This window comes from Pelobates fuscus, chromosome 4 (genome assembly GCF_036172605.1).
Source record: "Pelobates fuscus isolate aPelFus1 chromosome 4, aPelFus1.pri, whole genome shotgun sequence".
Classification (NCBI taxonomy): Eukaryota; Metazoa; Chordata; class Amphibia; order Anura; family Pelobatidae; genus Pelobates; species Pelobates fuscus.
The window spans coordinates 237,894,434-237,966,522 of record NC_086320.1 but is presented as its reverse complement, the minus strand read 5'-3'; the positions used below and the strand labels follow the sequence as shown (position 1 = coordinate 237,966,522).

At 43.6% G+C, this 72,089-nt stretch overlaps 1 protein-coding gene across 1 annotated transcript; it reads right to left on the bottom strand.

Annotated features, from left to right (window-relative positions):
• Nucleotides 1-17,832: 17,832 nt before the first annotated feature.
• On the bottom strand, nucleotides 17,833-51,535 carry LOC134607988 (C-X-C chemokine receptor type 6-like). Its single transcript, XM_063450607.1, has 2 exons — nucleotides 51,414-51,535; nucleotides 17,833-19,448 (listed from the first exon to the last, which is right to left on the bottom strand). The coding sequence occupies exon 2, from the start codon at nucleotides 19,446-19,448 to the stop codon at nucleotides 18,420-18,422; it is 1,029 nt and encodes a 342-aa protein (XP_063306677.1). The 5' UTR covers nucleotides 51,414-51,535; the 3' UTR covers nucleotides 17,833-18,419.
• Between the last annotated feature and the right edge of the window lie 20,554 nt (nucleotides 51,536-72,089).

Here is a 72,089-nt window from a genome sequence, read left to right as displayed (position 1 = left end):
ACCCTAATTTTTTCCAAGCTACTAAATAGCTGAAAGGTCACCCATAAAACCAGATTGCAAAATATAGATTAGCTTATAAACAATAATTATAATACAAGTATTTCAATGATTTTTTTTGCTTAATATGCAATGTAACCAGGACTCTTGTGCTTTCCTTCACTATATTATACTTACTATATCATAACATATGTTTGCAGAGGAAGCTGGGTTACCACAGGTTTTCCTGTGAAGAATGGAACATTACTTATAGTACATTATAATTCGTTCAGAGAACTAAGTATTTTAAAATTGCAGAGAAACAAATTAATTGCTCTATATTAATATTTTCTATGCTGCTTTTTTGTACTGAGTGCTTTCTATATAATTAATTCCTTTTCCCTTCACACAAGGCTGACTTAAAATAGGAAAACCCCCATTCCAAGGGTCGGCTGGCCCATTAATGGATAGCTTCTGCATTTAATGAATTAGGAGTGATTAAAATATGTTATTATTTTATTATTTATATAGCGCCAACAAATTCTGTAGTGCTGTACAATGGGAGGTCTAACAGACATGTAATTGTAACAAGACAAGTAGACCCAAAAATAACAGAGGGATTGACTGCCCTGCTCAATGCTAGAGGGAGTGGCACAAAGTGCATACGTACAGGTTACGAAGAAGGTTGCTAGAAAAGTAGTCACTGAGGGCTCAGTAGGTTATTTTTGATAGCTGCAAGAGAGGAGTCATGGTGGAGTGGATGAAAACCTGCTAACGGTTTAATTGATACACTTTCCTAAAGAAGTGAGTTTTCAAAGATTTTTTGAAGGCGTTTCAACTGGGTGAAAGTCTAACGGAGAAATGAAGGGAGTTCCACAGAAATCGTGCAGCCCTGGAGAAGTCTTGAAGGCGAGGTTCAGATGTGGAAGTACGGACAGAGGATTAATGTAGGTCTTTGCAGAGCTCAGGGGTCTCAACGGGACAAACTTGTGTATTAGTGAGGATAGGTAGGATGGAGCAGCATTATGTAGGGACTTGTGAGCAATCACCAGAATCTTAAATTGAGCCCTATAACTTACTGGAAGCCAATGTAGGGAATGACAGAGGGGGGAGGTGAGGGAGGTGCGGACGTACAGGAAAATGAGCCTCGCCGACGCATTCATTTTATATTGCAGTGGTGCAAGCTGGGAAACGTAACTGAGAAGGGGATTGCAGTAGTCAAGGCGAGAGAGAACAATGGCATGGACCAGCACCTTAGCTGCATCAGGTGTTAAATAGGGGCAGATGCAAGCTGTGTTTTTGAGATGGAAATGGCAAGATTTGGTGATCGACTGGACATGAGGGGTGAAGGAGAGGTCGGAGTTAAAGAGAACCCCTAGGCAGCGAGTCTGCGAGATAGAGGTCATGGTGGGGCAGTTGACTTGGAGGGAGACAGACACAGGAGTAGCAACACTTGAGGGAGGAAAGACCAGAAGTTCTGTTTTGGACAGGTTGAGTTTAAGGAAGTGAGCAGCCATCCAGTTGGAAATCACAAAGAGGCAGTCAGAGACACGAGTCAAGATGGGCAGAGAGAGATCAGGAGAGGACAGGTAGATTTGCGTGTCATCTGCATATAAATGATAATGGAAGCCAAAGGAGCTGATGAGTTTACCAAGGGAGGCAGTATAGATAGAGAACAGTAGGGGACCAAGATAAGATTACGGAGAATGAGAAGAAGCTGTTGATGATCAACAGTGTCAAAGGCAACATAAAGATTAATGAGAATTAGGATAGAGTAATGGATGTGAGATTTATCAGCATCTAAATCACTGGATACTTTTGTCACAGCTGTTTCGACAGAGTGACGAGAGCGGAATCCAGACTGAAGCGGGTCAAGCAGAGAGATGGATTCGAGGAAGTCTGTCAATCTTGCATACACAACTCTCTCAAGGATCTTGGAGGCAAATAGCAGTAGCTATTTATATCTAGGGCTGTGATTGGATGGGGAGTTGGGGTCAACGTTGGGCTTTTTCAGAATCGGAGTTGTGGTTTCATGTTTGATGGGTGAAGGAAATGTACCAGAGGAAAGGCCAGTCAACAGATGGGACTAACTTACAAACTTAGGTCCTCCCTTCTAACAAAATACATATCCCCTTAGTTAAATGCAGGGAGTAACAATGGGCGAAAGTAACTTAAAGTGATAGCAATCTCCAACACATTAAAAGCGCAATGCTGCCTAACGTTTAACCTGTGCATTAAAAAAGAGCCATTAAAGATGAATAAGATGCAAATGACATTGGTAGCGGCCTATTTCCCCAATGATAACCCAAGGAATTTTTTAAGCCCCCTTCTGAGTAAAATTGAAAAATATAGACTGGGAGATTTGATACTCTGTGGGGACTTTAATTGTATTCAGTCACCTGGGTTAGATACGACCGCAACCCCGAAAGGTCTGAATAAACGGAGAGCAGAAACCTTATCTAAAGCGTTTATAAAATTATTAGATCAATATGATTTATATGATGCATAGAGAGTTTTACACCCTATAGATAGGGACTATACCTTTTATTCATGTGTACATAACACATATACTCGCATAGATACCTTCTTCTTGCAAAAAACTTTTACCAAAATTAACGCAATGTAAGATAGGGGAAATAACTTGGTCGGACCATAGCCCAGTGTATCTAGATCTCTCAGAGACGTTTTCTCCTCAAGGTCGGGGGTCATGGCGATTGAATGATTCCTTGTTGTCAGATGTAGTCTTTACAGAAGATATTAGGTTAAGAATACAAGAATATTTTCAGCTAAATGCGACTGAGGAAGTTTCGGATTTTACAATATGGTCAGCGCATAAAGCGGTGATAAGAGGTCTGTTTTTGAGACGTGCTTCTTTTTTGAAAAAACAAAACGGCTTAAATCTATTTGATTGTTATGGACAAATTGCTATTATTTCAAAACAAAATAAAACATCCCCCTCCCCTAAATTGGCGGAACAACTTACTGTGCTCTATGCGAGACTGAAGGTACTTAATGCGGAAGAAACTAAACATATGCTTCATAAATTAAGAGCTAGTGCATATTATAGAGGTGGGAAAGCTAATAAATATTTAGCCTCCAGACTTCGAAATAAGTATTCTAATTCTAAGATACCCTATGTAATGGGAAGTGATGGCTTGAAGAAAATCACTCCAATAGATATTGGTCAAGAATTTGCAAACTTTTATTCAAGTTTGTATAATTTGAAAGGAGATAGTAGTATCTATAATGTTAACATAGAAGATATATCTCAATTTTTAACCCAAGTTCACCTACCCCAGATTACTAACACCCAACTAGATATACTCCTTAAGCCAATTAAGCTTACGGAGTTGTTAGATACAATTGCTAAATTACCACAGGGGAAGTCACCTGGAGCAGATGGGTTAACTAATGCTTATTACAGAAAATATAATAGAGAGTTGGAATGGTATTGAAACCTGGAAGTAAATATAATAGACAGTACAGAAAATACAGAAAATATGCACAAGGCCCTTATCTGTTGAAATTTTTTCTTAAGGCCAAAGTCTTAGGTAAGCTCCCAGCGGAGATGCTTCGAGCTACTATAGTAACCATCCCTAAACCTAATAAACCCTTTGATGCATGTAAAAAGTATTGCCCAATTTCACTTTTAAACACCGATGCAAAGATATACGTGAAGATTTTAGCAAATAGGCTTAAGGATATGTTACCGTCCCTTATTGGAGATGATCAGACAGGGTTTATTCAGGGGAGACAGGGGATGGATAATACTAGGAAATTAGCACTGATTTTGGATCACTTAAGAGGGGCCAGAGGAGGCGGACTTTTTTTGGCACTAGATGCTGAAAAAGCTTTTGACCGCCTCAGCTGGCCCTTCTTGCAACAAACGTTGCTCGCCTATGGGTTTCCACAGCAATTACTGAAACAGATTTTCACCTTATATGCAGGCCCCTCGGCTCAGGTGTTACAGGCAGGTTTCATATCTCCCCCATTTAACTTAACTAATGGAACGAGGCAGGGGTGTCCATTGTCCCCGTTGCTGTATGTTCTTGCATTAGAGCCCCTCTTGCAAACCATTCGAAATCACCCTCTTATACAGGGTATTCAAGTTAAGGGAATAGAATATAAAATCAGCGCCTTTGCGAATGATATTTTACTTTATATTATCTATCCTTTAAACACCCTTCCTATACTTATGCAGATAATAAAAAAATGTGGTCTGTATTCCTATTATTTGTTAAATACTACTAAAAGCGAGCCTTGGGAATAGATCTATCTTCTCAAGTCTTAAATATATTATATAAAACATATCCCTTTGAATGGAGACGTGATAGTATTAAATATTTAGGGATAATTTTCACCAGAAGACAAGCGGATTTAAGTGCAGGTAATTATATTAGGGTATGGAAGGAGTGTAAGCAAACTTTGTTAAAATGGAGGTCTCTTTTTCTAACTTGGACTGAAAAATAATAACTATCAAAATGTCTATACTTCCGAGATTACAGTATGTTTTTCGGAATCTTCCGATAATGATGCCACAGTCTTACTTTAAATCGATTCAAAAGGATATTACTAAGTTTATCTGGGACAAGGGGAGCCCTCGAGTATCTATGAAACTTTTGAGAGCACCTGCTAGGGTAGGAGGATTGGCAGTCCCTGATATCCGTACTTACTATTATGCATCTATATTGGCGGCCGCCATATCACATTTTTCCAGTCAAAATCCTCCTCAGTGGGTTCGAATTGAACAGCACATGATGGCACCATATGACATTACGCATATATTATTGCTCCCTAAACAGTTACGACCCCCTCTAAAAGCTGTCCCTCCTCAAATAGCTTTGTTAATAAAAATTTGGGATATACATAGACATAAGTTAAGCAGATACCTAATTTCCCCTGCTACTCCTATAGAAGCTCTTACTTATTGCATACCTACTTTCTATGCTAAACCATGGCGTGAGGCAAGTCTTACACACTTAATCTATTTTTATGCTAACTCTAGCCTACAGGATTTTCAAACCCTCCAATCACTTTATGATATTCCATTGACCTCTCAATTCTCTTTTAGACAACTACATTCCTTTTTACAGAAACAAAATACACAACCTTTGTCTTGTTGTATTGGTGAACAACTTACGATATTAGAAACATTTTGTATTTATAAAAAGCCATCTGTATTATGTAAACCAATCTACATATGTTACCAAGTATTATTAGATTATATACCACTTTCAGATCTACTCCAGGGAAACAATGGGCAAATGATTTGGCTATGGAGCTTACCCAGGAACAATGGATCAACATATCTATAAATATTAAGAAATTTATTAAATCCACTTCACTTATTGAAGAAAACAAAAAAATGATTTATAGGTGGTACATGGTCCCAGAACGGATACATAAAATGTTTCCCTCCACTTTGCCTACTTGTTGGAGATGTCAAAATAACATTAGATCAGTTATTCACATATGGTGGAACTGCCCACACCTCCAACCCTTTTGGAAGGAGGTACATATATTGTTACAAAATCTTACAAAACTTAAATTACCATATGACCCTATTTTGTTTTTGCTATTGTACATGCCCTCAGATATCTCCAAATATTTAAAAAAAATAATTTTTCATATAGTACTGACGGCTCAACGCCTTATTGCACAAGCTTGGAAGACTTCCAATATTCCCAAAATCCAGAAAGTATTGTCTGAGATGGATGAGCAGAAAATTTATGAAAGTTGTTTTTTTTAACACATATTATTCTACTCAAAATGTTATAGCAACATGGGATATATGGGACAATTGGAGATTGGGAAAGCAATAATGTATTATATAGCTTATATTATATTGTCTTATACATGATGATCATAGAATATCTTAACATTAATTAAGCGTTGGTTAAAGAAACTGCTTAGGAATATTGGAATTTGTGACTTAGGAGGGCTTATGAGGATATGTTAAAGTATTGTGTATTACCATGCTTAACTACTTTTTTCAAACTGATAAATGGTAATTGGATGTTGTACCTTCTCCCTTTCTTCTTTTTTTTTGGTTTCTGTATCCTTTCCCCATCCTTATGTTCTTTATAAATAGAATAAAAATTGTCAAAAAAAAAAAAAAATGAATAAGATGTTATTAAGCTATTAAGTTGATACCCTAAAGAGCGCCATGGGAAAAGTAGAAAATAACCAAATACAACTGGTAAAACAACATAAAATTTGTACAATAAAAAAAGAAAGTGGGTGGTGAGAGCACACTAATAAATATTGCACATTACCCTTAATTACACGTCGAATTTGGTAAAAAAAGTGCTAATAATCAATCCGGATTTCCACAATTAGACCGATAGTGTATATATGCCTATAGGTTAAAAGAGGAAAAACCACAAAATAGTGTAATAACGTAGTAGAGAAGATAGATAGAAAGCACTTATTGCAGTATAAGAGTAAAAATCAGAGTGAAGAAGAAAGAGTACCACTCAATTTTAATTTTTGTACTAATAATCAAGATCTGAGAAAGATAATTAACAGGAACTGGCATATTTTAAGAACCGATAATAAATTAATTAATTTTATTGAAGATCAACCAAGAATTATTTTTAGAGGTGCGAAAAATGTTAAACAGGTTTTAACTAAGAGTTTTTTAGAGACTGAAAAAAAGGATAATAATAATTTTTTAAAACAACTGAAGGGGTTCCATTTTTGTGGAGAATGCAAGGGATGTACAATGAGGAAAGATAAACACAAGAAGGTTTTAAATTTTACATCAAATACCACTAAAATATAGAGTATGGGGGGGCGTGGCCGAGCGGCGGAACGGAATGGCCGCATAATCACATCGCTCCTCCGAGCACGCCCGTAAAGCCCGAGAAAGCTGCCCCTGCTCCCCGAAATGGGTAAACATTCGAAGACCGGGAGTACCCCTAAGCCATCGGGGACCCGCCAGGCGCTGGTAAACACCTCCATGAGGCAATACTTAGCCGCAACGCCGGACCCAAACTCCCGGGCGGCGTCTGAGGCCTACTCACAGTCAGAAGCCTCCACTCCCAACTCCCACTCCCCAGACCGGAGAGAAGCCATGGCGACCCCACCGGCAGACTGGCTCAGCCTACTAAAAGCACTACCTACCCGAGCTGATCTAACCAACGCCACCACGGCCCTTCAGACCTCCATCAGGGCGGATATACAATTGATGAGAGCAGACATGCAGGGCATGGCCGACCGCATGGCCCAAATTGAGGCTGACCATGACAACCTAACAACGGCACAGGCGGCCCAATAAGCGGCCCAGACGCACCAACTGACCCAAATGCAGGCCATGGCACGTCACGTCGAAGATTTGGACAACAGGGGCCGCAGAAACAACCTGCGGATACGCGGCCTACGAGAAGGGGAGGAAACTCCTGCACAACTGATAAACCTCATCTCTAACATATTCAATGGCCTCCTGGGACGCCCGGGTGAGACTCCCATTGCGTTCGTCCGGGCACATAGAGCACTGAGACCCAGAAGCCCGCTGGACGCCCCACCACGTGACGTGATCTGCTGCCTGGAAAGCTATACTCTGAAGGAAGAGATATTACATGAGGCCCACAACAGGGGTGAGCTCGAACACGACTGCCACCAGCTTCAGCTATACCCAGACCTCTGCCCGGCCACCCTTGGGTACCGCAGGGCCCTGAAACCACTCACAAGAGCGTTGGTCGCCCAGAAAATAAGGTACAGATGGACCTTCCCAACAGGCCTGATCGCACACACGATGAACGGTCCTAGACAAATACGCACGGCGCAAGATCTGCAGGACCTCACATCACAACTCCAACTGCCCCCACTCCACCTGAGATGGCCGGACCCGCTGGACTACTACAATAGCCCACCACCACCACCGAGAGACCAGCCACAGCAACGACCCAGGACCCGAATGGAAACCGTTAGACTGGCCGGGGCAACCCGCTAGCCATGCTAGGCGATCCTGAGGCTGTGAAAGGACACAAAGAACACGTAACTATAATCACACACACTTGGGCAGACAACCCCACACGCACACGATTCATACATACAGTTCTTGTAATTCACGGCTTACTGAGACCCTTGGGGTGGGCATCGGGAAAAGGGGGACAGGGGACTGGCTTGCAATGCCACAAAAGGATCTTTGACTCTTCCCAGGTCTCCAACCAAAGAGTTGTTCGTGGCCACGAACTGGCATGTGACTGCACTGACACTTTGGGGAGGGGGTTGAGGCGGGAGGCAATGGCTAAATAGCTAAATGGGATACAGATCCCCCCCAGAGGGAGGTCAAGATGGGGGACCTGGAGAGGGGACATCACCACCGCCTTTGAATGGCCTTGGGAGATTGAAGACACTGGGAGCGTAACTTACCACCACCCCCAGCCCCCACTGACCCACTACAGTTGACATTCAGGTGACAGGAAACGGTAGGGAACCAGCATCCCATGGAGGAGAAACCAGCTGGGAACTGCCCCCCTCCTCCTCCCCCCCGCAATTATGACAGCTCCACTGGCCAAGAGGGAGGGACAGCAAGGACATCACGCCAACGCATACTGGTAGACTGGGCCACACGGACCCCGCAAGACTGGCCTAACGCCCAGGGTACGCTAAGATGCTCGAGGTTAGGGCCTCCCGACTGCTGGCACTACAAGGGCCAAATGTATTCACTGTTATACGGGTAGTGACGGAGGACACAGGTGACCCCGGACAGGAAAAGTTTCCCCACACACCGCCCACGAGAAGGGCGCTCTTTAGTGGTACGCCACCCTCTGAGCCCCAGCAGAGAGGAGAGGATTAACCCTAGGGAGAGACGGGGAGATAGGCCACGCTCCCACCGGACAGGGGTGTATAGTTCACGGCAGGGGGACTCAGCTGGGCCGACAGGTGCGGTCGAGCCGACTCCTACCTTGCCCACACCTTTACCCTGGCTTATATACATTTGGTTACGAAGTTTGTATTACTGTTTATTGTTATTGTTGAAATTGTTATTTATAGCCTCGCGCGACCCTCGCCCGAGGCGCCCCTGGGGGGAGAGGCCAAGCCCCGCCCTACGCCGGCTTACCGGCTGTTGCAGCTTCCGCGCCCCCCCTTCACTCACTCACTACTCCTACCCCACCCACCCCTACAAGCCACCGACACAGCCGTGCCCTTACCATGCCGCCCCAGACCACGCACAAGCCTCCTGACCATAAACGCTAAAGGGTTGAACATACCAGAGAAGCGCTCAAACGCGTTACGCCATTTTCATAGCCAAAGGGCACACGTGGTGCTAATCCAAGAAACCCACTTTAAAGAGGGTCAAGCCCCTAAGCTCACAGACAGGCGCTACGCCCAAGGCTTCTTTAGTAACAACCCAGAAGGAAAAAACAAAGGTACTGCGATACTGATCCATAAATCGCTACATTTCGCTCCCACTGAAACTCTCAGTGACAAACTAGGACGATACATCTGTGTCAAGGGACTGATAGCTGACAAGCCCTACACGTTCGCATGCCTATACACCCCTAACAGACGCCAACACCTTTTCCTGCGCTCCACAATCAAGGCTATAGAGAGGTTTGCCGAAGGCTGCCTGATCATAGGGGGGGACCTGAACGTTGCCCTAAGACCGACAGTAGACACATCCACCGGCACCTCAACGCTGCCCCGCCACATCCTCACAGCCATAGACAAGACCTTACATGAAACCCGCCTGGTAGACTGCTGGAGGGCAACACACCCAATAGACCGAGACTACACCTTTTACTCGACCCCCAACAAAACCTACTCGAGAATTGACTATTTCCTAATGCCACATTACTTTCTAATGGACATCAGACGGATGGCCATAGACACAGCAACTTGGTCTGACCACGCCCCGGTCCTAATGACGGTGACGTCCCCACTATTTAGACCTATGTGTAACAGCTGGAGGCTCAACGACTCCCTCCTTAACGACCCGGTGGTGATAACAGAAACCAAAACACAACTTGCGCAATATTTCACGGACAATGACACGCCGGACGTCACACCCTTCTGCCTCTGGGAAGCTCACAAATGTGTGATGAGGGGACACTTCATAGCGAAGGGTGCAGCCCTTAAACGGGCAAATGCCGCCAGACTTAAGACCCTATTGACCGAAATCCGCACGCTAGAGGACAGACATAAACAGACTCACCTTCCAACTGACGGGGCACAACTGACGATGCTCCGGAGGGAACTCTCTACCATCCTCAATGCTAACTATCACAGAGCATGCATACACACTAAAGCATTTTTCTATAATAACGCTGATAAATGCGGAACCCTCCTCGCACGCATGATAGCCCAAAAAAAGGGCGACGGCATATATTCCCAAGATTAGGGACAAACAGGGGAAGATCCAGGGCATGCCACGGGAAATGGCAGACGCCATACGGACCTACTATGCAGACCTATACAGCCTAGAACCACATACGTATCACTGGATATCTAGAATCCCGCATAGGCACACGTCTCACACAGGAGGCCAGTGCGGAGCTTGACGAACCAATCACCGCCCAGGAACTGGCATGGGCCCTCAAAACGGCCAAACCCGGCAAGAGCCCGGGACCCGACGGTCTACCCATTAGGTATTACAAAGCGTACGCGGAGCTCCTCCTCCCCCGCCTCCTGGTGGCGCTTAATGCGCTTAGGGACGGGATGCAGATCCCACCACAAACCCTGGAGGCGAACATCGCCTTGATCCCCAAAGAAGGGAAGGACCCTGAACTGTGCGCCAACTACCGGCTAATATCCCTGCTTAACTGCAACCTAAAACTCTTCACAAAAGTGCTCTCGCAGAGAATGCAAACCTTTCTCCCGGACTTAATACACAGGGACCAAGTGGGATTTACCCCACAAAGGGAAGCCAGGGACAACACGATCAGGGCGCTAGCCCTGATCACTACCGCAAATACCAGCAAAGAGGGCCTTCTTTTGCTCTCTATGGATGTGGAGAAGGCCTTCGACAGGATATCCTGGGACTTCATGTTCCAGGTACTGGAGGAGATGGGGATGGGCCCATTCATGATGGCCTGGATCAGAGCATTATACTCGAAGCCGACTGCTCGCGTGTGTGTGAACGGGGCCTTCACTGACCCCTTCCCGATCAGGAATGGAATCAGACAGGGTTGCCCACTCTCACCCCTTCTATTCATGCTCGCCCTGGAACCATTCATGAACTCAATCCGGAACAACCCACTCATCCCGGGGCTGAGGGCGGGGAACAGGAGGCACTCCGTGGCAGCGTATGCGGACGACCTGTTGTTCTTCGTCACTGAACCTGAAACAGCAATGCCGACACTAATGAGGGAATTCGATACATATGGAGAACTATCGAATTTCAAAATAAACTCTCCAAATCCACAATCCTGAACATCTCAATCCCGGAACGCACAGCAATGACACTGAGAAGGGACCTCCCCTTCGTGTGGTCGGACACCTCCCTGAGATACCTTGGGGCAATGATCACCAAGGATCTCGCCCAGCTATACGAGGCAAGTTTTCAACCGCTGCTGCGCACCATCCAGGACGACCTCACTGAATGGGAACGGGTACGGCTCTCGTGGTTCGGTAGGGTGGGAGTTCTCAAAATGAACGTCCTGCCACGGGTGCTGTACCTGTTTCAGGCTATCCCCTGCACCATCCCGGAGCCCTTCTTCGACTCTCATAGATCCATGACACTCCGATTCACGTGGCAGAAACTAAAAGTGAAAATTTAACTTGACGTGCTCACGCTACCCAAAGAAAAGGGAGGGAAAAGGGTATTACAGAGCCACACACATCCAACGGATCATGGAATGGACTAAGTCAGAGGTAGTTAAACTGTGGAAAGACGTTGAAACCACACAGGTGGGCAGACCCGTCGCAGCCCTCCCCTGGCTGGATGTACAACAAGGTAGGCAGTTAGCAGCCCCACACCCCCTCATCAAAGCGACCATGCAGGTGTGGCATACACTAGCCACACGACTGTCACTCACCACCACACCCTCCTCACTGCTTCCGCTGACCCACAACGAGACCTTCCCCCCAGGTAAAGAGCCGAAAACGCTAGTCCGCCTCCTGAACCAAGAGGTCCCGAGGTTATGCCACGCAACCACCAATGGCCGCCTCAAGACATTGGAGGACATGACAGGGAACCCAAACCACCCATTCATGATACAATTTAGATACAGACAAATGCAACTGTTCACGCAACCGCTGCTCCAGATACACAACACCACTAGAACACTGACACAATTCGAGGCACTCTGTATGGACCCAGTCCCCCTAGCTAAGGGCCTCTCCACACTCTATGGCATGCTCATGCAGCTGGGAAGACAACCACCCCGAAGTTTTATGGGGAAATGGGAAACAGCACTAGGCACATCCTTCACACTACCTTAATGGGACAAGATATGTACCCTCACACTCCACTGCGCGCTGTCTAGCGGGACTCAAGAAACGGCCTATATAATTTTAGCTTTCTGGTACTGCACCCCACACCAAACACACCTATACGACCCCACAACAGACGAAACCTGCTGGAGATGCACTAGACACACAGGCACCTACCTCCACATCTGGTGGGAATGCCCACTCATCCAACCCTATTGGGAATCCATATACCAAATCATTAAGAGATTCACTGACGACCCTCCACCGAAGGAACCTGCAACATTCCTCATACACCACACCAAGACAAAGTCATCTATTTACAAAAAAAACTCACAATTCGAATACTCAATGTGGCTAAAAGCCTCATCCCCATCTACTGGAAAAAACAAACTGCGACACCCATAAACGCTTGGTACCGACGCATGGAGGAACTCAGAACACTAGAGGAGCTATCCTTGTTGGCAGAAGGGAAATCGCAGACTTATTTGACGATTTGGACACACTGGCTCCTGACCACTGAACGTCCGGACTTCCAAGCCATACTCCACTGACCATGACGAACTGACCCAGACTATTCACGGACTCGACAGGATACGACCCCCCCCTGCTATCCCCCCTCCCCCCCCCCCCCACCCGTGGACCAGAGGGCGAGGACGCGCGAAAGCTGGGAGAGCAGCACACGGCACTATGGTTAGGCTGAATCAAGCATAACACGTAAGAAGCATCACGTACAAGGTTGTAAAGGGGAGACTTAGGACAGGAAACTTCACCCAGGCTTCTAAACCCGCCACAGACACACCTTACCAGTTTAAAGGTATTTAGTATTGCTGCACACACACACGACATGGTTTGCAGCGCAGGGCAACCAAGGACAAGAACACAGAACGGAGATCCCCAGCAACAGTGGGGCCAGCCCACCCAATAGGAGTTAACTGATGCACACACAGAACACAGGGAATGGAATCCCCTCCCGCGGAGAAAAACACACTCCAAACACGGCACCCGCTCTAGCCGACTCCCGGGACCCTGGGTGACACTACCACAAATATAGCGGCAACTTCCCTATGAGATACTCACAAGCCACATTAGCCAGTTTTTGCGTAGACCGTAGGGGGACCCCATTGAATGTCTTGGGCTATCACCTCAGGCAATCATAATACGGGACCTGCGAGTCCAACCTGTGTACACCCAATACGTAATGAGGTGACCTGCGTGTCACCAATGCTTGCATTTGAGACAGCTACTCTGACTGTTATGTTATTTTAGAGAACTTGATCAACTATTAGGACCTGCGCGTCCACACTGATGCTTTCTCTACGTTACCGCAATGTTGAAAATTACCCAATAAAAATATATTCACAAAAAAAAATGGAGTATGAAATTAATTATTTTATTTCATGTAACAGTAAAGATGTTGTATATATGTTAACATGCCCTTGCGGGTTACAATATATAGGAAGAACTTCACGTTGCCTTAAAATTAGAATCAGAGAACATATCTACAACATTAATCGCAAATTTACTAATCATAATGTTTCTAAACATTTTTTAGAATGTCACAATAGTGACCCAAAGAATTTAGAATTCGTAGGTATAGAGAAAATAAAAGTACATTGGAGGGGAGGGTGATAAAGAGAATCTACTTAATAGAACTGAAATGAAATGGATTTTTAATATAGATATTTTAGTGCCACAAGATCTGAATGTGGATTTTGAAATCACCCCATACATATAATATTTTTAATTCAATTTTTAAGGATGTTTACATTTTATTATATTACCTGTTTTACAAAAGAGAGTTTTTTTTAAATGAAAAAATTTAAAAAAAAAAAAATGTAATTTTTTTTTTTTTAATAAATATTTTATAAAGTATTTTAAAGGTTTATCTCCTTTTTGGAAATTGATTCATTTAAAGGGTTGATTTCAAATCCTATTCCCCCTTAATACTTTGCAGATTTTTTAAATGGTCTCTTTAGATTACTAATGTGTGTTTTTTTCTCTTTTTTCCCCACTTTTTCAATGTATGTGTTGGATTTGAGTAAGTAATAAACAAGAGGATATACATATATTTTTTTTAAAAAATAGTTAATATTAGTATATTTAATAAAGTTTTTTTTATAGTAATGTAGTAAATGTATGTTTAATATATTACATTTATATTAAACCCCCCCCCCCCGAAGATGCATCATGACGTCCGTACGCTGATAACGTCATGACGTCATGTGAAACCGCAAAAGAAGACGTCGGAATGCAGGATGCCGCTACGACGCCGGAAGCGGAAATAGAGACGTCATGACGCAACGGAAAAAAGGCGCCAAAATCTGAGCTTTTAAACAGCGAGAAAGGAAGGTGAAGTAGGAACTTTTGATAAAGGCATCACCGAAATGCGTCAAGTTCGAGTTACAGCACAAGTGGAATTCACAGATTTCTTCTATTTTATTTGTTGTTTTTTAAGCTACCTCATAGTGTGTAAATAAATTTGTTTGCAAGATTTCCTGCATCCTGGAATATTCTTAAGCAACAAACAACTTGCAAGACCACAGAGGGAAAAACAGCTTGGTATCTGATGTCCACGTGCTTTCACCTGATTTACCTTTAGTCTGAGCCAGCTTTTACAAAGTGGCTCATGACCATGTGAGTGGAACCTTTGAAATTTTAAATTGTCAAGTGGCTCCTACGTTATTACACTATTTTGTGTTTTTTTCCTGTTTTAACCTACAGGCATATATACACTATCGGTCTGATTGTGGAAATACGGATTGATTATTAGCACTTTTTATTTTTACCAAATTCTACGTGTAATTAAGGGTAATGTGCAATATTTATTAGTGTGCTTTCACCACCCACTTTCTTTTTTTATTGTGTATGTTTGATGTTATTAAGTGACTTCACATAGGTGATTGTAGCTGTTTAACCTTATATCTTTTGTATTTGCACTAACTGTATGTAGATTTCCTAAGTCCAAATATTTAGATAAAGCTTTAGTGCCCCAGAATATAATATTCTCAGCAAAAAGCCATGGAGGATTAATGGGTAATGGGTTTTTACCCCCAAAGTCCCTAAGTGGAAGGGGACGCCCTTTCCCATGGGCTTCTGAGCCAAGGTGTTTTTTTTATATATAACCCAACATCACCATCTTGTATCATGGGGTACAAAAAAAAGGGGGTGTTTGAACCTGAATCTACCATAGCAGAATAAAAGCACTTTATATAGAAACGTCCCTAAAAATTAGAAGGATTTAATAAATATGTTGTAGTTATATATAGCTTTCTAAAGCTCCCTATCCTCAATTAATAGCAACAATATATTGATACCACCTATGTGCCAATGTATGGGGTAAATGTAAATCCCTCATTTAAGGCATTGGGTGCCAGGGTGTCCAATTTATAGATCCAGTAGCACACTCTTTTCTTTAGGATGCCATCCAAGTCACCACCCCCTTTACCCACAGATGCATGTTCAATGCCTACAAATATTTTATTTCTCAGGGAGTCTTGATGATATGCCCTCATATTACGGGCGATAGGTGTATCTTTGAGGGACGTTACCGAGTGCACATGTTCCATGATTCTCTTTTATAGGGGACGGAATGTTTTCCCAACATACCTCATCCCACAGCCACAGACAAGTAAGTAAACCACTCCTGAGGTGTTGCAATTAAAAAAAATTGCTTCACTGGAAATGTTACAGTTCCTTTCAAATCTTTGATGATTTTTGAGTGTTTGGAGATGTATCGGCAAGCCACGCATCTGCCACATTGATAAGTGCCCATCACTGAAAGCCAGTTTTTATTTTTCCTACAGTTGGACAAGTGGCTAGGGACAAGAAGTCCTTAAGATTTAAGATTTATTCAAGAAGTCCTTAAGAAGTCCTTAAGATTTAAGATTTATCCTTAAGATTTATTCCCCTTCTAGCAGTTACAGCTACTCTGTAATAAGACTTCAGACAGATGTAGATCCTGAGTTAGGACTGGCCAGATGACTTCAGATAGATGTGGGGGATAAGACTTCAGACAGATGTGGATCCTGAGTTAGGATTGGCCAGAATCTCTCTAATGTTTTCTTGGCAACGTCCCATCCTCAAAACTTGCCACACACCTTATCAATTTGGAGGTCTCTTTCCTAGATGTGTCTTCGAGAAGTGTCTCTCATTCCCAGGCCAGAGCTCGTTGATAAGCCTTCTTCAGGCATCTGTTTGGATAACCCCTTCTCCCTGAACCTCCTCAATCGCTTTTGTCTTTAAATCATCAATTGGTGTATAGTTTCTCTTTAGTCTTAGGTACTGACCTACTGGAATGCCTCTTTTAAGTGTGATAGGATGGTATCTATCCCATCTTAACATTGTATTAGTGGACAAGGGTTTCCTAAAGAGGGTTGTTTTGATCCCCAGTGTGTCAGTTATAGTGAGCAGGCAGTCGAGGAAGTTCAGGGAAGGGGTATCTATCTCTATCGTAAACCTGAGGTTCAAGTTATTGGTATTCAAGTGTGCCACAAATTCGCTAAAGAGTGACAATGAGGATGTCATCTATGTACCTTTTTCATAAAAAGATAGAGTAAAAAAAAGACTTAGACACCAGAAAAAAAACTGTATTCCTCTCCCACCAACCAAGATGCAAGTTGTCCCCATCGCATTGCCCCACACCTGGTGGTAGAAATGATTGCGCAAGAGGAAAAAGTTATATGTTAAAATAAAAGTGTCTGTAAAGGTGTTGTGCTGCTTGTGTTCAGGTTAAATGTTGTATCTGTCTAAAAAGCAAACAGCCTGGCTTTTTCAAGCAACAATTTAAGCCATTCTGATTCTGTTTTCTTTTTCACTTAAAGGAACCATAGAGCCTTTTCCTCCAGTTTTTGCTCATTGTATATCTACATTGATTCACTTAAGTGATCCTCTGTTTACCCTCCCTCATTACCCACAAAGCCTTATTGGCTTTTTTAATTTGTTCTTTTCATTTTATTTTGCATAGTCCCTGTATTTATAAGTATATTCAATAAACTGTAATTTTTTAATTATTTATTTTGATTATTTAAAGGGACCTCATTGTGCCTTTTGGGTCTATATTAGCCCAATAGACACTCCAGTTTTTTCATTATTGCCTTATAGGGTTAACCCCGCTAGGTTCCTGTAACAAGCCACCAAGTCCCTTATAGGGACTTATTTTTCTTAAGATGGTGCTCGAGACCTCATGGCACCATAACAACTTAATTGAGATAGGTTTGTTTTTTAAACTCCACTTGGAATGTATTATTTATTGGAAATTAGTATATATTGATAGAGCACTCAAGTGTGATTAAACATTTCAACAACAAATTTGATTGTGGTAGTTAATTAAATGTATGTTACTAAATGAACACGATGGGTGCTGAACCTGAAGAGTTCACATGTATATATTTAAAGAAGACCTTAACACCTGAATGCAACAAATAGTCATTTGTTTAAATAAAAGCTTTTTAATTAATAATTGAACTCCTTACCATTTCTACACAAATTCAACTTCCATAAAAACGCACTATGCAGAAGGATGTAGGTTAACATTCAAAGCGTTTAAGCTATTATGCTATATGGTACATGATTAAGGATTAACTGTTTTTCTTAGTTTTTTTTAAACAAACATCTCAAGCACCATAACCACTATAGTGCGCTGTATTGGTTAAGGTGCCATGAGTACCCATGTAAGGAGTCAAACCATTTTAGACTTCTAACTCTGAGACCACCAGATGCAGCTTCCCCATTCCACTACTGCACAGTGACAGCTGAAAACTCTTTTCACTGAGCTAAGCTTGGCAGTGCAGAACATGGCTAAAACAATCCACTGACACTTTCAGCCAATGTGCTAGCCCTTACATGCAAGGCTTAATTTAGGAAAGCAAACATAAGCTAATGAGAGTAAGCTTGTGGCTCTCTAAGCTATAGAGGAGATGGGAAGTGGCACCTAGTAGACTCCAGGTAAAAAGCCAAACCATTGGAAAATGACTTGACTCCTTACAGTGGGCAGATGCCAGGCCACTCCTTGCACCATAAAAACTGCACTGTTATGTGCTGGTTATGGTGTTTTGAGTGTACCTTTAAGTCTGGTTCATACAAATTGCTTCTACGTTTGTTGAAGCAGAGATATTTTTTGAGTCTGCTTCTGTAGTCTTGAGATTATTTGTACGTTCATTGAAATGCTTTACTAATCCTAAATCTTTAAGAATTTTCCAGAAATTTTTGCGAAATTTTATCCCAACAAAGAAATATAAAATTGGGTTAAGACATGCATGCAGGTAAGCAATGACTTCACTTATAATCAATGCTTTTACAAAAGAAGTCTGTGTGCGGAACTTAGTACCTAAAGTATAAAGAAGTATTACAACATTGAAAGGCAACTGTGTAGCAATAAATACTACTACTAAAGTAACAATTATTTTGAAAGACTTGGGCTTCTGAAAACTACTTGCATTTATCAAAGTGTTTATGATAAAAGTATAACAAATAAGCATTGCTATTAATGGCACATAAAATCCAACTGCCATTTGAATAGATGTAACTAAAACCTCAATAACAGAATTGTCATATATTTCATTACAGATATTATTAAAAGGTCCAGTTGTACTGTGTTTAAACTGTGGTATAGCCAAAAATACAGACAATATCCACACTGCTGTACAAATTCCTCCACCCCACTTATGTTTATATAATTGAACATGGTTTAACTTAGTAGCCTGAGTTATAGAAATAAATCTGTCAAAGGTGATACATGTAAGGGTTAACATTGAAGTGAATAAATTGATTCGGTATGCACCTCGAATAATTCTGCACATAACTTCACCAAAGATCCAGCTCTTGGCAGACTGGTAGGCAAGGAATGGAAACGTACAGAGGAACAGAATGTCTGCAGTTGCCAAGTTTACCAAAAATATGTCAGTAAGCGTTTTGACTTTCTCATAAAAAATAAATATGACGAGGATGAGCAAGTTTCCAATCAGTCCAAAAATGCAAATGATAGAATAAGCAATAGGTAAAAATAAACTGTGAAGCTTTGAGCTTTCATTCTCATCGAACTCATCCCCATTGTCATAGATGTCAAGTTCACCGCTGTCATTTGTATTGGTCATCTGTAAAAGACAAAATATGATGGTTATAAAATTAGATGAAGCAGTATGAACAAATATATGACTCTAGAGCATGCATGTCAAACTCATAGGCTAACCCGGGCCAAATATACAAGGCTTAAGTTTATGTGGGCCGCACAAAAAAAAAGAAAAGAAAAAAAGAGTTTGACGTAGACCAACACAAAATTAACCCTTAAGGACTGAGCAAAATGTACATGTTGTGATCAAAACAAAACAAAAACAAAACTTGCAATTTGACTTTTTGTCTATTCACCTCTTTTTTATATTAAGTGCACCCACACTAATTATATTTCATTTTATTCAGGGGAAACAGAGCTTTCATTTAACATCAAATATGTAGCTATGATACATAATTTAATATGAATAAAATATTTTAAAAAATGGGAGAAAATAAGAAATTTTATTTTTTTAGTTCAACTTGACATTTTATCTGTGAATGTCATAATACTGTTTGCTTTTACTGCAATAAAATACACATATTTGTTTTCATTGATGTCCCACATGTAAAACAGTACCCCCTATGTACAGGTTTTACGGTGTTTTTGCAAGTTACAGGGTCAAATATAGCATGTTAAATTTTTCATTTTTTTCACATTGAAATTCGCCAGATTGGTTATGTTGCCTTTGAGCCGTATGGTAGCCCAGTAATGAGAATTACCCCCCAGTCTGTCCAGTCTTTTTTAGTAGCCACTTGGTCACAAACAAAGTTAGCGTTAATATTTGTTTGTGTGTGAAAAATGCAAAAAACTAATTTGAACGCAAATTTTGGCCAGTGTTTGTGACTAAGTGGCTTCTAAAAAATACTGGACATACCCCATTTGCAATACCTTGGGTTGTCTACTATTGTAAATGGTAGTCCATTATGGGTGTAATTTTCATTCCTGGGCTACCATACGGTCTCAAAGGCAACGTATCCAATCTGGCGAATTTCAATGTGAAAAAACTGAAACGCAATCCTTATATTTGACTCTAACTTTTGAAAACACCTTAAAACCTGTACATGAGGGGTACTTCTCTGAACACAAATATTAGTGTTTCAAAACAGTAAAACGTATCACAACAATTATATCGTCAGTGTAAGTGCCATTTGTGAGGAAAAAAGGAAAAACATGTCACTTTCACTAACGATATCATTGTTGTAATACATTTTACTATTTTAAAAAACAAATATTTGTGTTCAGCGAAGTCTTCCAAGTAAAACAGTACCCTGTGTACAGGTTTTATGGTGTCTTGGAAAGCTACAGGGTTAAATATAGTACTAGCAAATGAAAGTCCCTGGAGTCCCTGAGTTGTAGAACGAAATAATAGAACGAAATTATATATATATATATATATATATAGAAGGCGTATGCCTGAAGTTGTGGGAGGGATTTAGGCATATATAAACCCAGCAAACCCCTACTCACCTGTCTTCGTCGATTCCGGAAGCTCGCCTTCATTCCGCTTCACAGACCCTCTGACGTCATTCGTCCGCGACGTTCGCACAGCCCGCCGGTCAGCACTGTTTCCACGAGAACGCTGGCATTCAGTAAAGTCCCCGACAACCGTAAGTTCCACTTCCTTAGATAATTAATTCATGTCAGTTGTGCATTCGCATTCGGCTACCTTAAACAGCTCACAATTTATCTTACTCACGTTTCAATAAACGCCTTTCGAACCAACGCATCTGTTAACTACTGTACAATCACTTATCCTCCATAACGCTATTCTTTCCTCAAATTTTCATAATTTTCGGTCTGTATTGGTATTACTAAACTAGTTATTTTTCCTTAGAGCGGCATGCTTTTATACACATATGACATTCCTAATTTGCAACCAATTCAAGTACTTGTACGTTTCTGCATAACAGGAAGGTATTATAGTTTGGTGTAGCGAGTTATGGTGACAGATTGGGCAATAGTTTGGGTTAACATTAAGTCCTACACATTACCTTATCTTGAATTTCACTAGCAGTTGTTATGGGATATACAAATGGGTTAAACCTAGTATGTGTATATTTTTATTTACTTGCTAAATTAATTTTTTTTATTTTTTGTTAAATTTATGGGTCTCCTCCGTATGCTTTGTTTTAAAAATTACAGGGGTTCTTCCAGGATACGTTCTTCAATTAAAGCTGTGTTACAAGTTACGGTTTGGTTAGTAATATTTCCCTTCCTACACTACGTTATTCCTTCCTACCTTGCTCACTACTAATAAGAGTCGGTAAAATTTTCATAAACTAAAATTGGCTTGTTTCTTTTCTATTTTATCTAACATCACCTGTGTCCGTTTTTTCTGCAATTCGGGACGTCAGCAGTACAAGCCGACAGTAAATTACTCTCTAGGTCATCTTAGGTTAATCCTGTCACTAATTCATCGTTCAGGTAAGTCTAATATATTACATCACGAGCACGTTCAGTCGCCGCTATTCTCCCGTCCAGTTAGTCGTTGCTGGTTGCTAGGGTTTTAGGAGCCCAATAGCGGTAATCTTCCCCTGGCTTCTTCGCCTAGGTTAGTGGTCCCGCGAGGCCAACTCCCATCCTCATCTCGGAGGTACTACGCCCCTCGGGCCAAATCATAGTTAGCCGCCTCGCATTTTGTATAGAGAGGGCCTCACCAGTCACCCCCAGTCTGTCTTATGGTTACTTCCCACCGAGAGGCCAACACCCCGCCACAACGCTCAGTGGCCTCAAATCCCCTCGCGCCAACTCATAGAGCCTCTCAAGCCACTTGGCACTTAGCAGGGCCTCACTAGTCACCAACCTAGTTTAATTGCTTCGCCACGGTGGCACTAGCTAGCCAACCAGCACACACACGCACGCATAAAAAAAAAAAAAAAAAAAATAATAATTTTAACTCTAAGTTTCCTTTCATGCCGTAGCATGTCAACAGCCTCGGTTCCAGACGATGAACAATCAGTCGCAAGCACTCCGTCCAGATCTAGCTCCCAGCCAAGACAACCTAGTGCCTCATCCAGCTACAGATCCTGGACTATTCCAAAGATTACGGCCGAGCTCAATAGGAGGAATATTCCCTTCCCGGCTACAGCCAGGAAAGCTGAACTCTTCCGTTTGCTTAACGCCCAAATTACGGAGGATTCACCAGGCCCTAGTTCTGACGGTTCTATACAGAATAGTTTAGCTGAACTGCGGAGCATGATGTCCTCTTTGGTCTCCTCTGTAGCCGGCATTAGTACCAGGCTAGATACCCTGGAAGCCTCTGGTCGGTCCGGCATTTCGGAAGTTCAGGTTCCTCTGGTACAACCAGAGTCCGACTTAGGAGGTAACTCCACTAATACTCCTGTCAAAAAGTCTAATATAATTAATCCTGTTCATTTAATCCCACAAAACCTTAGACGGGACATAATAGAAGGGAAGGATGTTAACTTAGCTTCCCTCCTCATCGCATCACAGGATGTTATCGAAAACAGGGCTTACACCTTTGAAGATATATCACTAGTGATGAAAGCCAGGGACCCTAGGCTTAATAAAAAACTTAATATTCCCGAGTTCGTATTAGCCTTTGGGTTATATCGAGACGTAATCTGCTCCGCTTTCCCGCACCGTAGGGAAGAGCTGGACTTATATTTGCACAAGCTGGTGGACCTAGCCTACAAGTACGGTGGTTATGCATTCTACGACTACCACAAGTCCTTTTCAGCCAGATCAGCCGCATCCCTGGCACAGTTCAACACTCCCACTGATTGGAGTCACTTGGACACTGAATTATTTTGTAGGCATTTCGCCGGGCTTAGGACACCAGCATGTGCAATTTGCGCTTCAGCTTCTCATACTTCGAACTTTTGTCCTAGTACCGCAGTTAGTCCATCTACTAGTTTCGCTAACCCAGACTATTCTAGTCAAAGGGAAATGAAGGACAAATTAGGCAGACCCATAGTGTTTCTCGGGAAAACGCAGGTTTGTAATAACTTTCATGAAGGGGGATGTAGTTATAGCGCATGTAGATTGCTCCACGTTTGTTCTGTCTGTTTCAGGGCACACGCAAAAACGATGTGCCCGAACAAACTGTTTCCAAAAAAGGCAATTACTCCAATAAATGTACCAAGTTTGCAACGCTACCTGACTGCACATCCTTCTTCTCAATTAGCGGACTTTCTCATTTCTGGTTTCACCAAAGGCTTTCACACAGGTTTTGTGGCACTCCCTTCAGGCACACTAGAATGCCCCAACCTGCAGTCAGCAATATCCGACCCAGCCAGTCTAAAACTTCTCCTCGACAAAGAGGTGGAAAATGGTTTCATGATAGGTCCCTTCACCACACCACCTTTCACGTCCTGGAGGACAAGTCCTTTAGGTATAGCCACGGGTAAATTCAACGACAAAAGGAGGTTAATAATTGACTTCTCTGCACCGCACTCTTCCACCTCCCCAAGTTTAAATTCCCTTATTCCATCCGAAGACTTCTCACTGCAGTACGCCAAGATAGACGATGCCATTCAAGCCATTGTCAACCTCGGTAAGGCAGCCTGGTTGAGCAAAACGGATATCTCGAATGCTTTTAAGCTGCTACCTATTATGCAGTCGCTCTGGCACCTACACGGGGTCAAATGGCAAGGGGAATATTATTTTGCTACCAGGCTGACCTTTGGCTCAAAAAGTAGCCCGAAACTTTTTGACTTGTTTGCAGAGACCCTGAATTGGCTGTTACTCAACGAGTCCAGATGCCCAGTAGTAATCCACTACCTCGACGATTTTCTGTATATAGAACCTCACTACTGCACACCGCTCAGCCTACATAGGGCACTCTCCTTATTTGAGGAACTTGGTGTTCCCATAGCCGCAAATAAGACTGAGGGTCCCGATACTGAAATCACCTTTTTAGGGATCACGATCAATTCTGTATCCATGCAAACCAGCCTCCCTCAAATCAAGGTGGACAGGATTTTAGATTGCATTCACACCTGCACCAACCTCGGGTCTTGCACCAGGAAAGAATTACAGTCTCTCCTGGGCTCTCTTAACTTTGCCATGAGAGTTATCCCGCAAGGCAGATCTTTTATCTCCAGGTTACTCTCGCTACTACACGGCCTCCCTGACGACGACACAAAGATCAGTTTAGACAATTCAGCAAGGGCTGACCTAGAAATGTGGAAACTATTCTTGTCCTCGTGGAATGGTAGGTCATTGTTCATTCCTCCCATCTCCGACGATTCCCCAGTTATCTGGACAGATGCTGCAGCTTCAGTCGGGTACGCAGCAATATTTGGGGACGAATGGGTATTTGACAGTTGGCCGCCTGAGACTAACACACTAGATAACTTCGACAACACCTCAGCGTTATTCGAAATCTTTCCCATAGTAGCAGCAGCACACATTTGGGCTGGAAATTGGAGGGGTAAGGCGGTTAAGTGTTTTTCGGATAACATAGCAGCCTGCAATATAATTAACAAAGGCCGGTCTCAGTCCCTGTCTATCATGAAGTTAGTTAGGAGGCTCACCTGGTTAGCAGCAAACTGGCAGTTTTACATTTGTTGTATACATGTTCCAGGAATGTTCAATAACGCTGCTGACGCATTATCACGTTTCAATTTTCAGGAATTTTTCCGCCTTCACCCTACTGCGAACAAGCAACCCAAAACTCCCCCACAGTTTGCAGATCTAATCATGCTTTAGATCAGTTATTGGCCCAGGGTAGAATTCTAGCACAGGCCGGGTTATCGGCAAACACAAAAAGAGCGTACAATAGGGCATTTGAAATGTTTAATAATTTTGTACGCAACTTTAACATAATAAATCGATTTTCAGTAGAAACTATGGTTGCATTTTCAACTTTTTGCCACACCTCATTAAAGCTTGCTTACAACACCATCAAACTATACTTAACAGGTATACAACACTTCATGCTTACTATCTATCCCGATAAGACCCCTTTCTTGTCCACATACCCAATTAAAAACGTTCTTAAAGGTATCCAGAGACTAAATAACCATAAAACCCTTGAGAGACTCCCAATTGATAGTAACATCTTTGAGAAAATCTCTGAACTCTTAGATAAAGGTCCTTTTGATCGCACTACTAATCTGATAATTAAATCCGCAGCTTATTTGGCTTTTTTCGGATTCCTACGGCCCAAAGAGTTTTCAGTAGAAAAAATAACAGACACAGACACTTGCCTTAAACAGAGAAATTTGTCCAAAATAAATGATCATTATATTTTAGTTATTCCCCGTACAAAAACAAATCAAACAGGCCCCCCCGTGGAGGTTAAGTATTTCCCTACAGGGTCTAAATGTTGCCCAGTCCAGGTGCTGGATAACCTGGTAAGTCAACAGATTAGGAATCCAGAACTGCCGCTTTTGTCCCTACAAGGAAAACCTCTCACGACGAAACATTTCATGCTATACATACGTTCATTGTTACTTAGACTTAGCCTCAACCCAAACTCCTTCTCAGGACACTCGTTTCGAATCGGAGCAGCCACCACGGCTTCAAGTAATCATGTCCCATCACACATAATAAAGAAAATGGGACGCTGGAAATCTGCAGTGTATAACCGGTACATTCCAAACCCAGAGAAAGAGATCAGACTCGCTTTTCACAATATGTCTAAATAATGTTTATTGTTGTGGTGTTAATAAATATATAAAAGTTACTTACTTTTTGGCCTCTTTTTTACAGGCCTAGCCGCTCGTCGGTTTCGGCACACCTCAACCGACTATTATTTGTTAAAACTTAACCTACTTGGAATGTACGCCCCTTTTCATAATCCCGTACACAAATAGAAGGCGTATGCCTGAAGTTGTGGGAGGGATTTAGGCATATATAAACCCAGCAAACCCCTACTCACCTGTCTTCGTCGATTCCGGAAGCTCCCCTCCCACCACACCCTCTTCACATATCATTATAACCAGGCGGGCCCCCTTTTTTACAGGCCTAGCCGCTCGTCGGTTTCGGCACACCTCAACCGACTATTATTTGTTAAAACTTAACCTACTTGGAATGTACGCCCCTTTTCATAATCCCGTACACAAATATATATATATATATATAGTGATATATAAGTATATACTTATGTATCTAGATATATACATTCCGTCCATGTGAGCGGGAGGTCCTCGCAAGGACCTCACGATCACATGGCCCAGGAGGGCCGGATCAGCAGCAGGGCAACGGCCTGGGATGCCAGGCAAGTCCCCCATCGCAATCACCGACGTGGGATCGCCGGCGAGCAGGTAAGTCCCCATGGACAGCTGGGACGTGCTATGCCACCCGCCGGCATTTAGAGCCGGGTCCCCAAGGACGGCATAGCATGCCCGCCGTCCTTAAGGGGTTAAATTACTTGTATCATTTTCATGCAAACAATATGTAATCCTGGGTACATATATGTAATTCACTCAAAAGCTTTGCCTCATGTTACTTACTATCTCAGTAGCAATGCCACTGTCTGAAGTGTCTGCTCCACTGAGTCCCTCAGTCCCTCTGCAAACTGCAGTCTCAGTCCGGTTGGTAGCCGCACTGTCCGCTCTGCTTACTCCCTAGTCCCTCTGCAATCTCTAGGCATAGTAAATGTGTGGCTGCACACTCCACTCCACTCGCTTCTACCCTCTTTCATCCATGTCTCGTCTTCCCCCTTCCATCCATGTCTTTTTCCCTCTATGTCTCTCCCCCATGTCTCCCTCCCTTCCATATCTCTACATAGCTAATGTTTGAGAATATAGATGTGTGTGTTGTATGTTTATAGTTTATGTGTGTTTATTCACCAAACTCCAAAGTTGTTTTGCAAATTAAATCCAAATGGAAAAACAGAGGAAAAAATTGCTGAAATGGAAAATTTCTCCAAATTGACCATTGTCATTCAGATTTTGTTGTAAAAAAATGTGTATATCAACCAAGCATTTCAGCATCATTCAGAAATTATACAAAACTTCTATTTTTTTTATAAGTTGCCGGATGTATGATTACTTCAACTATGTTTCATCCCTAACCTTTAAATTTCAATAGTTAAAGGAACACTCCAAGCACGTACTGGTATGGTGCCAGGAGTTCCCTGTCTCCCACCTTGAGTATCCCTGCATTTGATTTTGCAGGTTATAGTGTTCCTTTAAAATCCTCAAAAGCAATAGTGTTGCTCTCAGTGAAGGCTGCTCCATATGGGCTAGTAGGGTTTCCCCCCTTCCCTGTTTTTGTAAAAGTGGAATAAAGATGAAATTTTTTTAAAAATCAAAATGGCCACGGGAAGTGACATGTCGCACCACGCGAGTACCAAGATGGCAGCCATGAAGAGGATAATAGGTGTAACTGTATTAAGATTGACTATGGGAGCCAAGGGGGCGTGTCTAGATACTAGTTTTTGGCGCCAAATTCAATTTAAAAGCTGGGAATATCATATAGGACTTTGTAGGCATGTGAGGAAGATGCAAGGAGCGTTGAAACGCAATGTGCTTTGTTCTATTACTGTGGACTTATACTCTATGGCACACTAGTAACTTGCATGTAAGATTTTTATATTGTTTGTTAAATAAATATTGTTTAGCTTGTTTTAACATAACCTATTGTAAGAGACTATAAATTTAAAATTGTGCATGCATACTGGTCTACCCCATTGTTATATGTGTTGCAAATATGCTTGAGGATTGCCGTCGGGGTACCTCACGCTTGTATGTTATTCTCAAAATGCACTGCAAAAATAAAGAATAAAAAAAATATATATATATATTGTTTATCTTACCTTAACTGGTGTTGCCTTCTCCTGTTTCTCCTACTAATGAGCAAATAGCTGTCACTTACTCTGTATGGAACTACAACTATCACACATATGCTGTACTACCTGAATCAGTTATTTTAACAAACTCAAAAAAATGTAAGTATGATACAATAAAAGAATAATTTTATCCAAGTATTACCTGTTTCCTCATTTCTGCAGGGATAGTTATACTAGATTTTGGGCTATATGTGTGCTTTTATTTTATTTTGTAATACACATTTTAAGAGGGTTGCATGTCATTGCACTTATGGATTAAGTAAGATATAACCCACCATTACAATATTTTGTTGTGCGCTGTTCACTTTTTTTGTTTACTGTGGTTTTTATTGTGTGGAACTCTCGTGATTAATTCCACAGTGATAACTAGCTGCACTTTAGTATTTATTGCACTTTGTAAAAGCGCCATGTATTGCACTGCTGTTAGGTATACTGTCAGTGGCGTACACACAACCCATGGGGCCCGGTGCAAAAACTGAACCGTGCCCCCCCACCCCCCGTGCTTACTCTGTGCGGGCTGGGGCTGCAACACATGGCGGCGGGCACCTGGTCGCAGGGGTCGCAGGGCTGTGACCCCTGCGACCGCGGTATGTACGCCAGTGCATGCAGATACACATACACTTAAAGTACCACTATAGACACCCAGATCACATCAGCTCAATGAAGTGATCTTGGTGCCATGTCCCTCTAGTTTTAACCCTGCAGCTGAAAACATAGCAGTTTCAGAGAAACTGCTATGTTTCACTGAGGGTTAATCCAGCCTCTAGTGGCTGTCGCATTGACAGCTGCTAGAGAAGCTTCTGCGATTCTCACTGTGAAAATCACAGTGAGAAGACGCTGAACATCCATAGGAAAGCATTGAGTAATGCTTTCCTATTGGCGGTTTGAATGTGCTTGCCGAGCATGCGCATTCGTAGCTGAGAGGCAGATCGGGACGGAGGGATCCCCAGCACCCATGGAGTCCGGCGCTGGAGAAAGGTAAGTGCTGAAGACACACACACTCTCACGAACAGACGCATACACACTAGCTAACAGACACACACATACACACTCTCACGAACAGACGCATACACACTAGCTAACAGACACACACATTTACTGACAGACACACTTAGTGACAGACATACATACACACTCACTGACAGACATACATGTGACGAAACCAATCTCGCCACATTGTATTGGAGGAGCCTGGTTGCCCGCCTGCTGCCTTTGGACTATGGGCCAGACTGTAAAATACTTATTTGCCCTGCAGAAAGGCTTATTCGTGCCTTTTCTGCCGGGGTGTTCGGTAGATTTTATCTACCGAACAAACTACCGATTGCCAGGCCACCCGGGAGCTGGAGTGTGCCCTCAATTTACCTCCATGAAGCTGCGGTTAACCGCAGCCTAATTGACTAATCCAGGGTGGTCTTTGTTCGTCGACCGAACACGTGGCGGCGGCCATTTTACAAGTACCGTACGGCCAGCGGTGTTCGGCACCTAACTTATGGAACTATAAACGGACACTTATTTGCACGAACACCGCTGAGCCGTCCGTCTCCTGGTTCCTGTTCGTGGGGATGTAGCCGAACAGCCGTTCATTCGGTATTCTTATGTGAACTGTGGTAACCCAGATAGCTATGCCATGGAGCCTATTCGTGTGATTAAAGACTTTGGCTCCATGGCGATTAAACTGTATTCGTGTAGTCTGGGTGCCATTCACCTAATAATGTGCACCCAGACCTGAGCTATCTGGGGATATGTAACATGTCCCTATTTAATGTGTAACAAGTAACTATATATATTTTAAAGCATCTTACTGCGTTTGTGTCCCCACATGCATAATGGATCTGGCCTTTGTCCTGGGAGATAATTGAACTACTTCATTAATTATCTCCAGGACAGAGAGGAGGAAACCAAGATGCATGGTGGGAAGGTATTGTGGCTGTATGTACTAATCTGATACATGTCTGTCTGCTGTTTCAGTCTTCCATCTGGTCCCCTAGGGGAGTGTCCACCAGGTGGGAGACCTGCATAAATACAGGGGCAGGTAGCCCTGAATAAACAGACCACTGCTTGACCTTCAACACGGAGCCTTGTCTCGTTCTTGGGGGGATTCACTGTATGCTGCTGGAAGATTGATTGCTAGGAATGTAAGCTGATGTCTGCTTTTCCTGTTCGTCTGCTAGCAGCTATTCGTGATGTTCCAGTTTGGAGTGCTATCTTATTCCCTGGTATGCAGTTCGGGAGTTTGATGTATTCACCTATATCCAAATTTGTGAGTTTTGGTGCTTTTACAGTAGCTGTGCCTTTTTGGGAAAAGGGGATTATCGCCTAAACGGATTTTTCCCCTTTTATGCTGAAACATAGTTACATAGTTAGATAGCTGAAAAGAGACTTGCGTCCATCAAGTTCAGCCTTCCTCACACCTGTTTTTTGCACACGGTCCGTTACAATTGGTGGCAAGCGGCGGGATCGTTCCTACAGCCAGAAGGACAGCTACAGGAGACACCATTGCTCTGGATTTTACAATTTGAGGGCAACGCATGTCTGAGTACAGCGACCCTGACAGCACCAGCATGGAACCAGCAGTAGAGTTCGATGAGGATGCCATGGAGGACCGATATGCAGTCCGTAGAGGCATCTGGTACCAGGCACTGGGCATTGTGGAATACCAACAGGGTAAGAGACTTCCCAAGGAAGATCAGCGTTTGCAGAAGCGACTAGCCCTGCGGATGCCCTTCCTGGGAGAGCAGCCCAGGGAGGAATGGGTAAAAGAATTGGAGCTCCGGGTATGGCAGGAGATGTGGCTGGAGGATGCCTACCAGGCGCTTTGGTGGTATGTTGCACAGTACCTGCCCTGGACAGCCGAGCATGACAAGCCAGAGGGAGAGGAGTTTGATGGTCCTGGTTTGTTATGGGAGTCCTTTTCAGAGCTTGAATTTGGGAGCCCTACACAAGACCAGTTCAGTGATCTCTTGGGGTGGAGGGAGAGCAGGTATGACTGGGATGACACTCATGAAATTGAGCAAGACCTGGTCCACCTGGTGACCCGGGAGATGGAGCTAGAACAGGGCTACCAGCAGCTGTTCCAATATTATGAGAAGGCTCAGCAGGAGAGCAGCAGGACAGACCCAGAGCCAGACCCATTCAGAGGGGACGAGATGGCACAGTTTTACTGGGAAGAACCCCAGGTGGCCAGTGGAGATGGGACCGAGGTCTCTCCACCGGTCCTGCAGGGAATTGGGAGCCCAGTCTCCATTCCCCAGCGGCAGTGTAAAGTGCAGGGAGAGGAGAGCAGTGTCCTCCCTCCCCAGCGGCAGGCTGAGTTACAGGGGGCAGAGGTAGTTGTTCCTGCCCCCCAGCAGCAGAGTGATATGCCAGGAGGGCAATGTGAAGTGCAGGGAGAGGAGAGCAGCCTCCTCCCTCCCCAGTGGCAGGCTGAGTTACAGGGGGCAGAGGTAGTTGTTCCTGCCCCCCAGCAGCAGAGTGATATGCCAGGAGGGCAATGTGAAGTGCAGGGAGAGGAGAGCAGCCTCCTCCCTCCCCAGCGGCAGGCTGAGTTACAGGGGGCAGAGGTTGTTGTTCCTGCCCCCCAGCAGCAGAGTGATATGCCAGGAGGGCAATGTGAAGTACAGGGAGAGGAGAGCAGCGTCCTCCCTCCCCAGCGGCAGGCTGAGTTATAGGGGGCAGAGGTAGTTGTTCCTGCCCCCCAGCAGCAGAGTGATTTGCCAGGAAGGCGGTGTGAAGAGCAGGGAGAGGAGAGCAGTGTCCTCCCTCCCCAGCGGCAGCGTGATTTTTCGGGAATGGGGAGCCCAGTCTCCATTCTCCAGCGGCAGTGTTATTTGTTGGGAATCGGGAGCCCAGTCTCCAGTCCCCAGCGGCAGAGTATCCAGCAGGGAATAGAGAGCCCAGTCTCCTTTCCCCAGCAGCAGGACTCTGTATTGGGAGGAGAGACAGTCGGTCTCCCTCCGCAAAAACTAGAAGTATGTATGGGAGAGGAGATTGTTACCACCTCTCCCCAGCGGCGGATCATCAATGGGCAGAGTGTTCTATCGGGAGAGGAGCTTGTTACCCCCTCTCCCCAGCGGCAGTTTAATGTACCAGGGGGAGACTGTAAGCCCCCCACCGGTGCAGATGGGACCGTGGTCTCTGCACTTACCACACAGGGGGTAGGGATGGTCGGTCCTACCCCCCCACGACAGAGCTGTGTATCCAAGGGGGAGACAGTCCATCTCCAGCAACCAGGCTCCAACCAGACTACTCCGGTGGTAGTGCTGGCACCAGGACAGAGTACCGCTGGTCTCTGCCCACTCAGCAACCCACCAAGGCAGCCTACCGGTCCCCCACACAGCCGTGGTGAGGCACCTGGACATGGACAAGATTCTCCTCTACCCAGGTGTAGTAACCATTTATTGTGGGTGGGCTGTACTGTTTTTTCTGCTTTGTGGGTGGGCTGCGGGACTAACAAGGGCACTGACCGGCAAGAGGTCAGATACCCTGTTAGTCTGTTTGGAAAAGGGGAGAAATGTGGTGAAACCAACCTCGCCACTGGGCCCTGGAGAAGCCTGTTTGCCCACCTCCTACCTGTTGACTATGGCCCCGGGGTTATTTGGGGCATATTGTATTTTATTGTGCGACTGCTGGCCCTTTAAGCACAGTGAATGGTATTTTATTGTACTGCTGCTGGCCCTTTAAGAACTGTCTGGGGACATATTGAGACTTTGGGTACCAATACCCTTTAAGACTATGGCCCCTGAAAACGTATGGACTTTTATCCAGTGTGTATGGCCCTTTAAGAACCGTCTGGGGACATCTTGTAACTTTGGTGAACAATGCTCCTTTAAGACTAAGTCCCCAGACCTGTAAAATAACTTGCCCCTGGCTTTCTCCCTCTTGGTTCAGTAAATAGAGCTTACTGAACCAAGTACCACACAGGCGGACCACCCAGAAGTTAAAGTGTGCAGGCAATTTACCTCCCAGGCTGTGAGGTTACTGCAGGTTAATTGCCGACCACTGGGTGGCCGCAGTTCGTGCAAACGAACACGTGGCGGCAGCCATCTTTGTTCAGTCGAACGCGGTCAGCGGTGTATGCTAAAGATTCTGTGGAACTGAAATCGGCTACACATTTTACCGAACCCTTACCTTCTCCTACACTTCGTTTTTCAGCTCCAGAGACTAAGTCCCGTTCGAAATGGTCGTTTTTCCGCATGAAATTGACCGACCGCAGAGCCCAAATCTATGGAACTGTTTTGGGCAGGAAAATGTGCTTACGGTCGGTCATAAAGGGACCTCCAGCTAACTTTTGATCCACTGGAGGGATTTGGCTGATTTTTGGAAGGGTGTATGTTTAAAGTGTGCTGATTCTAAATATGTAGTAATCTTTTAGGAAGATTGGATGTATGGATTTAAAGTTATAGCACATGTATAAAAACTGTAGTTTTCCTGGCTGTATAATTATGTTAACTGGTTATCTGAGGGGAGGGGATGTGTGGGTTGTACCATGTATCTGACTGGTTATTTTATGCCTCCCCCTGGGTGTGGCCTGTATGTGTACAATTGTAATAAAAGCCAGGCTGGATGTGCCAGTGGAGAGTTCCTGCTTAACCCTCAAAGTGAAGTGTCGTCTCATTATTGGGGGGGAGGATTTATTGCATGCTGTTCCAGTTTGACTGCTAGGAGTGCAAACCTATTCGTATGGTTCCTATTCAACTGTCTACAGCATTCAGAGGCTTGAGAGGATTCATATGCTTCTCTGATTCGGTGATTGTGGTGTCTGCCAGAGTGCTTGGAGTCCTCAGGAAGCGCTAGGAGCATCCATTAACGGAGGTACCCAGTCGGGGTGCCAGGCGATCCATTACAATACACATACACACTCACTTACAAAACACACACTCACTAACAGACACCAAACAGACTCACTAACAGACGCACACAAACTAACACACTCAGTAACACACACATAGTAACACACTCACTGACACACACACACACACACACTCTAACACTAACGCACACACATACACTCTAACACTAACACACACACACACTCTAACACACACACACACACACACACATTTTTTTTAAATGTAATCCCCCAGCCTCCCTACCTTTGGGAGTGTTGAGGGGATTCCCTGGGGTTAAGTGGTGTTGCTGGGTGGCCGGTCACCGGGCAGGCTGGCGGGCGCGTGAGGGAGCACTCTCCCCTGAGTGCTCCCTGTTCAGCTCCCTCGCGCGCCGCGTACTGATGCCAGAGCCGGAATATGACGTCATATTCCGGCTCCGGCATCAGTGCGGTGCAGGGGCGGACTGAGAACCCTCAGGGCCCCCAGGCAAAATAAATCAAGGGCCCCCTGACAGGCCCCACCCATACTCTGCAGCAAGCGCCACCCATGCCCCGCCTCCATGCACCGCCTACAGCCACACCCTACACAATCTTTAGACACAAGGAACAAAAGTGCAATAATCCCTTCGAGGCCCCAGTAGAGACTGCAATTGAGGGCTAATGGGCCATGGAGGGGGGGTCTTTCTAGCAGAGGCTATCTCAGTGTCCTTTAGAGAGTGTGTTAGAAAGAATCCCCTCCAGGCCCTATTAGAGACTACAATGGAGTCTAATAGGCTTGGAAGGGGGTCTTTCTAACTGAGGCCATCTCAGTGTCCCTGCTGGAAACAGTCGCCTCCAGGCCCCAGTAGAGACTACAATTGAGGGCTAATGGGCCATGGAGGGGGGGGAGCATTCTAGCAGAGGCTATCTCAGTGTCCTTTAGAGAGTGTGTTAGAATGAATTTCCTCCAGGTCCCATTAGAGACTACAATGGAGTCTAATGGGGCCTGGAGGGGGGTCTCTCCAACACTCTTGTTCCTATTCACAATATAGCAACACAACATAGCTCGCTGATACCTAGGCCAAGTTGGCTCCTCTTACCTTAATTACTGTTGCTGGCTGGCAGTTTGTGGGCTTGCTGGAAGGCTGTGGGCTTACTGGCTGCGGCTGGCAGGCTGTGGGCTTGCTGGCTACTGCCGGCAGGCTGTGGGCTTGCTGGCTGTGGCTGGCAGGCTGTTGGCTTGCTGGCTGCGGCTGGCAGGCTGTGGCTTGCTGGCTGTGGCTTGCTGGCTGGCAGGCTGTGGCTTGCTGGCTGCGGTTGGCAGGCTGTGGGCTTGCTGGCTGTAAGCCTAACTGGTGGCCTGTGGGCTGGCTGGTTGGCTACTGGCCAGCCTGTGGGCTGGCTGGCCGGCCTGTGGGCTGGCTGGCTGGCCGGCCTGTGGGCTGGCTGGCTTTCTGGCTACTGGGGCACTTGTAGATTATTTAAAGAAATAATCCATGCACAATAACCACTACTGCTCTGTGTAGTCGTTATGGTGCCAGGAGGTTTGGGCCCCCCTTTCAGAGTAAGTAGTCAAACCGTTTAAGAACAGTTTGACAACTTACCTGGGGTCTGCTGGGATATGAGGCTGTAGTAGGTTATAGGAGCAGTGGTGCAATGTGTAAGGGGTGCAGTGTGTGTGAAAGGTTCAGTGTGTGTGTGTAGGGTGTGTGTGGCAATGTGTGTATGAGGGGGCTGTGTATGTGTGTGGCAATGTTAGTATGGGGGGCTGTGTGTGTATGGGTGGGCAGTGTATGTGTGTGTGTGTGAGGCAATGTGTGTAAATGTGTATGGTGTGTGTGGGTGTATGGGGGGCAGTGTGTGAATGTGTATGGTGTGTGGGGGCAGTGTGTTTATGGGGCTAGAGTTCACTCTCACCACTGTGACCACCAGGAATCCCTGGTGGTAACAGTGTTGAGAGTGAACTCTAGCCCGTAGCTCCAGGGCTAGAGTTTACTCTCGCAAGAGCCGTAACGTTGCCGTGGTAACCGCGGCAACTATCTGTGCTCGCGCAAGAAGGACCCAGAGGAGCTGCAGGCTGATCTCCCGGGTCCTCTCTTCCTCCCTCCCCTGCCAGCTGCCCGCGCGGTGCCTGCGGACAGGGGAGGGGGCAATTGACCTCCTCTTACTCCCCCCTCCCCCTCTTCTTACCCCCCTCCCCCTCTTCTTACCCCCCTTCTTACTCCCCCCCTCTTCTTACTCCCCCCTCACTCTCTTCTTACCCCCCTTCTTACTCTCCCCCTCTTCTTACTCCCCCTCCCCCTCTTCTTACTCCCCCTTCTTACTCTCCCCCTCTTCTTACTCCCCCCTCCCCCTCTTCTTACTCCCACCTCGTCTTACTCCTCCCTCTTCTTACCCCCCTCTTCTTACTCCCCTCCCCCTCTTCTTACCCCCTCCCCCCTCTTCTTACCCCTCTCCCCCTCTTCTTACTCCCCCCTACCCCCTCTTCTTACTCCCCTCCCCCTCTTCTTACCCCCTCCCCCTCTTCTTACCCCCTCCCCCTTTTTACTCCCCCCTCCCCTACTTCTTACTCCCCCCTCCCCCTCTTCTTACCCCCTTCTTACTCCCCCCTCTTCTTACCCCCCTCCCCCCTCTTCTTACCCCCTCCCCTCTTCTTACTCCCCTCCCCCCTCTTCTTACTCCCCCCTCCCCCCTCTTCTCACTCCCCCCTCCCCCTCTTCTTACTCCCCCCTCCCCCTCTTCTTACTCCACCCTTCCTCTTTTTTCTCCCCCCTCCCCCTCTTCTTACCCCCTTCTTACTCCCCCCTCCCTTCTTACTCCCCCCTCCGCCTCTTCTTACCCCCTTCTTACGCCCCCCTCTCGTCTTACTCCCCCCTCCTCTCTTCTTACCCCTCTCTCTCTCTTCTTACTCCCTCTCTTCTTACTCCCTCTCTTCTTACCCCCTCCCTCTCTCTTCTTACCCCCACCCTCTCTTCTTACCCCCCTCTATTCTTACCCACCCCTCCCTCTCTCTTCTTACCACCCCTCCCTCTCTCTTCTTACCCCCCTCCCTCTCTCTTCTTACCCCCCTCCCTCTCTTCTTATCCCCCCTCCCTCTCTCTTCTTACCCCCCTCCCTCTCTCTTCTTACCCCCCTCCCTTTCTCTTCTTACCTCCCTCTCTTCTTACCCCCCTCCCTTTCTCTTCTTACCCTCCTCCCTCTCTCTTCTTACCCCCTCCCTCTCTCTTCTTACCCCCTCTCCCTTTTCTTCTTACCCCTCTCCCTTTCTCTTCTTACCCCCTCCCTCTTTCTTCTTACCCCCTCCATCTTTCTTCTTACCCCCTCTGTTCTTACCCCCCCTCCCCCTCTGTTCTTACCCCCCTCCCTCTCTGTTCTTACCCCCCTCTCTCTTCTTACCCCCTCCCTTTCTCTTCTTACCCCCCCTTCCTTTCTCTTCTTACCCCCCTCCCTCTTTCTTCTTACCCCCCTCCCTCTTTCTTCTTACCCCCTCCCTCTTTCTTCTTACCCCCCTCCCTCTCTGTTCTTACCCCCCTCCCTCTCTGTTCTTACCCCCCTCCCTTTCTCTTCTTACCCCCCTCTCTTCTTACCCCCCTCCCTTTCTCTTCTTACCCCCTTCTTACTCCCCCCTCCTCTCTGCTTACCCCCCTCTCTCTCTCTTCTTACTCCCCCTCCCTCTCTTCTTACCCTCTCCCTCTCTTCTTACCCCCCTCTCTTCTTACCCACCCCTCCCTCTCTCTTCTTACCCCCCTCTCTCTTCTTACCCCCTCTCTTCTTACCCCCCTCCCTCTCTCTTCTTACCCCCTCCCTATCTCTTCTTACCCCCCTCCCTTTTTCTTCTTACCCCCCTCTCTCTTCTTACCCCCCCTCCCTCTCTCTTCTTACCCCCCCTCCCTCTCTCTTCTTACCCCCTCCCTCTCTCTTCTTACCCCCCTCCCTTTTCTTCTTACCCCTCCCTTTCTCTTCTTACCCCCTCCCTTTCTCTTCTACCCCCCCTCCCTCTTTCTTCTTACCCCCTCCATCTTTCTTCTTACCCCCCTCCCTCTCTGTTCTTACCCCCTCCCTCTCTGTTCTTACCCCCCTCCCTCTCCTTCTTACCCCCCTCCCTTTCTCTTCTTCCCCCCCCTTTCTCTTCTACCCCCCTCCCTCTATCTTCTTACCCCCTCCATCTTTCTTCTTACCCCCTCCCTCTCTGTTCTTACCCCCCTCCCTCTCTGTTCTTACCCCCTCTCTCTTCTTACCCCCTCCCTTTCTCTTCTTACCCCCCTCCCTCTTTCTTCTTACCCCCCCCTCTTTCTTCTTACCCCCCTCCCTCTCTGTTCTTACCCCCTCTTCTTACCCCCCCTCCCTTTATCTTCCTACCCCCCTCCCTTTCTCTTCTTACCCCCCTCCCTTTCTCTTCTTACCCCCCTCCCTCTTTCTTCTTACCCCCCTCCCTCTCTGTTCTTACCCCCCCTCCCTCTCTGTTCTTAACCCCTCCCTCTCTGTTCTTACCCCCCTCTCTGTTCTTACCCCCCTCCCTCTCTGTTCTTACCCCCTCCCTCTCTGTTCTTACCCCCCCTCCCTCTCTGTTCTTACCCCCCCTCCCTCTCTGTTCTTACCCCCTCCCCTGTAGCATGGCCGAGCTGCTCTCCGGTCCGCGATGCCCGGCTGGAGTGATAGGAAGCTGCACACTGAGTGTGCACCTTCCTGTCAGTCCGGCCGGGTACAGGAAACAGAAACTCCACGCGGAACAGGAGTTTCTGTTTCCTGTACCCGGCCGGACTGACAGGAAGGTGCACACTCAGTGTGCACCTTCCTATCACTCCGGCCGGGCACCGCGGACCGCAGAGCAGCTCGGCCACGCTACAGGGGAGGGGAGGTGAGGTGAGAAGCTGCAGCCGCCTGAGGCTCTTAAGAGAGCGCTCAGGCGGCTGCAGCATTTAAAGGGGCGGCCGGCCCCCTCAGTGTGCCGCCGGGCCCCCTGATGGCGGGCCCCCCTCCCGGCCGGGCCCTCGGACCATGTCCGAAGTGCCCAACCGGTCAGTCCGCCCCTGGTGCGGTGCGAGATGGAGCTGGGCAGAGAGCGCTCAGGGGAGAGTGCTCCCTCGCGCGCCCGCCAGCCTGCCCGTCCGGTGACACCAGGGCCAGCCTCGACCATACTGGCGTACATACCGGATTGCAGGGCAGCCGAGCCCCCTGGTGGGCCGGGCTCCCTGGTGGGCCGGGCCCGGTCGCAGCCGCCACCCCTGCGACCCCGGTATGTACGCCACTGTATACTGTCCTTCTCAGTTATAGTAGCTGGAAACGCTGTGCAACTAATCTTTTTGGGATAATTATGCTGTTGAGCCTCGACGGTATGAAATCTTTTAAATGAGTTCACTTGCAATACCGCTGGGAATGTATGGTCAACTTGAACCTTCCTCTCACATTAATGAAGTCAGCACTGGAATAGAGGCAGAAACCTTCACTATATAGAAGGGGATATGCCAGGGCTGACCCTTGTCTCCACTCCTATTCACAATCAGGACTGAAACCCTGGCAAAATCACCAAGAGAGGATCCAGATATAACTGGTCTGAAGCTCACAGCAAGGGAGTAGAAGATTTGCGAACAGTGTTTTCCTGACTATGACTAATCCTCGAGTCTCCTTGCCTAATCTTTATGCAGCTATGCAGTTTTGCAGGCCTCTCCCACTACAAACTTAACTGGCCAAAATGTAGTGGTTTGAGAGTGGGAGTCAATGATGATGACATTTTGTGGACAGGTGATATGGACTACTTGGGGATCAGGCTGATGATGAACAGAAGCAAATATATATATATATATATATATATATATATATATATATATATATATATTGTGTATTAATATTGTTTTTGTATTTTATTGTACCCTATTGTATCAATGCAATGTTTTGTGGACCCAAGACATACTTGAAAACAAGAGAAATCAAATCAAATCAAATCAAACAAAAGAAAAATATTTTCTAAATAAAAATATAAATGCATGTAACTATTCATTTTCATATCAGCATCTCTTAAAGAGACACTGTAGGCACTTAAACAGCTTAAAGTGATTACAATTTTTTGAGTCCCCTGGTGCCATTCTTCCATTCAGTGTTAAAACATTTGTATTGTTTAAATGCTAAAGAATGACCTGCTTGGGCTATTGAGGAAGCATAAGCCTGAGCAGCAATGAGCCCCTGTGATTGACTTTCAGCCTATCACAGCTCCCATTGTTGATATGAATTGCTATTGCTAGAAATAAGTGTGTAAACGCTGCCTTGTAGTGTAGGGGGATTGAGGTTGTAATTTGGAGGTCAGTGATTGTGGTGTAGGTAGCTGGATGTGATAGTGTAGATGAGAGGTAAGTGTAGTAGGATAGGGGCTATGGGGTGGAGGGTGAATTGAGGGCTGTAGTTTAGGGGCACAGGCAGTAGAATATTTGGCATGTTAAAAAAATAATAAGTAAATAACAAAGATTCTTCTGTTCTTTCTTGCTTACCTTGGGCCCTAGTTACATAGTTAGATAGCTGAAAAGAGACTTGCGTCCATCAAGTTCAACCTTCCTCATATATGCTTTTGCTGTTGATCCAAAAGAAGGCAAAAAACCCAGTCTGAAGCACTTCAAATTTTGCAACAAACTAGGAAAAAATTCATTCTTAACCTCAAAATAGCAGTCAGATGTCTCCTTGGATCAAGCAGCTATTACCCCACTAATTAGAAATTATATCCCTGTATGTTACCGTATATACTCGAGTATAAGCCGAGTTTTTCAGCACATTGTTTGTGCTGAAAACCCCCAACTCGGCTTATACTCGAGTCAGTGTCTGTATTATGGCAATTTACATTGCCATAATACAGACTGGGGGCTGGCAGGAAGCACTTACCTCTCCTGCAGCTCCTGTCAGCTCCCTTCTCCTCCGCGCCGGTCCGTTCAGCACCTCTGTCAGCTCCCAGTGTAAATCTCGCGAGAGCCGCGGGGTCATAGTGCGGCTCTCGCGAGACTTACAGTGTGAGCTGACAGAAGAGCTGCACAGACCGGCGCGGAGAAGGAGGGAGCTGACAGGAGCTGCAGGAGAGGTAAGTGCTCCCTGCCAGCCCCCCTCACCCCCCACTGAACAGCCAATGCCACTCGCCCACCAGGGAGTGAGAGCCCCCCTCCCTGCCATGTATCAAGCAGGGAGGGGGGACGAAAAAAAAATTATAATAATAAAATCAAATAATAAAAATAATAATAATAAAAAATAATAATTAAAATGCACAAATATTCCAGATACAGAGATGGAGGGACTCTGGCTTTACCTAATTTTTAACAAAACAATCTGTCCTGAATTAAATTCCTTCAATAGAAAAGTCTATAGTCAATTTGAAGTTGATTATGGGGTTTAGGATCCTCGAGCTACTATGTAACAAGTGTCTTCCTCAAAATGTACACCCCATAAGCTTCAGGCTCATGTGGTGGGAATCTAGATTACTACTGGGCATACCAACCTTAGCTGCCATATAAGCTTTATATAAGTTTGGAACCTTGAATTTGTCCATATTATTTTCAAGGATCACATCAATGACAATAGACAAGTTAATGTGTTTAGCAAACTGAATAATTGCTGTGTCCACTGTAGGGGCAGCAACTCGGGAGCAGGCATAGTGTTGGAAGAGGATGGAAATTTTAGTGAACGTTTGCCATCTCTACTTCTTCACCGATTTCTACCATCCTTCTTGAATTAGATTCAGAATGATGTTATGAAGCCCTGTGTAAAATGCTTGACTGCGGAAGATATATTTACTTGTGGTATTGTAAAATACATTGTATATTATTTATCATTTGCAAATTTGAGGGGGAGAATTTAAATGGCACTTGACGAACTTTTCAAATAATACTTATTATAAAAAGAGCTGTAATTCACGAAACAACAACAAAAAATAATAATTATTATATAACAAAAAAAATTGTAAATAATATTTTTAAAAAAATAATAAAAGACTTAGACCACAGTCCTAAACTGAGGTTTTAACATTAGGAGATAAAATCAGCCCAGAGCTGTGATGTCTAGGTATGAAATAATTAGTAAGGACACATTGAGCTATTTTCACAACTAGCACTTAACAAAGCTGGATTAGCTGGTCCTTTCTCACGAGCGGGGGCAATCAGTCCTCCTAACAAGCAGTACACCATTCTGATGGAAAAACTTCCATAGCAAACTCCCACACTACTGAGCATGGCACGGCGGGCCAAAGTGGGGTGCATGTCAGTAACTGTAGCCTTGAATTGACAATTTTGAGTTAACGTTAAATCAATCTCTTAACCTCGTTATCATTTTAGTCCCTAAATCACTCCCAAATTATTACTATGCCTGTTGTACCTAACAGCATAAAGTACAAACTCTATCCTCCTAACTCCAAATGTGCCAACCATGAGACCTTCACAGCGGGACTTTGCGCAGATGCACCACCCACCGCAGGGATTACTCACCCAGTCCCGTCAAGGCATCGGCTGATCCCACAGGGACTGAAACTATACCACAGGCATAGTAACCTCAGACACTTGACTTTCTTTGCCCCTCTGGAACGCACACGCATGCCTGCTGATGTGTATCATTTATTATTCCTATTTTGTTCAGCCTCATTTTCCTACATATCCCATCACTCGCAGCCATAACAGAGGCTATTAAGATAAGATGCTAGGGTAGATAGGGGGTTTTACTTATAACTTACTTTTTAAATCGATACTCTCATCTCATGTTCCACACATTCAACCCTCTGGCACTGCTCTTGCTCAACGTGCATATTTTTCATAAACCACGCAGAGTTAGCTACCGAGTTTAATTATAACTTGTAATCAAAAATGTCTATACTTTGTTTGCATATTTAATTTAAAATGACCTGCACTCGCCACTGAGAATAAGCATTGTGCAGCCTGTTTCCCTTATGTCTTTATGCCAGTCAGGTTATTCTAGCATGCCATTCATATTTTTGTCTGTATAATGTTCCGAATTGTGTGACCTGGGGCGAAGCGGTTCTGCCTCTTTGGCCCCTCTTTAGCCAGCATGTTCACGTTGAGCACATTACGACAACGCCAACTTAAAATCTGCCTTCATTTTATGAATAACATCCAACGGCTTCTAAGCTACAGAAATAGATATATATTTCATAGATTCACTTATTTTAAACATTATTATCGCTAGTCTTCCCGATATGTTTAACTTGTGCTTCTTACCATCTAATTATCTGACTTACTTTGTTTCTGCCTGTTTGTTACTCTTGAGAAAAAAAAAAAAAAATGTGCACCCTTTCTTAATTGCCACAGAAATATGTCTTTTGAAATGCCTGTAACTATTGTCGTGGCAAATTAACAAGTCTGTCAAGCTTTTGCACATCAAAAATAAAGAATTAAAAAAAAAAAAAAAAAATAATAATAAAAATGCCCACCCCCCACCAAGGCGCTGCAACACAAACACACACTGCATCATACACACACACTGCATCATACACACACTGCACTCATACACACACACTGCACTCATACACACACTGCACTCATGCAAACACTGCATTCATACACACACACACTGCATTCATACAAACACTGCATTCATACACACACACACTGCATTCATACACACACTGTGCTCATACACACACTGCGCTCATACACACACTGCATTTATACACACACTGCACTCATACACACACACTGCACTCATACACACACTGCATTCATTATATACACACACTGTAAATAAATATTCAATTAATATAATTTTTTTAGGATCTAATTTTATTTAGAAATTTACCAGTAGCTGCTGCATTTCCCACCCTAGTCTTATACTCGAGTCAATAAGTTTTCCCAGTTTTTGGGGGTAAAATTAGGGGCCTCGGCTTATATTCGGGTTGGCTTATACTCGAGTATATACGGTATGTTTTTGCAAGTATTTATCTAATTGCAGTTTAAGCATCTGTATAGACTCTGACAAAACCACCTCTTCAGGCAATGAATTCCATATCCTTATTGCTCTTACTGTAAAAAAAACTTTTCTTTGCCTTAGATGAAATCTCCTTTCTTCAAGCCTAAATGTGTGACCTCGTGTCCTATGTATAGCCCTGTTTATGAATAGATTTCCAGGAAATGGTTTGTACTGGCCCCGAATATATTTGTATAATGTTATCATATCCCCGCTCAGGCACCGTTTTTCCAAACTGAAGAGATTTAAATGTTTTAACCTTTCTTCATAACTAAAATGCTCCATTCCTTTTATCAATTTTATAACTCGTCTCTGCACTTTTTCTAGTGCCATGATATCTTTCTTTAGAACAGGTGCCCAAAATTGCACAGCATATTCAAGGTGTGGTCTTACCAGCGATTTATAAAGAGGCAAAATTATATTTTCATCTCCAAAATGTTTGCCCCTATTTATACATGACAAAACCTTACTGGCCTTAGCAACGGCAGATTGACATTGCATATTGCTACCTAATTTGTTGTCTATAACAATTCCCAAATCCTTTTTGTGTGTGGTTATCCCTAGTTCACTACCATTTAGGGTGTAAATTGCTTGTGCATTCTTAACCCCGAAGTGCATAACTTTGCATTTTTCTACGTTAAATTTCATCTGCCATTTTAGTGCCCAGTCCCCCAATCTATCCAAATCCATCTGCAGAAAGGCAATATCCTGCTCACATTTTATTACTTTACAAAGTTTTGTGTCATCTGCAAACACTGAAACAGGGCTTTCAATGCCCATTTCAAGATCATTTATAAATATGTTAAATAGAAGCGGTCCCAAAACAGAACCCTGAGGGACACCACTTACCACTTTTGTCCAGATTGAAAATTTACCATTTATGACAACTCGCTGTACTCTATCCTTAAGCCAATGTTCTACCCAAGAACAAGAATATTCATCTAGACCAATTTCTTTTAGTTTGAAGACAAACCTATTGTGAGGAACCGTATCAAATGCTTTGGCAAAATCCAAGTAGATCACATCCACTGCAACACCCTGATCTATATTTCTACTTACTTCTTCGTAGAATGCAATTAGGTTAGTTTGACATGACCTATGTTTCATAAAACCATGCTGATTATTGCTATAACACAGTTCTTCCCAATGAATTCCTGAATATTATCCCTTAATAGCTGTTCAAATAATTTCCCAGTCACAGAAGTTAAGCTCACAGGTCTATAATTTCCAGGCAAGGATTTTGAACCCTTTTTAAATATAGGAACAACATCTGCCTTCCTCCAATCCTCCGGTACAATACCTGAAACAAAAGAATCTTGAAAAATTAAATACAGAGGTTCACTTATTTCCCCACTTAGCTCCTTAAGTACTCGTGGGTGGATACCGTCAGGCCCCGGAGGTTTATTTACATACATTTTCTTTAATAGTTGTAGCACCTTGTCTCGAGTTATCCAATCACAAGTTATCTGCAAGTTTGTTGCAGCAATCATATGCATATCTCTTGCCATAGGATCCACATTAATATATACTGAAGAAAAATAGTTATTTAAAATTTCTGCCTTTTCCTGGTCTTCATTGACTAACAGACCTGTACCTACACTTTCATTTTTTGTTTTTTTAGAATTAATGTTGAACATTGATCACTGGTTGTCTGGTGTGCTCAGTATCTGGAGTGCAGCCCACATGTACCACAGATTTCTCAAGCAGGGCTAGGTTAGGACCCAATATAGGGAGCTATACACAAAGAAGCGAACTGTTAGAATCCAAGGCGCTCAGAACAGACCTTGAGCAGACTAACACCACGGTAATGAGTTGCAGAGCTGATATGGCCCATTTAACAACATGGGTAGATGATCTAGATAAATGCGGCCGCAGGCTGAACCTGCATGTCCGCGGAGTGAGAGAAGGGGGCCCTTCAGAAAACATTCCTGAGCTCCTGAGACAAATCTTCAGCCAGGAACTGGGAGGCCAACATCTGCCCAGACTAGGCCTGGTTAGGGCCCACTGAGCATTTGGACCCCCACCGACACCTGAAGACCAACCCAGGGACATCATATGCTGCCTAGATAATTTCCAATTGAAAGAAGAAATACTGCTCACAGCCCGCCGCATGGGCACCCTCCGCCTAGAGGGTCAGACGATAAGCATATACTAAGACCTCTCCCATAGTGTTCCACTGTTTGACTGTTGGCTGACCTGTATTAAGGCAAGAGAGATAGTATATCTCTGACACCAGCAGGGCGCCCCTTCAGACCAGTGTCAGGTGGCAGCTTCCCCCTCCTCTCCATGCTTCTGCTTTCTGCAATGCTGCACGCTTACTGGCTCTGGAAAACTAGATCTCCTTGTTCTGCTATGTTTTCTATTGTGGGCAATCTCGAGTTCCACAGACATTTTGTCCACAAGCTCTAAGATTTCCGATGGTGAGTGGAGCATGGGATTCTGTTTGTCTCTGATATTGTCCATAGGGAGTGTTATCATGGCATTAAAGACTTTATAAATATATATGAACTTGGAGGAGAGTTGTTATGGATTTTTTTGGTAGATCATTTGACTGAGTACATGACAGCAGTGATGACACAATTTGAGTATCTTTAAAAAGTTCAGGAGAAAGGATTGCTATTTCTACAATCCATTCCTCCTACCTTGAAAAAAATCAAAATACAAGGAAACACCTTACCATCTGCATTAGGGGATTTGGAGGTAGACATCTCAGAGGAAAAGTGTTTGTGTATGTTTGCCTCATTGCTGAAGATTGTGGTGTGTACTACAGGGAACTATTTAAAATGCACCTACCATTGGTATTGTGCTCCACTCAAACTGAACAGAGTTTTTCAAACTTCCCCACCCTTTTGTTTGAGAGTCTGTGGGGAAGTTGGAACCTGTTACCATGTTTGGTGGTGGTGCGGCATGGTTGGGACTTTCTGGTCCACTGATTTTCAGTGACATATTAAGAGTGACCTTCTATCCTGACCCAGAAGCTCTATGTTGAAGTTAAGCAATACACTGCTTAGCCACTAGAGGTGTGTTTAATTGTGTAACTGCCACTCCACTCAGATCACTTCAATGACCTGACTTTAGTGGTCCTTTAACTTTGTGACACAAATGATAAATGGGCCCAAGATTTAGAGAGGAAAAATGTTAAATAATAATTATAGTGACACAATAACTAGTGTAAAGCATAATGTAGGATGATATACTTTCTTAAGGAGTTGTGGTTTAAGGAATTTAAAATACTGGAGACTAGGGAAAGTCTGTTAAGATACAGTTTGCTCAAAAGTTTGCATACTCTGGCAAAAAATGTGAAATTGTGACATTGATTTTGAAAATATGACTGATCTGATATTGAAGCCATTTATTATCACATAGCTATTTGGCACCTTTTAAAATCATAATGATAACAGAAATCACGCAAATGGCCCTGATCAAAAGTTTACATATTCTTGAATTTTTGGCCTTGTTACAGACACACAAGGCGACACACACAGGTTAAGATGGCAATTAAAGGTTAATTTCCCATACCTGTTGCTTTTTAAATTGCAATTAGTGTCTGTGTATAAATAGTCAATGAGTTTGTTAGCTCTTACATGAACTCACTGAGCATGCTAGATACTGAGCCATCTGGAGCAGAAAAGAACTGTCAAAAGGCCTGCGTAACAAGGTAATGGAACTTTATAAAGATGGAAAAGCCTTGAAAATGCCAGTCAGTACTGTTCAATCGCTTATTAGGAAGTGGAAATCCAAGCCAAGGTCAGGAAGACCAAGAAAGATTTCAACTACAACTGCCAGGAGAATTGTTTGGGATAGAAAGAAAAACCCACAGGTAACCATCAGGAGAAATGCTGGCTGCTCTGGAAAAAGACGGTGTGGTTCTTCCAAGGAGCACAATATGACGATTCTTGAACAAAAATGAGCTGCATGGTCAAGTTGCCAGAAAGAAGCCTTTACTGCGCCAATGCCATAAAAATGCCGGTTACAATATGTCCGACAATACCTTGACTCGCCTCACAGCTTCTACCACACTGTAATTTGAAATTACGAGATCAAAAAAGAGCTTAATAGTCACAACCACAAGAGCTTTGTTTGGAAAGGGATCAACAAGGTTTATAGTGAAAAGAATACCACCCCCACTGTGAAGCATGGTGGTGGCTCAAAGATGTTTTTTTTTAGGGGGGGGGGGGGGGGGCTTTAAAGGCATGGGGAATCTTGTGAAAATTGATGGAAAGATGAATACAGCATGTTATCAGAAAATACTGGCAGACAATTATCATTCTTCTGTACGAAGGCTGTGCATGGGACGCTCTTAGGTTTTCCAGCATGACAATAACCCCAAGCACAAGGCCAAGTTGACCCTCCAGTGGTTACAGCAGAAAAAGGTGAAGGATCTGAAGTGGCCATCATATCTCAAATGTGGGGTCATACAAGACGATGAAAGAGTTTGCATGACCTGGAAGCATTTTACCAAGACGAATAGGCAGCTATACCACTTACTGCAAGAATTAGGGGCCTCATAGACAACTATTACAAAAGACTGCATGCAGTCATCGATGCTAAAGGGGTCAATACACAGTATAAAGAACTAAAGGTATGCAGACTTTTGAACAGGGGTAATTTCATTTTTTTCTTCAGTGCCATGTTCTGTTGTATGATTGTGCCATTCTGTTAGACCTACATTTCAATATAAATCCCATAAGAAATAAAGAAATGTGTTTTGCCTGCTCACTAATGTTTTCTTTAAAAATGGTACATATATCGGGGGGCGGAGCCAAGCAACGGAGCTGAATGGCCGCATGTTCTCTGAGCTCCAGGCCATCAAACGAAATACCAAGCGATTACAAGGGTCTTTCACACCCCAAAAGCAGGATAATTGAGCCCACAGCCCACCCTCACGATATGGGGAGAAAGACCAAGAAGCCAAGGGCCGAGAAACCGATTATGGGCATGAACATCGGCGATCTATGGCGCCAGGCTCGAAGGGAGCAGAGCCTAACATGGCCGACCTCTCCAACGACTCGGAGATCTCCGAGGACTTTTCACTGGGAACACCAGGAGGTCAGATACCCGAGCAGAGAGCTATTAAACCCATCACCCCTCACCTATACTCGGCCCCGGTGACGACCGCAATCTTGAAGGGCCTCTTAGCGGAGCTCCAACACACAATCCAGGCCGACATGGCCCAGATCCGAGGGGACTTACAAGGCCTCATGACCCGCATGGGCGCTATAGAGACCGACGCCCAGAAACAGGCCCAACACACAACACGTCTCCACACAGCTATACAAGAGCTACAAACCCAACAAAGCAAATGGATAAAAAGCTCGCAGAGCTGGAGGACCGGAGACGCACACCAAACCTCAAGTTAAGAGGCATTTCAGAGGAGATCCCGGAAAAGGAGCTGCCACACTTCCTACGTCGACTTCTCACTGGACTGCTACCCCATAAGCAGGCCAAACAGGTGGGAGTGGAGGGGCCATTCCGACTTCGTAAACCAGCGACAGCACCAACGTCAGCACCAAGAGATGTCTTGGTAAAATTCCACAGCAACGACGACAACACTGCTCTAATGAACGCTGTTCGAAACAACTCACCATACCCCTTCGAAGGCATGCAACTGACGTTCTATGCAGAGCTGTCAGGAGACACCATGGCGTGGAGGAGGTCGCTTAGGCCTTTCACAGCGTTACTACGCACCAACGGCCTCAGATACCGATAGCGACTGCAACGCACACTTGAGATACTACACGGCACCGACACACACTCTGTCAGTGACCTTAAGGAGGCAGTCGGCCTGTTACCCACACTGGGACTACCAACAAACGCCCTGGACACAGCACGGTCGAGCACGGCGGCACCCCTGCCTCACATCTGGAATCCGGCAACGACACGTCCCTTCATACCACGGGGAGCGAGGCAAGATGAACGGGCAGCTGTCAATACCTGAGCGGCCCTAGATAGCCTGCTGAGACGGGCCTGAACTTGCCTCATCACTGAAGTGTATTTTCAATTATCTTAATTGACTCTCACTGAACTTTATGTTACTAGAATACGTTACCTTTTTCTTTTATGTTTTTTTTGTCTCTTTTTTTACTGCTGATGATACCTACCATGTTCGGATCCCTCACCACTGAGGCCACCCGCATATCACCACTCCTCACATTATATATAGTGGGGCATTACATAACGAGCCACCGAACCGCCAGGTCTCCCCATCACCACATCCCCAGTGCTAGCGCTTCCTAATGACAGTGCTTCAGAAATTATCCCTGCTGTATCAGCTAGTATCTAAATTACCCTACAGTCAATGCAGCTCACAGTACCTGGCACCATAACTTGCAAACCACCATGCATATCAGCACTTAACGCTCATGAGAACAGAACCCATGACATACGAACACAGCCCACGCCTCACATTTTACTTGGTTAGCAATACCCATATACTTAATCCTACACTTCTCGATACAATATAGAATTATGCACTGTGTTTATATTGCTAAGGCCTAAGAAGCTAATGTCTCTAACTATAAACTATTGCATATGTTGTCATGACGCTACAAAATCGTGTGTATCTGCCTGTCCTCTTTACTCGTCAGCAACTCGTGCTAACCAGTCTATACAGTCACTGTTGCATGCATACTTTGATTTTAGGACTGTATTAGGCGTAACTAATATCTCTGCATCTACTAGTCTCACGACCTGGCTACTCTAAAACATGACACAACATGCTTGTATATTATAGATACACTAACTTAACTTACTGAGCAGCATAGCATTGTGTGTGCTTAACTTGCTTAGATGTAAGCTTGTTTAATTTGTTATTATTTTACCATCTTTATTCTTCTGGTATTTCTCAATAGGCATCATTTGTAGAGAGGCCTCTCACGCTAACTAAACCACCTTTTCCATAGTAAACACTCATTTTTTCTTAGATCGCAAACTTTCAACTAGCAATTCTAAAACTGTTCCTGCCAACAAACATGTTATGCATAGACCGCTTAGACAGGAATGTTAAATCTGTTCATGTTACAAAAAAAATGTGCTGAGCTTTCCTCATGCTGACCAACTGTTAACATATGTGGTTATATACTTGTCACTGCTGTTGGGGCATGAACAAGCCCTTTTGTTAAACTTTCATGCACTCCAAAAATAAAGAATAAAAAAAAAAAATGGAACATATATCACCAATTCTCCAAGGATATGCTAATGTTTGAGCACAACTTTATTTGTAATAAATCCCCTCCAACAAAAATATATGTATTTTCTGTTTAAAAAAAAAAGAAATGTAGGACAAACAATACATTTTAGATTCTCTTTACTAAATACTTTTTGTCAAAATTAGTTCAAATCCACTAAAATTAGATTAACGTGTTAACTTTATATATTAGCTATTAGCATCACATACATATTTAGCACACTAGAACAATGTAGAATAATTATTCTATACTGTTTACTATTGCTTGTAAAAAAAAAAGCAAAATATTATGTCAACAAATGCTAGTGCTTACCTTGTGCAGCTGATAAAATGATCTTGCAAACTGGTTGCTTAGATGATTCACACTTGTGATTATTGCAAGACTTCTGTCTGCTCGCAGAAGAAATGCTTTAATCAGAGTCTGATTTTGCTTGAGTGCCTTGAAGCAAGTGTCTGTTTTAAGAAGTGTGTCTTGATAATATGTTTTTTTCCTGCTGACTAATACTTCCTTTAAAGAGTACCTGCCACAATAGGCACAACTTATGTCTAATAAAAGATCATGATATCGTATTTATATATTACATTAACAGATTTACTATTTAATGCATAGATTTAAAACTTTTTTAAAGTCTTTTTCCCATTTACCAATCAATTTTATTACAAGATACGGAGGCTCATATGGCATATCCCTTTCTAAACTATCCACCAATGGCAGCAAAGAATACAAAACAGAATGAAAAAATAATGCATACATAATAACATAGGCCACTCCCAGCCAAGTCCCAGCATAATAGTAGGCACCACCCTCAGATCTCCCTCTTTCTTTGCTGCTCCAAGTCAGATAAGTACCTAATTTTTCTCTGTTCTGTGGGTTTTTGGCTAATTTGGTGATTTGTTAGTATTTGCTGTTATATTACTTGTATTTTCAGTTTGTATTTACTATGTCATGGAAATGATTAAAAAAAAACGACGGCACACACAAAGATGTGGCCGGCGTTAAAATAAAGGGGCAATAAAAACAATAAAACAAATAAGGGATACATAAAAGGTACAATGTGTAAATAAAACAATAAATACCACATATTTGGATGATATAAAAAATAATACAGTCCTTCTATTAAAAATAAATAAATAAAAGCAGTGTAAGAGGCATATAAATAGTCAACATTTAACCCCTTAAGGACACGTGACATGTGTGACATGTCATGATTCCCTTTTATTCCAGAAGTTTGGTCCTTAAGGGGTTAAACCATGCGGTGTAAGAGTTTGAAGTTTGTACACCCATTCCATTTCAGTTTTGCCTAAAATGTTTTTAATATTACCGCCCTTCCATGGAATAGTACATTTTTTTATTTCAATACACTTCAACAATCTTGGGTCTCTATTATGTTTAATAAAATGTTTGGATACTGAATGGTTTAAGTATCCATTTTTAAAGTTTCTGCAATGTTCGCTTAATCGCGTTTTTAGGCACCTTGTAGTCATTCCAACATATTGGAGGCCACAAGGGCACTCAAGCAGATAGATAACATTTTTCGATGAACAATTAATAAAGTCATTAATTTTATAAACATGATTTGTCATTTTAGAAGTAAATTGGGTTACTTTATTAGGAACTGTAGGGTCAGTGCTTCTACAAACTATACACATTTTACATTTGCAAAAACCTTTGATCTGTTGAAAAAAAGGATAGTGGGGGTGCGTGTGGCGAAACCGACCTCGCCACTGGGCCCTGGAGAAGCCTGTTTGCCCGCCTCCTACCTGCTGACTATGGCCCCTGGATTATTTGGGGCATATTGTATTTTATTGTGCGACTGCTGGCCCTTTAAGCACAGTGAATGGTATTTTATTGTACTGCTGCTGGCCCTTTAAGAACTGTCTGGGGACATATTGAGACTTTGGGTAACAATACCCTTTAAGACTATGGCCCCTGAAAACGTATGGACTTTTATTCGGTGTGTATGGCCCTTTAAGAACCGTCTGGGGACATCTTGTGACTTTGCTGAACAATGCCCCTTTAAGACTATGTCCCCAGACCTGTAAAATAACTTGCCCCTGGCTTTCTCCCTCTTGGTTCAGTAAATAGGGCTTACTAAACCAAGTACCACACAGGCGGACCACCCAGAAGTTAAAGTGTGCAGGCAATTTACTTCCCAGGCTGTGAGGTTACTGCAGGTTAATTGCACGTGGCGGCGGCCATCTTTGTTCAGTCGAACGCGGTCAGCGGTGTATGCTAAAGATTCTGTGGAACTGAAATTGGCTACACATTTTACCGAACACCGCTGACCCTTACCTTCTTCCATATTGAACTTGCAGCTCCAGAGACTATGTCCCGTTCGAAATGGGACTTAGTCGTTTTTCGGCATGAAATTGACCGACCGCACAGCCCAAATCTATGGAACTGTTTTGGGCAGGAAAACGTGCTTGCGGTCGGTCATAAAGGGACCTCCAGCTAACGTTTGATCCACTGGAGGGATTTGTCTGATATTTGGAAGGGTTTATGTTTAAAGTGTGCTGAGTTCAAATATGTAATTGTTATGAAGATTGGATGTAGGGTTTTAAAGTTATGGCACATGTATAAAAACTGTATTTTCCCTGGCTGTAATAATTATGTTAACTGGTTATCTGAGGGGAGGGAACCTGGGGGATGTAACCATTATGCTATTGGTTGTTTTGTCCCTCCCTGTGGGCGGTCCTGTATTCTCAACACTTGTAATAAAAGCCAGGCTGGATGTGCCAGTCGGGAGTTCCTTTTTTAACCCTCAAAGTGAAGTGTCGTCTCATTATTGGGGGAAGGATTGATTGCATGCTGTTCCAGTTGACTGCTAGGAGTGTAAGCCTATTCGTATGGTTCCTATTCAACGGTCTACAGCATTCATATGCTTGAGAAGATTCATATGCTGAATCGGTTCGGTGATTGTGGTGTCTGCCAGAGTGCTTGGAGTCCTCAGGAAGCGCTAGGAGCATCCATTAACGGAGGTACCCAGTCGGGGTGCCAGGCGATCCGTTACAGTGCGTTTGTTACTTCTTTGGTAAAATTCTTAGTTAGTATTGATTTTAAGTTTGGAGCTCCCCTAAAAACTATGTTAGGACGTTCTGGTATGATCATATTGAGAGTTTCGTCTTGTTTTAAAATATGCCAGTGTTTCTTTATAATTTTTTTTACATTACTACTTTTGTTATTATAATTAAAAATAATCGGCAAGGGCATAGGATTATCAATATTTTTCAACTTGTATTTTAAAAGTTAATTTCTTTTTTTGAATATTTTCAATAGTGTCCATGAGTTCTGTTTCGGAATAGTTCTTCTCAATAAATTTATCTTTTAGGAGATTTGCTTGTTTATTAAAATCGCTTATTTCAGAGCAATTCCTCCGGGGTCTTAGTATTTGACTCTTTGGAGTACTGTCAAGCCAAGGTTGATAATGGCAACTAGTTTTGTCTATGGCAGTGTTCACACAAACTTTTTTAAAATACGTCTTAGTATGTATTTTACCATTTTTTATAAAAATATTAAGATCTAAAAAATTGATTTGTTCCCTGCTATACTCATAAGTCAAAATGATACCTCTGTTATTTATATTAAGATTATTCATAAAATGATTAAGGTCATCTTCAGAGCCTTCCCAAATAAAAAAAAGGTCATCAATATATCTAAAAAATGAGACTGTTCGCTCTTCAGACATGATCATTAAAAATAGCTTCAGATTCCCAATTCGCCATGAATAGATTGGCGTAACTGGGAGCGAACCAAGTACCCATAGCAATCCCTCTTTTTTGCAAATAAAAAGAATTTAAAAAGCAAAAGTAATTATTTTTTTTAAATAATATTAATGCCTTCTAATATAAAATCAATTTGTGTATCAGCAATTTTACCTTCTTTTGTTAAAATATCTTTGATAGCTTGACAGCCTATCTCATGAGGCTGTCTCTCCATTCATTACAAAATGTAGTGGGGCAGTTTGGCTTCTAGGGAGACAACTAGGAGAGAATTACAGTAATCCATGCAGGAGATTAGCAGAGCATGAATAAGCTCATTGGCAGCATCTTGCGTGAGAAAGGGGCGGATGGGGCATTGTTTTTAAGGTGGAATTAACAGGTTTTAGCAACATTCTGGATATGAGGCACAAGGGTGAGGACAGGATCAAACTGTACCGAGTTTTATTATCCTGCATTTTTCTTACCTTTTTTCTCATTAGCCCTTGCTCTTTGTCTGTGTACAGATTGGTGTTTTCTATATGTTACTATATATCTAGATGTAGTATTTGCATATTATGCCTCTATTCTGAATATGGGATTACATAAACATTGTGATTTACTTACCCACCCAGGGACAGTTTGTACACTAATTGGTGTAATTAACTGGGTAGTTAAATTGTGTAGTGTATTTTAGAACTTGGCTTTGACAAAGACTCTCTGTGTGTGTGTGTGTATGTGTGTGTGTGTGTGTGTGTGTGTGTGTTGTTGAAACTTTGAAATCTCCAGTTGCATACTACCTTTGTTGAGGCCCCATTATTACTATTGTATACTCATTTTTTTGTACCAGAACCACTTTAAACAAGGGACAGCAGTTACATTTATCAGATAAGATTAATGAAATAGCTGACAAAGCTTATTGCAGCTACAAAGATACACCTATTAACTTTCTGACAGTTCTGCTCATTTTTTTGCAAATACCGATGTAGATGTGACCACATGATAATAGTTGTGGTTCCTTCACACTATGCTCTGATATGGAATGTCAAGTATAGGGTTGTATACCTATAGATTAACTCACACATACACATGTTGCACTTTAGATGTTAAAATGCTGTAATTCTGTCGGTTTACTTTTTTTTCCCCTAAATATTCTATTTAACTGATAGTTTGCATGCACTTTACTTAAATGTCAACTGAATATTTTTTTACTTAAAAAAAAAAAAAGTCCTTTCATTGAAAAAGGGTATCCAGAGAGATATGTTGTCAATTGATTGGCAAGGAATGAACTATGGATAGACATGTTAAAGAAGGGTGAAGCATGAGTGTGTTATAGAAGGAACCACATGGTGAACGGTGAACAATTGTTTGTTACGATAGGTAATTTTAAGTAGCTTTATCGTATTGCGTGTTTGTGCATTCTTCCCTTAATCTGTTTTTTGTATATGTATATACTTTGGTCTTAAAATCAGCACCAGTGCTCAGGAATGCCTGTTCTGGGTGTGCCCCAATCCCACATTTTTATTAGTATATTTAGAATCCAGATCAGATTCCTCTTGGGTTGAGCACCTCACCCCTCGACTCCAGGTGCCCCTTTGGAGTTGAACACAAGATAGCATAAATTTTGAGGAGAGTCAATGGAAGCAGTTTAAAGAACCACTCCACACCCATAACGCACCTCAGCATGTTTTATAGCTGCAGAGTATCCCATTTCAATGGCACTTTATGAATGTACTGATTTCTATGACAAATCAACAATTATATAGTCTTTTTCCTGCAAAGAGACGGTTAGTCTTTCCAGGGAAAAAAGAAAGTGCTTGCAAAGATTGAAGTTCATAAGAACTACAGCTTTTGCAAGCTCTTTTAAGACATGCCCAAATTAATACATGTGTTAAAAAATCATTCATGTGTACATTGGGGTATATGAACTAAACATTGACTTCTACTTTGTTTGTACATTTAAGCAGTGAATTGTCCCTTTAAGCAGTAAGTATGGCAGTTAGCTTGTTTATCTCCCTTGTTTAAACCGCTGTAGGACCGATATTGGCATACTGTGATGAAGTGGTGGACTTATCATGATATGGCTATATGGTGTAACTGAATCCATATATTTCTTTACCAAGATATGTGATTTTAAGTATCCTTGCAAAATGTTAATCTGTATTTTGTGTTTGTGTGTATTTTTTAATATATTTTGGTCGTGACAGCAGCACCACTGCTGAGAAATACACATTTTCGGTGTGCTCTCTAATTTTTTTTTTCTTCATCATAGAGGAAATGTGGAACTGCTCTGTAAAAGTTTAGTCATAGTGCACCTGCTATCAGTTTTTACACTGATGCACTATCCAAAACTTCCCACTTGTGCATTAGGTGTCCAGATGCCACCTGCATAACTTATAGAAAATTGCAAAGCATACTAAAAAGACTTGCTCCTTGTTTCTGTTAGCTCAGGGCAGCATGCCTGCCTCCATTCCTGCATACTACCTTCTTAAACCAGCACGTGCACGGAAGGAAGTTTCAGAGACGTCTCAATGAGAAGCATTTGTAGGCTATTTTCCTGTGAAGAGACTGTTGGGGGCGGGGTTGTAAAGGCAAAATCTTTTACAAACATGCATGTATTCATTGGGGACATATTTAGTAAACAATGAGTTGTAATTTGTTTTCATTTGGGAAGTAAAATGTGCAAAAAGTGTCCTCTTTTTCTTGATTTTTCAAAAAGTGCAAATTTGTGTAAAATCGTGTGTTACTTCCTGGTTGTATAATTCAGTGTTGCTAAACTCAAGACGCTGCCAGTTGCCCAGAGAACCTGCTTTGCAAATAATTCTCACTGAGCTGAAGTATGTGATTGGACAGCACAGAAAGTCTGGGCAGGGTTAGAAGGGGAGGGCTTGTAAAGGCAACAAACCAGAAAACTGCAGTTCTTGCAAGCTGTTTTTAGATATAACTCTGATGATAAAAAAGCATAATTAAATGCATGTGTGTTTTCACTTTCCGGTATGTCTACTAAACATGGATTGTTCTTTCTTTCTTTCTTTGTAGTTGGGCAGTGGAATGTCCCCTTAATTTAAACAGCTGTATGAATTTTAATGTACTATCTCAACATCCACAAATCATTTCTGGATTGGACAGTCAATATCACCTGCCAGCTCTGCATTCACAGTGTGGGAGTAGTGATTTTGTTTAGCCTATTGACTTAAGATATTACATATACCTACTTTATATTTCAATCAGTTTCTGTGGTCTACACTATAAACATTATAGAAATGTAACATTTTCTTTCCATTAAATTCTTAGAAGTCTGTGGCTTAAAAATGAAAAATTATCTGCAAAAAATGTTTTCACAAGCCACAGCAAATTCAAAGGGATTATATATTTCTATATTTTTTATTATATGGAAACAGCTATGTAGAGACCTGAACGCTTCTCTATAGATTACAAGGAAGACTCGATCTGTAACTCTGATCAGATCTAATTCAAGACTTTGAACATTTGATTTTCTCTGCATGTTTTCTTTAGAGGTGTATGAAAACCAGCCTTCAAAAGCTGCAGACCTGTTGTCTGCAGCATTTGCAAACCCACCCCTCTTTCCCTGACACATGCATACACCAATCAGAGCCTTCTTATTGGTGTAATACAACTCATATGAGAAAGGGGAAGACAAGTGCGTGACTGCAATCACCGTTCGCTCTGTGGATTATCAATTGTAAAAGTGATCATTCCTATTGAAATCAGCACTTTTATAAACTGTTGCATTTATGGCAGACTTCAGACACAGAAAGCCCTTTGTGTGTGGAGTGTGCATTTAATATTTTTGAGGGCAACAACCCTCTATCCTGCTATTTTAATACAATTTACTTCATTTATTGTATAAATTGTATGTTTTTTCCTGTTTAATTTTTTTGCAGACTGTAGTATATTTTGTGCAAATAATCAGATGAGTGTCTGCAGGGTTTGCATGAACAGGGAAGTATATTCTACAAGAATATCTATTTCTACTTTTTTTTATTATTATTATCCATAGTTTAAGATGAAAATAACCTGAATATGTGCAGCTTTTACTTCCATGATTACTCAAATTTGTCAGATAAATAACTAACCAATCCATTTACATTTTTCTTAAAATAACATGTTCGGTATTTTGGATTGCCCTTAAAGAACACTGTGCTAAACTCCACACAGATTGCAATATATAATAGGAATAATTTTTATTGCAGTTGTACTGGAATAATAAAAATAGGCTTTGCCATAGTAATTTATGTGGAAAAAATCCATTGAGTTTAACCTTCAAAACGCATATTTTTCCAAAAGAAGGCAAAAAGAACAATTTGAAGCTATGGACAATTATGCTACAAAAAAGGGGAGTAAATCCTTCTTGACTCCATAATGGCAATTAGTTTTCTACTTAGATCAACAACCCACCTTCATATTAATTACAACCTTGAATATGTTTTTTCCAAAAATAGTAGGCTTTTGTTTTTATCTGCACAATTTGATAAGATATTTGAGAAGAGAGTTCCACGTCTTTTTTGTTCCTACTGTAAAGAACCATTTTCTCTAATTTTAAGAAAAAACACCTTTTTAACATTTTTAATGGATGAGCTTTTGTCTGTTGTATATGAATGCTAACAAACAGGGTAGTACCTAATGGTTTGTACTGACTTGTACATACCGTATATACTCGAGTATAAGCCGACCCGAATATAAGCCGAGGCCCCTAATTTTACCCCAAAAAACTGGGAAAACTTATTGACTCGAGTATAAGACTAGGGTGGGAAATGCAGCAGCTACTGGTAAATTTCGAAATAAAATTAGATCCTAAAAAAATTATGTGAATTGAATATTTATTTACAGTGTGTGTGTATATAATGAATGCAGTATGTGTGTATGAGTGAAGTTTGTGTGTATGAGTGCAGTGTGTGTGTATGAATGCAGTGTGTGTATGAGTGCAGTGTGTGTGTATGAATGCAGTGTGTGTATGAGTGCAGTGTGTGTATGAGTGCAGTGTGTGTATGAATGCAGTGTGTGTGTATGAATGCAGTGTGTGTGTATGAGTGCAGTGTGCGTGTATGAATGCAGTGTGTGTATGAGTGCAGTGTGTGTGTGTGTGATGCAGAGTGTGATGCAGAGCCTTGGTGGGGGGTGGGCATTTTTATTGTTATTATTTTATTTTTATTTTTTTGATTAAAAGTGTTTATTGAGTTTTCTTGTATCTTTAGATGGGGTGGGGTGGGGGTACAGAAGGAAAAAAAGGGGGGAGGGGAAATGATAATAACAATAATAATGTGAACAGCAATATTACGCAGCCTCAGGGTCTCCCCTTCGGTGTATATACGGTTTTTCCACAGATGACCAGTACGTACAGTACAATTTATTGCATCGCATACATTTACAAAGGATAAGTTTGTCAGGTACTCATTTGGCATTGATATTTTGATATTTTTGCTAGCCCCTTCATGTTTAACCTATCAGTTTCCTAGTAGACCCTGGGTTGTCTTGTGGTTATTGGTGGTGACAGGCAATCTATTAGGTCTTAGCCCCACTAGCCGCATGGTTGTGCGTTGTGGCCGAAATTGCTCGCTTTCCAAGAATCCCATATCCCCCATGCCTCTATGGCTGTTTTGGTCATAGGGAAAACACTTTGGTAGCTTGTTTCATATAACTTTTGAGTGTCTATCTCCTCACACACCTCTGTGATCCATGGGGAGCTTGTGGTTTTCCACAGGCGCGCTATTGCTCGCTGTGCTGTCAGGAGAACGTGAAAGATTAGCTTTTGTTCTGCGGTATGTATGCCGGGAGGCAGGAACAGCAGTAAGCACGTCTCCGGTGTCTTGGGTACCTGAGTGTGAGTAAGGTCCCCTATTAGTTTGGTTATGTCCTCCCAGAAGCCAGAGACACGGGTGCAGGACCACCACATGTGTAACACCGTACCCGTCTGCTGCCCACATCTCCAGCACCCCGGGACGAGTTTGGATATATTTTGTGGATACGGGTGGGGACCATATACCATCTGTACACTGTTTTTCTATGCTGCTCTAGTAGTGTCTCCGATTTTATCATCTTTCTGGGTGCGCTCACTATGGATTCCCAGTCCTCTCTCGTTAAAGTGCGCTGTAGGTCTAATGCCCACTGTGCCGCTTGTTTGGAGTCCACAAAATGTGTGTATGACTGGAGGAATCGGTAACACCATGACAGAGGTCTACAGCCCTTGGGTAACATGCCTTTCATTGCCATTTGCTCCCACCCTGTCGTCTCTAGTTCGGGAACGGTTCTTGTGGTGTTGAGGGGGTTGGTTATCTTTTTTAGCCATGAAGGAGCTTAATTGTATATGCGAAAATTGCGATGCTGTTGGTATGTGGTGTTTGCCTTGCATGTCTTGGAATGATCGTAGCTTATGGCGTGCAAGCATATGGGAGAGGTGTGTGACCCCTTTCTCAATCCATGGTTTGGCATTGAACGTTGGGATACAGTATGTAATGATGTGGAGTGGTGTTGCTGGTGATAGTGGAGTAGGGCTTTCCATACTGCATCTCGTTGTGTCCCATACCTGTAAAGCGATTCTAATCTGCTCTGGCAAAAGGGGCACGGAAGGTCGGAACCTTTTTGGGAGCCACATCAATGTGGGCACATCGAATGGCTTCAATGCTTGTTTCTCCATCATTACCCACTGTGGGGGTGGTGTGTCCAGAAGGTGGGGCAGTAGAGTTGTCAGTACCGCCGCCTGGTAGTAGGCTTTGATGTCAGGGAGGGAGAAGCCCCCTTGCTTTTGTGGAGCTCTTAATATGGGCCCCTGTATTCTAGCTGCACCCCCTCCCCAGACAAATATGGTTAATTCTTTTTGTATGGTTTTGAAGTAGGACATGGGCACTTGGAGTGGTAAGGTGCGGAACAGATATTGGAGTCTGGGGAGCACCGACATTTTAACCGTCACCACCCTCTCCATCCATGTCAGAAATAGGGAGCTCCATCTTTTCATCAGTGTCTGGCAGTCCTTCCAGACCCCAACATAGTTCGCGGAAAAAGTGCCTGTTTGTTGTTTCGTGAAAGTTAGCCCTAGATACTTGATGTTATCAGTTCGCCATTCAAAGGGGTAGTCTTTCTTAAGTGTAGCTAGTGTCTGATGCGGTAGTCGCATCCCCATTGCTTGCGTCTTGCCTGTATTTAAGGAGTAGTAGGATAACTTTCCGTACTCTTTGATTAGGTCTAACAGGTGGGGAAGGGAGTCTATCGGTCGGGTTATGTACAGAAGAATATCGTCCGCAAAGGCACTAACCTTTATTTCCCTGCCGTTAAGGTTTATCCCATGGATGTCTGCGTTCTGTCTAATTTGGCATAGGAGATGCTCCAAAGCCAGTACGTATAGTAGTGGCAACAGAGGGCACCCCTGCCTCGTGTCATTCGATAGGGGGAACCGGTCTGAGAGGAATCCGGCCTGCAACACCTGGGCCGTGGGACCCGAATATAGTGCGAAAACTTGTTTGATGAACGGTGCGGGAAAACCAAATTTTATAAGGGCCTGTTCGAGGAATGTCCAACCCAGGCGGTCAAATGCTTTTTCAGCATCCAGGGCTAGCAGTAGACCGCCCCGGCCCGACCCCCTCATTGTTTCCCTCAAAGGTGTTCCAGAGAGTTTTCTGGTGTTATCCAGGCCCTGTCTGCCCCTAACAAATCCTTTCTGGTCATCTTCGATGATGGTTGGTAGAATGGGAGTCAATCTATTGGCCAGTAGCTTGGCATATATTTTAGCATCGGTGTTGAGGAGGGAGCTGGGTCGGAAATTTTTACAACTATCTGTAGGTTTGTCCGGTTTGGGCAACGTGACGATCGTGGCCAGGAGCATTTTGGGGGGGAGGTTCCCCGTTTCCGCTGCTCTTTGATACACCTTCAGTAGGTGCGGCGCCAGCGTGTCCGCAAACGTCTTGTCTATACGTTTGAGAGCCCGTCAGCCCCTGGGGATTTACCTGGGGGTAGGTGTTTTATGACCGTCAGGACTTCTTGTAATGTGAACGGTTGGCATAGTGTGTTCACATCGGTTCGGCCTATTGTGGGGAGCGTTATGCCCTGTAAGTATGTCGCTTTGGGGCTGGCTACCGGGGTTTCTCTGCCCTCGCTTTCTTTGAGGTTATATAATTGCTTGTAAAAGTAGGCAAATTCTTGGACTATGGCCATGGGGTTCATTATTTTTTCCCCTGAGTGGTTTATAAGGTGTGGTATTCTAGTTGCCACTTGTTTTGTCCTAAGCCTGTTGGCGAGGTATTTAGATGCTTTCCCTCTGTTATGGTAAGTAGTGGCTCTCAACCTGTGTAGGAAGTATGTTGTTTTTTGGGCATTGAGTTTGGTGAGATCTTGGTGCAGGGTTTTCAGTTTGGATGCCAGTTCTGGTGTGGGTGATTGTTTGTTTTGGGCTGTGGTCAGTGCTATCTGTTTATGGCATTCTAGTAAGCTATTTTGGTGTTGTTTTTTGAGGTATGTTGCTCGTCTAATGAGTTGACCCCTGATTACCGCCTTATGGGCAGACCATACAGTGAAGTCCGAGACTTGGTCTGAGACATTCGTGTGAAAGTAATTTTGAAGGTCCAACTTCAGTTGTTCCACAAAGGGGGCATCTTTCAGAAGGGACTCATTTAGTCTCCACGTACCCCTACCTTGGCGATTAAGTTGGTTCTTTACGTCCAAGTAGATTGGCCCATGGTCAGACCACGTCATGTCCCCTATTGTACAGTTTTCTATATAGAATGAATCGATACGGGTGTAAGTGTTGTGGACGGTGGAATAGAATGAATAGTCTCTGTCCGTGGGGTGTAATATTCTCCAGCAATCATGTAGGTTAAACAGGGACATAGTGTGATTATAAGTTTTGCACTGTTTCTGTAGGCTTTTCTTCCGTCTGCCTGTCAGGGGAGCGGTCGTATCCAAGGAAGGAGACTGAATAAAGGTGAAGTCGCCCCCCATTATGAGTCCCCCAAGTTTATGTTGGTCTACTTTGTTCAGGAGATTGTTAAGGAATGCGGGTTGATTGTCATTAGGGAAGTATGTGGCTACCAACGTATACTGTACATTGTTAAAGAGGCCTACTATGATAACATATCTACCATTGTCGTCTATATGGCACTGTTGTAGAGTAAATGCTACATCCTTGTGGATGAGGATGGAGACCCCTTTTGTTTTTGAGTCCGACATGGCATGGAATTGCGTGGGATAAAATTTTGTGAATAGGGCTGGCTCTCTGGGTTTTTTAAAATGTGTTTCCTGTATGCATGCGATCGCTACAGAGTGTTGTTTGAGGTCTTGCAGCAACAGCCTTCTTTTACCCGGGGTATTGAGCCCCTTGACATTATATGACATAATTCGCAACATCTTGTATATTTAGTTCCTGTCTCTGGTCTACATAGATATATATTGGTACCCATCTATATTTGGTTAGGTTCCCCGTGGGGTATAATTTCTGTTGTGCCACCTTGCGTGGAGGAGCATCTGTGTTCGTTAAGCTATGAGCTGCTCGTAAGGGTGACTTGTAGTCTGGGGTCTGCGCGTCATGTGACGGGCTGCGTAGGTAGGGTGAGGGAGTGAGTGGTTGTGGGGGTTCGTCTCCATCTGGCTCATAGGGTTTGAGCCTTTGTGCACCGACCAAGGGTCGTGCACCTCCTGTGGGGGTCGCGGGCATAGGACACACCTTTTAGAGGGAGTCCTACCGCTGGGAGCACATGGGAGCAAATGTTCTACAACATGTCTTGCTTTGATGGAAGGTGAGGCGGGACATCGGCACCCTGGGCCTTGTGTGTTGGGTAGGCTTTATGCCTGTCTCTGGGCCCTAGTTCCGGTCTCCCTACACCCTGGCTCATGGGCAGTGTCGGTGTCTAACCGAGATTTTGTCTCGCTGTCAGTGCATGTTATAGTAGCTATATGTACGGATTAATTAAACATATATGAACACATTATAACTTTAAAACAGTAGTATATCAATAACCTTTAACATGGCAGGGGTCTGTGTGAGTGTCTAGTCAGTTTCTTACATACACCTCTGCTGTACTCTCCATTCTTTATCGAGTGGACCAGTCCTGCATCAGCCTGGGGATTTTGGCTGGACCTGGAGCCGCCTGCTCCGCCAGAGGAATGCCCCAGTCCTTGAGCATGCGTATGCCTTGTGATGGGGTCGTGATGGAGTGGAGGGCTTCTTGGTGGTACACCAACAGCTTTGCTGGATATCCCCATCTGTAGTTTAAACCTTGCGTGCGTAGGGCTAAGGTGATCTGCACTAGCGATTTGCGGAATTGCAGCGTTTCCGCCGACAGGTCTGAGAAGATCTTGATATCCCGGAATTTGTCAGGTAGCTCCACATTCCTTGTGGCACGTAGGATCCGCTCTTTGGCATGGAAGAAGTGAATTCTGGCTATAACGTCTCTTGTGGAAGATGTAGGTAAGTGGGCAGGTCTCCTGAGACGGTGAACCCTATCGATGATCAATTGGTCAGGATGTATTTCAGGGGTTAACTGGAGGAAAAGCTCTTGCAAATATCTGTCCAGGTCATCGTTACCGATTTTTTCAGGAATGCCTCTAAATCGCAGGTTATTCCTGCGTGACCTGTCCTCCATGTCTGCTATCTTAACCCTCTGTTTTTCCATATTGCAGGTTAGTTCTTGTAGCTGAGCAGCTAGGCTATTATGTGCTGCAGAGTACTCATCCATTTTTGTTTCCAGGTGGGCTGTGCGATTACCTATCTCTTGAATGTCCTTTTTCAGCTCGGCTGTTAAGGTCTTCATTTGTGTCTGGAAACCGAGCTGAATATTTTTTGCTAGGTCTGCCATCATCCCTTGCATTGTCGCCACCGTAAGGGCTCTGTCCCCTGCCTCCATCACTGGGGATGCCGGGGGCGAGAGAGATGTTTCTCGCGATCTCTGGGCGCCGCCATCTTGGTCCGGTTCTTCCCGCGCTTTTTGTGGCGTCGGTTTAGCGAGGAAGAAAGTTGTTTTGTCCGCCTTAGCGGATTTCACCTTGTGCCTCTGCGACATACCGACAGGCTGATCAGTTCACTGTTTGCTGGGCGCTCAGTAGACCATTTAGTTCTTGCTCTCTGTATCCCGATCGGCAGGAGCTACTCCTCCATGCGTCCGTGCAGCTCGAGCGCCAGGCCACGCCCCCCCTATTGTTATTATTTTTAATTATTATAATTGTAATTTTTTTTGTTATATTCATTTTTTTTTATTATTATTATTTTTGTTTTTTAATATTATTATTTTATTATTTTATTATTATATTTTTTTTTCGCCCCTTCCTCCCTGCTTACTATCTGGCCAGGGAGGGGGTCTCTCCTTCCCTGGTGGTCCAGTGGCATTGGCAGTTCAGTGGGGGGGAAGAGGGGGACTGGCAGGGAGCACTTACCTCTCCTGCAGCTCCTGTCAGTTCCCTTCTCCTCCGCGCCGGTCCGTGCAGCTCTTCTGTCAGCTCACACTGTAAGTCTTGCGAGAGCCGCACTATGACCCCGCGGCTCTCGCGAGACTTGCACTGGGAGCTGACAGAGGTGCTGAACGGACCGGCGAAGAGGAGGAGGGAGCTGACAGGAGCTGCAGGAGAGGTAAGTAAACGCTCTGCAGCTCCCCAGTCTGTATTATGGCAATGTAAATTGCCATAATACAGACACTGACTCGAGTATAAGCCGAGTTGGGGTTTTTCAGCACAAAAAATACAGTATCTGTTTAGTGTTATCATATCCCTTCTGAGATTACTTTTTTTCTAAGAAACCAAATTCAGTTTTTCTAGTCTTACTTTATAAGTGATGTTTTCCATCCCTCTTATTCATTTGTGTAGCTCACCACCTTTTTCTAGTTCTGCACTATCCTTCTTTAACCCCTTAGTGACCAGACCATTTTAAAATGTTCTTACCGTTAAGGACAAGGACTGTTTTTTACATTTCTGCGGTGTTTGTGTTTAGCTGTAATTTACCTTGTACTCATTTACTGTACCCACACATATTGTATACTGTTTTTATCGCTATTAAATGGTCTTTCTAAAGATACCATTATTTTCATCATATAATTTACTATAAATAAAAATGAGAAAATATTAAAAAAAAAAAAAACACTTTTTAAAATGTTGTCACCCAAAATCTGTTACGCATCTACAACTGCCAAAAAACACCCATGCTAAATAGTTTCTAAATTTTGTCCTAAGTTTAGAAATACCCAATGTTAACATGGTCTTTTTTTTTTTTTTTGCGAGTTATAGGGCTTAATTACAAGTAGGACATTGCTGTTTCAAAATATATATTTTTTAAAATGTATCAATAGTGACATTGTAACATTGTTATCTGTCATAAATCTCTGAATCACACCTCACATGTTAATATGTTTTTAAAGTAGACAAACCAGGGTGTTCAATATGGGGTAGCCACCTAGTCACAAACACTGGCCAAAGTTAGCATTTATATTTGTTTGTGTGTTAAAAATGCAAAACACAATTATGAATGCTAACTTTGGCAAGTGTTTGTGACTAAGTGGCTACTAAAACAAGACTGAACATACCCCATTTGCAATACCTTGGGTTGTCTTCTTTTGCAAATGGTATGCCATCATGAGGGTAATTCTCATTCCTGGGCTACCATACGTTCTCAAAGGCAACATAACCAATCTGGCAAATTTCAATGTGAGAAAATGTAAAATCAAGCCTCATATTTGACCCTGTAACTTTCACAAACACTTTAAAACCGATACATGGGGGTACTGTTCTACTCAGGAGATATCGCGGAACACAAATATTAGTGTTTTAAAACAGTACAACGTATCACAACAATGATATCATTAGTGAAAGTGCCATTTGTATGTGAAAAATGCAAAAAAAAATAACTTTCACTGACAATATCATCACTGTGATATGTTTTACTGTTTTGAAACACTAATATTTGTGTTCAGCGAAGGCTCCTGAATAAAACAGTAACCCCCCCATGTACAGGTTTTATGGTGTCTCGGAAAGTTACAGGGTTAAATGTTAAATACAGTGCTAGTAAATTAAATTCTCTGAACATTCAGCCTGGGTTGTCAGGCAGGTCACTCAAATTGCAATCAATAAAATTACTTAATTATGTAAATACATTACATAAATAATAAAATAATTTATGTAATTATGTATATGGATGTATATATAATTCAGATTATTTTTATTTACATATAAATGTTATATATATATATATATATATATATATATATATATATATATATAAAAGGCTTGGCCTGTAATTGTGGGAGGCACTTAAGTTCCCTATATAAACCGAGTGAGCCCCTGCTTACCTGTCTTCGACGTTCTCGGAAGTGCTTCAGTGTACTTCCGGTTCACGGATCCGTGACGTCAGTTTCCCGCCCGCCGGCAGCCCGGTTCAAACGCTCTGCGGCTGAATTTGTGAGTATTACTGCTTAGCTTCACACGGACGGCAAAAAAAAAAACGTAAGTTTAGCCCTGACTCTCGAGGGCTCGGGTCTTTCTCCGCTCCGTGCAAACTCTCGGTCTGTGTAACACGTTCGGTTACACATTCATCTCGTAGTCTCGTTTCACATGTTCAGCCGGGCTGGGTTATCGTACGTTATCTACAAATGTAGCCAGTTCGTTCATACTGTTACATTTTCATGTGTGATGGTCATATTATTGCAGTCGAATAAATAGGTAATTTTGTTAGCTGTGTGTTAAGTTGGTTTCTCTCTTTTGTCCGGTCTAGTATTCCTTCCTCTAAAATTTTGGTTCTTAAAAAATTATTTAAACGATCCCCTTAAAGGTATATTAAAAATAATTAAAAAAAAAAAAAAAAAAAAAAATAAATAAATAAATAAATACTATATTCATATAATTAGATGGCTGTTTATGTCCTCTTTTCTGTTATAGTACTACTAGTTCAGACACTACTTGCAAGTGGCCCTTCGCGGTTATACGTGTTCGCAGCGTTATTAAAGAGGTAGGCCTCCAATTCACCCAGTTCGTTGGTATGTTTATTTCAGGTAAGCAGGTACTTAACATAAATAGGTCACGTTTCTTTCCCTTTAGTTCCGTTGGTTCCCTTCAGGACAAGCGTTTTCCTCCCGTCTTTAGGCAGATATTAGGTCAAGTAAAGTTTATTCCTTCCTCTACAGTATACCTAGTACGACACCGTCAGCAGGTACGTTTACTTGTGTGCCCCTGGGGGGGGTTTAGGACTAGTTGTAATTCTCCCGCCAATTTAGGTATATTCCCATAGGCCTCTTTGCCTATAAGTTTAGTGGTCCCGCAAGGCATAAAGTCAGCCTTCCGTTCGGAGGTTCAGGCCAATCATCCCAACGCTTAGTTAAAGCCTTGCTTCAATTCATAGTTAGGGCCTCACCCGTCACGGCCAAACGTTTGTACATTCTTTTACGTGTCACCGAGAGGCCAACACCCCGCCACCCACCTCAGTGGCACAAAGGCCCCACGAGCCAAACCATAGGTAGTGCCTCTCATAGCCACTTGGCGAGTAGTTAGGGCCTCATCTGCCACCAACTTAAGCTAGTTAATACAATTTCGCCTGTTGGCACTAATCTAGTAAGCGGGGTCCCTCCGGTAATTTACAGTACTGTACTAATTCAACCTCTCTGCCTCACGCCCTTAGCATGTCCAACGCTTCTGTGTTAGAAGACAATCTGTCGGTTACCAGCACCCCTCTCAGATCAGGCACGCAGAGAAGGCAACCTATCCCTCCGAGTCCAGCTTCCAGCTACCGGTCCTGGACTATCCCAAAAATCACCGCAGAACTCAAAAAGAGGAATATCCCTTATCCGGCTACAGCCAGGAAAAATGAACTTTTTCGTTTGTTGAACTCTACTGAGGATGACGAAAGGCCTGGCCCTAGTTCAGAGGTTAACGTACTAAATAGCCTGGCTGAATTGCACACCATGATGGCCTCCCTAGTATCCTCAGTAGCTCCTAAAATAATAGGTTGGATAATCTGGAGGCTAATAATGTTCCAACAGTCCCTGAAGTTCCCGGGCCTGTTACTCAGCCCGCGCCTAACCCTAGAGGTAACGATAACCCTCTACCGGCTAAAAAAGCTACTAATGTAATCAATCCTATTCACCTCATACCACAGTCTCTGAGACGTGACATCATAGAGGGCAAGGACGTTAACTTGGCCTCACTACTGATAGCGGCTCAAGACGTTGTAGAGAACAGGGCATACACGTTTGAGGATCTGTCAGTAGTGATGAAGGCTAGAGATCCTAGACTAAATAGGAAACTTAACATTCCCGAATTCGTCTTGGCATTTGGTCTTTACAGAGACGTAATCTGTACAGCTTTTCCCCTCCGCAGAGAAGAGCTAGACTTATATCTACACAAAGTGATAGAGCTAGCTTATAAGTATGGGGGCTTTGCCTTTTACGACTATCACAAGTCATTCTCCTCCAGATCAGCCGCATCACTATCTCAATATAATACAGTCACAGACTGGGGACAGTTAGACACAGAATTATTTCTAATGCATTTTGCAGGTCTCAAAACTCCTTCCTGCGCCATATGCTCGTCAGCAGCTCATTCGGTTAATTTCTGTCCCGAAAATTTAGCTATCCCGTCTACCAGTAGCGCCAACTCCGATTATCAGTCCACCTCTACCCAGAGGGAAGTAAGAGACAAATTAGGCAGGCCAATTGTGTTTTTGGGTAAAGCTCAAGTCTGCAATAATTTCAATGCTGGGGGTTGTAGTTATAGTGCCTGTAGGCTGCTACACGTGTGCTCGCTTTGTTTCAGGGCACATGCCAAAACGATGTGCCCAAACAGGTTGTACCCTAAAAAGGCTTCCACTCCAATAAACGTACCTAATTTGCAACGTTACCTGTCTAATCATCCTTCTTTACATCTGGTGGAATTTCTCACGACAGGGTTCACTCACGGGTTTCACACAGGGTTTGTGTCACTCCCCACAGGTATCTTGGAATGCCCCAACCTACAGTCAGCTCTCACAGACCCAGACACCTTACAAGAGCTCTTACAGAAAGAAGTCACTAATGGGTTCATGATAGGCCCTTTTACTACACCACCTTTCTCCTCCTGGAGAACTAACCCACTAGGTATCGCCACAGGGAAGTTTAACAATAAAAAGAGACTAATTATCGACTTTTCTGCACCTCACTCATCTCCCACACCTAGCCTGAATGCACTAATCCCATCAGAAGACTTTTCACTACAGTACGCCAGAATCGACGATGCCATTCAAGCTATCATTAACTCCGGGAAGGCGGCCTGGTTAAGTAAATCAGATATTACTAACGCCTTCAAGTTACTTCCCATTCATCAGTCACTCTGGCATCTGCATGGAGTTAAGTGGCAAGACAGCTACTATTTTGCTACCAGGCTTACCTTCGGCTCCAAAAGTAGCCCCAAGTTATTTGACCTTTTCGCCGAAACGTTAACGTGGCTACTCCTCAACTTCTGCAGATGTCCAGTTGTCATACACTACTTAGACGACTTCCTCACCATCGAACCACAACAGTGCACTCCAAACAGCCTTAATCACATGCTCACTCTCTTCAAAGATTTAGGAGTCCCTGTAGCCCAGGACAAAACTGAAGGTCCCAACACGGAGATTACTTTCCTGGGGATTACGCTCAATTCTGTCTCCATGCAAGCCAGCCTGCCCCAGGAGAAAGTAGACAGAATTCTTTCTTACATTAACATCTGCACGTCACAAGGCACTTGCACCAGGAAACAGCTACAGTCACTACTCGGTTCACTAAATTTCGCTTTGAGAATAATTCCACAGGGCAGGTCTTTTATTTCCAGAATCCTCTCACTTTTGCACGGTCTCCCTGACGACGACTCCACGACTCCCATAGATGAATCAGCTACAGCTGATCTAAAAATGTGGCAGCTGTTCCTATCCTCTTGGAATGGCAGGTCGCTATTTGTTCCCCCCATTTCGGACGATTCCCCAGTACTCTGGACTGACGCTTCAGGTGCCATAGGTTATGCGGCCATTTTTGGCGATGAATGGCTATACGACTCTTGGCCGATCGAGACCTCATCGCTCGAAAATTTCAGTACCACCTCGGCACTTTTCGAGATTTTCCCTATCGTAGCAGCAGCACACACGTGGGGTAAAGAGTGAAGGGGGCAGTCAGTCAGATGTTTTTGTGATAACTTAGCTACGTGTAACATCATTAACAAAGGCCGCTCTCAGTCCCTCACGGTTATGAACTTGGTCAGGAGACTCACTTGCCAAGCAGCTAATCTCCAGTTCTGCATAACCTGTGTTCACGTCCCAGGTATACAAAATACTGCTGCTGATGCTCTGTCACGCTTTAATTTTCAG

Bases quoted from the DNA above. Each gene is read 5' to 3' on its own strand.
- LOC134607988 (XM_063450607.1), bottom strand. From the start codon at position 19,448: ATGACCAATACAAATGACAGCGGTGAACTTGACATCTATGACAATGGG.